This window comes from Oncorhynchus gorbuscha, unplaced genomic scaffold (assembly GCF_021184085.1).
Source record: "Oncorhynchus gorbuscha isolate QuinsamMale2020 ecotype Even-year unplaced genomic scaffold, OgorEven_v1.0 Un_scaffold_2776, whole genome shotgun sequence".
In the NCBI taxonomy this organism is placed as follows: domain Eukaryota; kingdom Metazoa; phylum Chordata; class Actinopteri; order Salmoniformes; family Salmonidae; genus Oncorhynchus; species Oncorhynchus gorbuscha.
The window spans coordinates 1-65,771 of record NW_025747196.1 but is presented as its reverse complement, the minus strand read 5'-3'; the positions used below and the strand labels follow the sequence as shown (position 1 = coordinate 65,771).

General features: G+C 41.3%; 4 protein-coding genes across 5 annotated transcripts; all 4 read right to left on the bottom strand.

Moving 5' to 3' along the window:
- Window positions 1-7,480: 7,480 nt before the first annotated feature.
- Window positions 7,481-9,359, bottom strand: LOC124026567 (zinc finger protein 135-like). Its single transcript, XM_046339477.1, has 2 exons — window positions 9,047-9,359; window positions 7,481-8,220 (listed from the first exon to the last, which is right to left on the bottom strand). Exons 1-2 carry the CDS (start codon window positions 9,339-9,341, stop codon window positions 7,619-7,621), a joined length of 897 nt encoding a protein of 298 aa, XP_046195433.1. The 5' UTR covers window positions 9,342-9,359; the 3' UTR covers window positions 7,481-7,618.
- A 2,741-nt stretch (window positions 9,360-12,100) lies between these two features.
- LOC124026563 (zinc finger protein 883-like) lies at window positions 12,101-20,975 on the bottom strand. The gene is made up of 2 exons (XM_046339473.1): window positions 20,558-20,975; window positions 12,101-14,437 (listed from the first exon to the last, which is right to left on the bottom strand). Exons 1-2 carry the CDS (start codon window positions 20,973-20,975, stop codon window positions 13,428-13,430), a joined length of 1,428 nt encoding a protein of 475 aa, XP_046195429.1. The 3' UTR covers window positions 12,101-13,427.
- Window positions 20,976-23,062: 2,087 nt separating this feature from the next.
- Window positions 23,063-29,068, bottom strand: LOC124026564 (zinc finger protein 239-like). Of its 2 annotated transcripts, none has more exons than XM_046339474.1 (2): window positions 28,407-29,068; window positions 23,063-23,759 (listed from the first exon to the last, which is right to left on the bottom strand). In XM_046339474.1, the coding sequence occupies exons 1-2, from the start codon at window positions 28,837-28,839 to the stop codon at window positions 23,122-23,124; spliced, it is 1,071 nt and encodes a 356-aa protein (XP_046195430.1). In that variant the 5' UTR covers window positions 28,840-29,068; the 3' UTR covers window positions 23,063-23,121. The 2 variants fall into 2 exon arrangements, with proteins under 2 accessions (XP_046195430.1, XP_046195431.1); XM_046339475.1 differs by having other exon boundaries at window positions 28,464-29,068.
- Window positions 29,069-37,134: 8,066 nt separating this feature from the next.
- Window positions 37,135-49,734, bottom strand: LOC124026565 (gastrula zinc finger protein XlCGF17.1-like). The gene is made up of 2 exons (XM_046339476.1): window positions 49,230-49,734; window positions 37,135-38,661 (listed from the first exon to the last, which is right to left on the bottom strand). Exons 1-2 carry the CDS (start codon window positions 49,483-49,485, stop codon window positions 37,856-37,858), a joined length of 1,062 nt encoding a protein of 353 aa, XP_046195432.1. The 5' UTR covers window positions 49,486-49,734; the 3' UTR covers window positions 37,135-37,855.
- Between the last annotated feature and the right edge of the window lie 16,037 nt (window positions 49,735-65,771).

Genomic DNA, 65,771 nt, shown 5'->3' with positions numbered 1-65,771 from the left:
GTCTTGTGGGGTATGGATGCGTGTCCGAGCTGTGTGCCAGTAGTCTAAACAGACAGCCTAGGCATTCAACATGTCAATACCTCCAAATACAAGTAGTGATGAAGTCGATCTTCCTCCACTTTGAGCCAGGAGAGATTGACATGCATATTATTAATGCTTAGCTCTCCGTGTACATCCAAAGGCCAGCCTGCAATAGTTCTGATTTCACCAAATTTTCATAAGTCCTTTTTTTGTGGCACCGACCACAAGACTGAACAGGAGTCAAGGTGAAACAAAACAGGGCCTATAGAATCTGCCTTGTTGATAGTGTTGCTCTAAAAGGTAGAAACTAGGGCCTGTAGACCTGCCTTGTTGATAAAGTTGTTATGAAGGTAGAAACTAGGCCTGTAGGGATCTGCCTTGTTGATAGTGTTGTTTAAAAAGGTAGAAACCAGGGCCTGTAGGACCTGCCTTGTTGATAGTGTTGTTAAGAAGGGTAGGAAACTAGGGCCTGTAGTGTTGTTAAGAAGGTAGAAACTAGGGCCTGTACTTATCTGTCTTGTTGATAGTGTTGTTAAGAAGGTAGAAACTAGGGCCTGTAGGACCTGCCTTGTTGATAGTGCTGTTAAGAAGGTAGAAATCTAACCTGTAGACCTGCCTTGTTGATAGTGTTGTTAAGTAGGTAGAAACTAGGCCCGTAGGACCTGCCTTTGTTGATAGTGTTGAAGGTAGAAACCAGGGCCTGTAGTACCTGCCTTGTTGGATAGTGTTGAAGGTGGTAGAAAACTAGGCCCAGGACCTGCCTTAAGATAGTGTTGTTAAGAAGGAAACTAGGTCCTGTAGGAATTGCTTTTATGATAGGTGCTGTTAAGGTAGAAACCCAGGGCCTGTGGTAGACCTGCCTATTGATAGTGTTGAAGGTAGAAAACTAGGGCCCATGTAGCATCAAGCTCTGTTGGATAGCGGGTGTTAAGGTAGAAACCAGGTACTGTAGGATCTGCCTTGTTGAGAAAAGGAGCCAATAAAGGCAGATATCAGTTTTTATTATGGACAGACTTCCACAGCTACTGCTGTACACATTCATTACAATATTTAGTTGAGGTTTAGGGTTGATGGAATGATTTGTCCCAAATACGATTTTGGTTTTTGAAATATTTAGTACCTAACTTATTCTTGCCATTCTGGAAAATAACTGCAGTTCTTCATTAAGTTTTGCAGTCATTTCAGTCATGTCAAATCTCATGTAACCTATGGAGAAGAGAAGGACAACGGTCATTGTTTCCAGTCACTGATGAGTTGTATAGCCGTGGATTTAGGGTGAGGAATGTGGGCAGAGGTCAGATGAAGTGGAAGGAACAGTCACCACTTAAGTTCCTGCCTAGCAACAGAGATGTAATTGGCTGTCAGGAGGTGAGGAATGTGGGCGAGGTCAGATGAAGTGGGAAGGAACAGTCACCACTTAAGTTCCTGCCTAGCAACAGAGATGTAATTGGCTGTCCAGAGGTGAGGAATGTGGGCCGAGGTCAGATGAAGTGGGAAGGAACAGTCACCACTTAAGTTCCTGCCTAGCAACAGAGATGTAATTGGCTGTCCAGAGGTGAGGAATGTGGGCCGAGGTCAGATGAAGTGGGAAGGAACAGTCACCACTTAAGTTCCTGCCTAGCAACAGAGATGTAATTGGCTGTCCAGAGGTGATAGGAATGTGGGCCGAGGTCAGATGAAGTGGGAAGGAACAGTCACCACTTAAGTTCCTGCCTAGAAGGAATTGGCTGTCCAGAGGTGATAGGAATGTGGGCCACAGACACAGTCACCACTAAGTTCCTGCCTAGAAACAGAGATGTAATTGGCTGTCCAGAGGTGACTGGAGGCCAAAGGTCCAGCTGGAAGAAGAGTGTAATTCTATGTGCCTCTGTGTAAACAGCCGTTTAAATAAACTTGGTTTGAGCTTTTTGACGAATGGTCCGTTTGTTTGTTTTCCCCTCCGTTTGTCAGAACACTAGAACACTAGAACACTAGGGAACACTAGAACACTAGAGAACACAAGAACACTAGAGAACACTAGAACACTAGAGAACACAAGAACACTAGAGAACACTAGAACACTAGAACACTACATTAGCAGCTCATTTCAGTTAGCTATAGGAATTTTGTATGCAGGCTAACATTTTCCATAATATATTTACTTACTCCCACTGCCTCCGTTCTCTGGGGACCTTAGAAAAAAAATGAAATAATGGGCACTCTTCCCGAAGTTTTCCGGCGATAGTCGAAACGCCAGTCATGATTGGAGGACTTCTAACAGACTGTTCCAAAATGGCGTCTGGTGCGGTTGCTAGGCGATAGTCGAAACGCCAGTCATGATTGGAGGACTTCTAACAGACTGTTCCAACATGGCGCCTGGTGCGGTTGCTAGGTGATAGTCGAAACGCCAGTCATGATTGGAGGACTTCTAACAGACTGTTCCAACATGGCGCCTGGTGCGGTTGCTAGGTGATAGTCGAAACGCCAGTCATGATTGGAGGACTTCTAACAGACTGTTCCAACATGGCGCCTGGTGCGGTTGCTAGGTGATAGCTCATGAAACGCAGACTGTTCCAGTCATGATTGATTGAGGACTTCTAACAGACTGTTCCAACATGGCGTCTGGTGCGGTTGCTAGGTGATAGTCGAAACGCCAGTCATGATTGGAGGACTTCTAACAGACTGTTCCAACATGGCGCCTGGTGCGGTTGCTAGGTGATAGTCGAAACGCAGCCAGTCATGATTGGAGGACTTCTAACAGACTGTTCCAACATGGCGCTGGTGCGGTTGCTAGGTGATAGTCGAAACGCCAGTCATGATTGGAGGACTTCTAACAGACTGTTCCAACATGGCGTCTGGTGCCTAGGTGATAGTCAAACGCCAGTCATGATTGGAGGACTTCTAACAGACTGTTCCAACATGGCGATTGGAGGATGTTGCTAGGTGATAGTCGAAACGCACGCCAGTCATGATTGGAGGACTTCTAACAGACTGTTCCAACATGGCGCCTGGTGCGGTTGCTAGGTGATAGTCATCATGATTGGAGGACTTCTAACAGACTGTTCCAACATGGCGTCTGGTGCGGTTGCTAGGTGATAGTCGAAACGCCAGTCATGATTGGAGGACTTCTAACAGACTGTTCCAACATGGCGTCTGGTGCGGTTGCTAGGTGATAGTCAAACGCCAGTCATGATTGGAGGACTTCTAACAGACTGTTCCAACATGGCGCCTGGTGCGGTTGCTAGGTGATAGTCAAACGCCAGTCATGATTGGAGGACTTCTAACAGACTGTTCCAACATGGCGTCTGGTGCGGTTGCTAGGTGATAGTCGAAACGCCAGTCATGATTGGAGGACTTCTAAACAGACTGTTGGCTAGGTTGCTAGGTGATAGTCGAAACGCCAGTCATGATTGGAGGACTTCTAACAGACTGTTCCAACATGGCGCCTGGTGCGGTTGCTAGGTGATATTGGAGGACTCGAAACATGGCGTCTGCCAGTCATGATTGGAGGACTTCTAACAGACTGTTCCAACATGGCGCCTGGTGCGGTTGCTAGGTGATAGTCAACGCCAGTCATGATTGGAGGACTTCTAACAGACTGTTCCAACATGGCGCCTGGTGCGGTTGCTAGGTGATAGTCGCCAGTCATGATTGGAGGGACTTCTAACAGACTGTTCCAACATGGCGTCTGGTGCGGTTGCTAGGTGATAGTCGAAACGCAGCAGTCATGATTGGAGGACTTCTAACAGACTGTTCCAACATGGCGTCTGGTGCTAGGTGATAGTGCGCCAGTCATGATTGAGGACTTCTAACAGACTGTTCCAACATGGCAGGTGATAGTCAGTCATGATTGGAGGACTTCTAACAGACTGTTCCAACATGGCGCCTGGTGCGGTTGCTAGGTGATAGTGCTATTGGTTCTAACAGACTGTTCCAACATGGCGCCTGGTGCGGTTGCTAGGTGATAGTCGAAACGCAGCCAGTCATGATTGGAGGACTTCTAACAGACTGTTCCAACATGGCGCCTGGTGCGGTTGCTAGGTGATAGTCGAAACGCCAGTCAATTGGAGGACTTCTAACAGACTGTTCCAACATGCGTCTGGTGCGGTTGCTAGGTGATAGTCAAACGCCAGTCATGATTGGAGGACTTCTAACAGACTGTTCCAACATGGCGTCCTGGTGCGGTTGCTAGGTGATAGTCAAACGCCAGTCATGATTGGAGGACTTCTAACAGACTGTTCCAACATGGCGTCTGGTGCGGTTGCTAGGTGATAGTCAAACGCCAGTCATGATTGGAGGACTTCTAACAGACTGTTCCAACATGGCGTCTGGTGCGGTTGCTAGGTGATAGTAAACGCCAGTCATGATTGGAGGACTTCTAACAGACTGTTCCAACATGGCGTGCGGTTGCTAATAGTCATGGCGCATGATTGGAGGACTTCTAACAGACTGTTCCAACATGGGTAACGTGCGGTTGCTAGTGATTCGAAACGCAGCCAGTCATGATTGGAGGACTTCTAACAGACTGTTCCAACATGGCGTCTGGTGCGGTTTAGGTGATAGTCGAAACGCAGCCAGTCATGATTGAGGACTTCTAACAGACTGTTCCAACATGTTTTTGCTAGGTGAACATTCCAGTCATGATTGGGACTTCTAACAGACTGTTCCAACATGGCGCCTGGTGCGGTTGCTAGGTGATTGAGAAACGCCAATGATTGGAGGACTTCTAACAGACTGTTCCAACATGGCGTCTGGTGCGGTTGCTAGGTGATAGTCCAAACGCAGCTTAACAGACTAGATCCGCCATGTTGGAGGACTTCTAACAGACTGTTCCAACATGTTGGTTTGCTAGGTGATAGTCGAAACGCCAGTCATGATTGGAGTTCTAACAGACTGTTTTTACATGGCGCTGGTGCGGTTGCTAGGTGATAGAGTCCTCATGATTACTAACAGACTGTTCCAACTGGCGCCTGGTGCGGTTGCTAGTATAGTATGCAGCCAGTCATGATTGGAGGACTTCTAACAGACTGACTGGTGTTCCAACATGGCGCCTGGTGCTTGCTAGGTGACTGTGGTAGCCAGTCATGATTGGAGGACTTCTAACAGACTGACTGGTGTTCCAACATGTTACTTGCTAGATAGTCCTCATGTTGGACTTCTAACAAACTGACTGGTGTTCCAACATGGCGCCTGTATGATTTGACTCTTTATGTAGATGTGTAAAACACCTGTTAAACATTGCCGCATAGGGCAATGCAATGGTCTACTTTGAAGAATAAAATATAACGTATTTTGATTTGTTCCTGTTACTAGATTCCTGTTATTTCTATTTTGACTGTGGTACTGTGTCCAAACCTTTTTTTTAATAGACTAGAGTCCTGTTACTATACTGTAGTACTGTATAGAGTCCTGTTACTAGAGTACTGTATAGACTAGAGTCCAGTTGCTATACTGTGGTACTGTATAGACTAGAGTCCTGTTACTAGAGTCCTGTTACTATACTGTGGTACTGTATAGACTAGAGTCCTGTTACTATACTGTGGTACTGTATAGAATAGAGTCCTGTTACTAGAGTCCTGTTACTATACTGTGGTACTGTATAGACTAGAGTCCTGTTACTATACTGTAGTACTGTATAGACTAGAGTCCAGTTACTATACTGTGGTACTGTATAGACTAGAGTCCTGTTACTAGAGTCCTGTTACTATACTGTGGTACTGTATAGACTAGAGTCCTGTTACTATACTGTGGTACTGTATAGACTAGAGTCCTGTTACTATACTGTGGTACTGTATAGACTAGAGTCCTGTTACTATACTGTGGTACTGTATAGACTAGAGTCCTGTTACTATACTGTGGTACTGTATAGACTAGAGTCCTGTTACTATACTGTGGTACTGTATAGAATAGAGTCCTGTTACTATACTGTGGTACTGTATAGACTAGAGTCCTGTTACTATACTGTGGTACTGTATAGACTAGAGTCCTGTTACTATACTGTGGTACTGTATAGACTAGAGTCCTGTTACTAGAGTCCTGTTACTATACTGTGGTACTGTATAGACTAGAGTCCTGTTACTATACTGTGGTACTGTATAGAATAGAGTCCTGTTACTATACTGTGGTACTGTATAGACTAGAGTCCTGTTACTATACTGTAGTACTGTATAGACTAGAGTCCTGTTACTATACTGTGGTACTGTATAGACTAGAGTCCTGTTACTAGAGTCCTGTTACTATACTGTGGTACTGTATAGACTAGAATCCTGTTACTATACTGTGGTACTGTATAGAATAGAGTCCTGTTACTATACTGTGGTACTGTATAGAATAGAGTCCTGTTACTATACTGTGGTACTGTATAGACTAGAGTCCTGTTACTAGAGTCCTGTTACGATACTGTGGTACTGTATAGACTAGAGTACTGTTACTAGAGCCCTGTTACTATACTGTGGTACTGTATAGACTAGAGTCCTGTTACTATACTGTGGTACTGTATAGACTAGAGTCCTGTTACTATACTGTGGTACTGTATAGACTAGAGTCCTGTTACTATACTGTATAGACTAGAGTCCTGTTACTAGAGTCCTATTACTATACTGTGGTACTGTATAGACTAGAGTACTGTTACTATACTGTGGTACTGTATAGTCTAGAGTCCTGTTACTATACTGTGGTACTGTATAGACTAGAGTCCTGTCCAGGAGAAGTACTTGTACATCAAGCTTCCTCACACTACAGGAACAGGAAATAGGCTTCTTCTCACACTACGTCACTTAAGTGGGTTGAATCACTGATGTGATCTTCCTGTCTGGGTTGGCGCCCCCTTGGGTTGTACTTCTCCTGTCCTATTCGGTGTCCTGTGTGAATTTAAGTATCCTCTCTCTAATTCTCTCTTTCTTTCTCTCGGAGGAGGACCTGAGCCCTAGGACCATGCCTCAGGACTACCTGACATGATGACTCCTTGCTGTCCCCAGTCCAACTGGCCGTGCTGCTGCTCCAGTTTCAACTGTTCTGCCTTATTATTATTTGACCATGCTGGTCATTTATGAACATTTGAACATCTTGGCCATGTTCTGTTATAATCTCCACCCGGCACAGCCAGAAGAGGACTGGCCACCCCACATAGCCTGGTTCCTCTCTAGGTTTCTTCCGAGGTTTTGGCCTTTCTAGGGAGTTTTTCCTAGCCACCGTGCTTCTACACCTGCATTGCTTGCTGTTTGGGGTTTTAGGCTGGGTTTCTGTACAGCACTTTGAGATATCAGCTGATGTACGAAGGGCTACATACATACATTTGATTTGATGACTACAGAAACAGGAAATAGGCTCCTGCTACTATGAGCCATTTTGGACACGATATGCCATGTTCAAGGCTATGTACTTACTTATATCATTTCCATTTTGGCAATATCCAAATAATATAAAGAACAACAGAGGGTTTATACTGTATCAAATTAATCAAAGCTCAAAGAAAACAAAATACACATCTACAAATATTTAATCTGATTTTAGACATGATCATGTCTCGAGATGAAAAAACAGGCCTATTGTTTTTAGAATGATTTCATTTAAACAATATGATTTCATTTGGCATGAACATAAAACACAAATTCTCAGGTCAAAAACATAAGTCAGAACACAGTCTCTCTATTCTCTCATGTGATTTCAGGTCCTCTGCCCGGGAAAATGTCTTTCCACAATTAGAGCAGTGGTATGTCTTCTCCTCCTGTGTATGTATCCTCTGATGTGATTTCAGGCTTGCTAACTGAGTAAAACTCCTTCCACAGTGAGAGCATTGGTAGGGATTTTCTCCTGTGTGTATTCTCTCATGCCTTTTCAGGCCTTCTAACCACCTAAAACTATTTTCACAGTGGGAACAGCGGTAGGGCTTTTCTCCTGTGTGTATTCTCTCATGCCTTTTCAGGCCTTGTAACCACCTAAATGTCATTCCACATTGGGAGCAGTGGTAAGGCTTTTCTTCAGAGTGCATTCTCTTGTGTATTTTCAGGTTCTCTAACTCTTTAAAACTCTTTTCACACTGGGAGCATTGAAAAGCATTTTCTCCTGTGTGTGTCCTCTCATGCTCTTTTAGGTTCCGTGAATTAGTAAAACTCTTTCCACAGTGGGAGCAGTGGTGTGGTCTTGCTGGTTTGGACGTCTCTGGCTCTGGTTCCCCTGAAGGACTCTTCCCGCTGTCAGAGTAAGAGTCTGGTCTCTCTCCTGCCAAAGACAGAGCATTTAGTTAAATACTAAACAAAGACCTAAATGAAATCGCCACATCATAAAACTGTCTTCCTATGAGGTTTAATTTAGACTGGGCCCTGCAATAACCTGAGGCCAGAACTGCAACGGTGCTGGGTTTTTCATGCTCAACAATTTCCAATATCAAGAATGGTCCACCACCTAAAGGACATCCACTCAATTTTACATTTACATTTGAGTGATTTAGCAGACACTCTTATCCAGAGCCTTTACATTTACATAAGGAGTCGCTAGAGCACCATGGGACAAGAAAATCCTGGCTGGCCAAACTCTCCCCTAACCCGGACGACGCTAGGCCAATTGTGGGCCGTCGTCATGGGTCCCTCGGTGACACAGCCTGAGATCGAACCCGGGCTCTAGTGATGCCTCAAGCACTGCAATGCCTTAGACCGCTGCTCCACTAAGGGCCTATGCTAAATCATTTACAACCGTTGTCTGCCCAGTTTGATAATAACCCGCTGAAACTACAAACTACATACAATGCCTTCAGAAAGTATTCACACCCTTGACTTATTACACACACAAAAAAATGTGTAGCCACATCTCAGACTGCTATGGAATGTTGAGTGGAAGCTTTACGTCATGTGGAATGACTAGCTAGTTTAGTCCAGGGCTGGACGGAATGGAAGGTATAAGGTCTGATGTGATTGGGTGCTGCTAAAATTGATTCATAGTTTTGGTTGGTTGGTTCAGCATTGTAATTCTATGGTTGCGCGTCCTTACTAAATATTGACAGGAGGGCTACAACAACAACAAAAACACCGCTGTTTAACATGGTACTTACTGTCTGTACCGGTGTTCATTAGATCTCCAGCCTGTTCTTCCTCTTCTTCCAATGTGACCGTCACGCCAAAACAGTCATCCTCTTCTTTCACTGCGACAGTCATCTCCGTCACGCCAAAACAGTCATCCTCTTCTTTCACTGCGACAGTCATCTCCGTCACGCCAAAACAGTCATCCTCTTCTTTCACTGCGACAGTCATCTCCGTCACGCCAAAACAGTCATCCTCTTCTTTCACTGCGACAGTCATCTCCGTCACGCCAAAACAGTCATCCTCTTCTTTCACTGCGACAGTCATCTCCGTCACGCCAAAACAGTCATCTCCCCTGCGACAGTCATCTCAACACGCCAAAACAGTCTTCCTCCTTTCACTGCGACAGTCATCTCCCCTCTTCAACCCCCAAAACTCCATCCTCCTCTTCTTTCACAGTAACATCGTCCTCTTCTTCTTTCACTCTGTAAGCTTCTTCCTCTTTTTCTTTCACTGGTACAGCCTCCTCTTCCTCATATTTTAAGAGAGTTCCTTTCTCCATCCAACAGACCTCCTCTTTAGCAAGGGGGGGAGTAGCTTCGTGAACTAATGGTCGTGGATGTTAGCTAGCTAGTTAGCATTAGCGACTAGACTAGTGCTAATTTAACCAGCCAGCTAGCTGAATAACAACGTCAATATGAAATTAAATGGGGTAACTGGGTGTGTTCTTTTTACGCGTAGAAGTGTTTTTCAAACATAGCGGCATATAAACAACGAAATTGTCCCAAAGATCTTGAATGTTCCGACTTTGTTGTCTGGCGAGCTACCGAGGTGGTTGCAGTTGTTGAAGAAGCTTTCCGTCCACTAGATTATACGTCACAGTAGAAACATCGCCTGAAAGACACATATCGCCATCTGCTGTCTGGAGGAGGAAACGCAGTTGAGGAGGGAAAACTATTTTTCTTCTTCATTGAATTATAATATTATAAAGCAGTTGAGTAAAAATGTTTTGGGGGAGAAAATGTTTCTCTACCATTAAATAATATACCGTATCAACAACACAACCAGTCTTATACAATGGATGGGGTGAAAATAGACATCTGAACTGAGCTTTTCGCCTATTCTGTGGCAGTACACTGGAACTGAAGCAGTTAGTCAAAATCAGCGTGGTTTTCAGAGCACAAACAGAAATATAACACAAGGTCAAGTAATTTCATACACATTAATTAGATAGTTACGACTAGCTAGTGAAGCGGACAATGTACATTCAAATAAAACAGTCCAATGTTGCAGTTTAGTTAACAAGCTAGCTAGCTAGTTAGCTAATATGAACCATGCATGGCTGTAACACAATCAAAACAAGTCATCAAAAATATTGCACTTGCATACATATTTACAACCAAAGGAACATTTCACTTTATACCAAGTCAGATATATTATCTAGCTAGTTATGTCTTACCGTCTCAGCAGAATAAATGCTAATTCTGGATCACTTTAACTCCCTCTGTTCTCTCTACTTTGTGTAGGGAAATCTGAGGTTCACTCTCTCCTCTTGGCCCGGACTCTATTACTGCTGCTGGCTCAGGTCGTTTGCCATGTTTTCTGTCTGTAAACTACCAATGATGGTTACTTATGTAACCGGGGCGGCAGGGTAGCCTAGTGGTTAGAGTGTTGGACTAGTAACCAAAAGGTTGCAAGGTACAAATCTGTCGTTCTGCCCCTGATCAGGCAGTTAACCCACTGCTCCTAGGCCGTCATTGAAAATAAGAATAAGTTCTTAACTGACTTGCCTAGTAAAATAAAGGTAAAACATGGCTATTGGATTACTCCAATATCCTTCCACATTACAACAACTGCCTGAGATGCACCATCCCTCCAACAGGCTGGACTGAGGGCTTGTAAGGCCCTCATCACTGGCGAACTACATCGCCTACGGGCACAAACCTGCTGGGAACTTGCAGGTGCCTTGGTGGAAGAGGCACTGCAGTACTAAATGCAGCTGGTGGCCACACTAGATATTGACTGTTACTTTTGATGTTGACTTGATCAAATCAAGTTTTATTTATACAGCACATTTCAGACATGGATGCAACACAACGGCTTCACAGAAAAAGACTAATAAAAAAACACAAACTTAACAATAAAACCTGAAAGACTAATGCATTCTAATGAGCATTCTAATGAGCATTCTAATGAGCATTCTAATGAGCATTCTAATGAGCATTCTAATGAGCATTCTAATGAGCATTCTAATGAGCATTCTATGAGCATTCTAATGAGCATTCTAATTCTATGAGCATTCTATGAGCATTCTAATGAGCATTCTAATGAGCATTCTAATGAGCATTCTAATGAGCATTCTAATGAGCATTCTATGAGCATTCTAATGAGCATTCTAAATTCTATGAAAATGAATAAAATAGTAAGAACAGACATCCGGTCCAAAATACATCGTTGTTTGTAAATAATAGTATAATTATAATAATATAATTATATATAATATATTGTTTGTATAAAATATTATAGTACAATATAATTGCACCGAGAAATAGTCAGTTGGCTGCATAAATAATTGTGATTACAAAATGTTACATAAATTGTAAATATGAAATATCAAAACCAAATGTTCACCCCTTTGTTAATATGTATTGGCAATAATTAACTTAAGGGTGAGGCATGGAATAATATGAGAAGTATGAGGTGATTTGAGACATGCTTCTTCAGTAGTGGAATAAAGACAATTAGCACTAGAATGTTGTAAAGAAATACTGTGTGTAAATATTGGGAGTGATGTATGATTGTTAATAAAACGGTTCATAGACCAATTTTTTTTATTTACTGCGTCCAGTTCTATAAGCTGCAAGTAGGTTGAAATTAAGTTGTTTGAAACAATTACTTGAAATATAGTTATTTTCAACGTTCAACCAAAACCGAACGCAGTCTTGACGTCGTTATATAGTTTTTCAAAGACATGAAAAATACTTATTTTCAACGACCTAAAAGAAAAAGAAGGAAAAAAAATCGTCTCTCAACTAAAACTGTATGTTGGACGTCGGACAAATGCTATTGAAAAGATGACTATGTAGCCCAATGTCAAAACAGTTTTAATGGGTCCAAATCAATAACCAATACGCATAAACAGTTTGTGATATTAAAAACCTAAACATAAAATATACTATCTACACAAACATCTGAAACAATAATCATATTAATTGTATTTATTTTTTAAGGAGCACCTTATAAACTGCACAAGCAGTTCGGGGTTGGACTAGTAACCGAAAGGTTGCAAGATTGAATCCCAAGTAAAAATCAGTTATAATTATTAACCCACAGTTAACCCACTGTTCCAAGGCAGTCATTGAAAATAAACATTTGTTCTTAACTGACCTGTTAAATAAAGGTTAAATAAATAAAATAAAAAACAAGCATCTAAAACACTTGTTTTGACAACTGGTATCTATTAGTGGGGAAATCAGGTTGTAGGTTCTGTTGAAACTAACAAAAATAACAAACAAAAAACATGGAAATAGAGATATATTTTATCTCACAGGCTATATTATACATATTATATATATATATATATCATACATATTTTACCTCCCTGGTTAGAGGACAACCTGCAGAAGACAGTCAGCTACATTTTGGAGTGACGCATTGAAATTTCAGGGTCCCCAAAACGAAGAGAAACAGTACACATATTTAGCATCACTCACATCAATATCACGTTGAAATCAATTGCACAAGAGGGGGAGATGAGGTTGCACGACCTGATAAAACTAACAGCTCAAAAAACACACGGAATCTGGGAATAATGTGTACATCCCTGGTTAGAGGTCAATTTGTAGAAGACAGCTAGCTACAATTTGAAGTGTTGCAATTTGATTCAAGTGGGTCGCCAATGCAGTAAGTGTTAATCACAAATAGTACTTTCATTTCAGAGCCTGGATTTGTCCCCTGATGAGGCTAATATCCATATCACACTGAAATCAATAGAACAGGGGCAAAATATTAGGGTTCTACATTGTCACATTATTAATTAAAATACACCTTCTACTATGTTAAAAACATTCTACATAGTGACATCATTAGAATACTCCTACTACAATGTTAAAAACATTCTACATTGTGACATCATTAGAATACTCCTACTACAATGTTAAAACATTATACATTGTGACATTATTTAATTGATATCATGAAACAACTTCTTCAAGCATGTATTTTCTGATGTTTAATCAGAGCTCTTTTACCAGAGTATCTCTTCCCACATTGATCACAGCTAAAGGATTTTTCTCCTGTGTGTTTTTTCAGATGTACCATCAGGCAGCTTGAGTGAATAAAACTCTTCCCACATTGCTTACAGCTATGAGGCCTCTCTCCAGTGTGTGTTCTCTGGTGTGATAGTAGTGTATATCATTTTGAAAAGATCTTTCCACATTCAGAGCAGCTATAAGGTTTCTCTCCAGTGTGTGTTCTCTGGTGTGATAGTAATGTATATAATTTTGAAAAGATCTTTCCACATTCAGAGCAGCTATAAGGTTTCTCTCCAGTGTGAATTCTCTGGTGTGATTGTAATGTATATAATTTTGAGAAGGTCTTCCCACACTCAGAGCAGCAGTGAGGTTTCTCTCCAGTGTGTATTCTCAGGTGTGCTATCAGGTTGCTTGATTGAGCAAAACTCTTCCCACATTGATTACAGCTATAAGGTTTCTCTCCTGTGTGTGTTCTCTGGTGTGATTTAAAATTTCCTGAGATAGAAAAACTCTTTCCACAGTCAGAGCAGTGGTAAGCTTTCTCTCCTGTGTGTATTCTCTGGTGTATTGTCAGACGGCTAGATGAAACAAAACTTTTCCCACATTGATTACAGCAATAAGGTTTCTCTCCTGTGTGTGTTCTCTGGTGTATAGTCAGAGAGCTCGAAGTAACAAAACTGTTTTTACATTGATCACAGCTATAAGGTTTCTCTCCTGTGTGTGTTCTCTGGTGTATTGTCAGACGGCTAGATGAAACAACACTTTTCCCACATTGATTACAGCAATAAGGTTTCTCTCCTGTGTGTGTTCTCTGGTGTATAGTCAGAGAGCTCGAAGTAACAAAACTATTTTTACATTGATCACAGCTATAAGGTTTCTCTCCTGTGTGTGTTCTCTGGTGTATAGTCAGACAGCCAGATGTAACAAAACTCTTCCCACATTGATCGCAGCTGAAAGGTTTCTCTCCAGTGTGAATTCTCTGGTGTGATTGTAATGTATATAATCTTGAAAAGGTCTTCCCACAGTCAGAGCAACGGTGAAGTTTCTTCCCTGTGTGTTTCCGCTGGTGTTTCTTGAGGTGTTCTGATCTGGAGAGACTCTCCTCTGCCTCGTCCCCTTCATGATGTTGTTGAGGCTCCCCAGAGGATCCACGATCGTCCCGTATCTCTCCTGTGTGAACGACAAAGTCAGGCAGATGGTTAAAGGCCCACAACAGCAGAAATCCACTGTTTATTTGAGCTAAAAGGTAATGCCCATGATGTTGTGCAACAATTTACGTCTGTAATGACATTTAAATGCTGTGATAAACTTATTTGACAATTGTCTTAAGACAAATCTGCCCCGATTCCAGCCTTGCTGAAGCACCCCCAGATCATCACCAATCTTCCACAAAATTTCTGTGGCTTGCACCCACTGTGAAATTTGGTGGGGGTGCCTCAGCAAGGCTGGAATCGGGGCAGATTTGTCTTTTGTGAAGGACGCATGAATCAAGCCACGTACAACGTCGTCCTGGAAGAAAACTTGCTTCCTTCTGATCTGACAATGTTCACCAAAACTCTTGAGGATTGTTTTTTTCCAGCAGGACAATCATGCTCCACGTCACACAGCCAGGTCAATCAAGGTGTGGATGAGGGACCACCAGCTCAAGACCCTCTCATGGCCCAATCTCCATACCTGAACCCTCTAATATCATCCCTCTCACCAACACGTACAGCACCAAAAAAGTACCACTTATCAGTTGATTATGGACTAACAGTCTGACAGTTTGAAGGACACAACTGATGTTATTCTAGTTAAACAGTGAGAGACTAGTTGAGTTTCATTGAGTTTCATACTGGGGCTAAATGGCTAATGTAATGATGCATTAAGCCATGTATATAATAATAATATATATAGTACCAGTAAAACGTTTGGACACACCTACTCATTTAATTTATTTAAAAAAAACTATTTTCTACATTGTAGAAGACATCAAAACTATGAAATAACACATGTGGAAACATGTAGTAAATCGAAGTGTTACATCAAAATATATTTTAGATTATTCAAAGTAGCCACCCTTTGCCTTTCATGACAGCTTTGCACACTCTTGGTATTCTCTCAACCAGCTTCACCTGGAATGCTCTTCCAACAGTCTTGAAAGAGTTCCCACATATGCTGAGGACTTGTTGGCTGCTTTTCCTTCACTCTGCAGTCCAGCTCATCCCAAACCATCTCAATTGGGTTGAGGTCGGGTGATTGTGGAGGCCAGGTCATCTGATGTAGCACTCCATCACTCTCCTTCTTGGTCAAATAGCCCTTACACAGCCAAGAGGTGTGTTGGGTCATTGTTCTGTTGCACAAACCAGATGGGATGGCATATCCCTTTAGAATGCTGTGGTAGCCATGCTGTTAAAGTGTGCCTTGAATTCTAAATAAATCACAGATAGTGTCACCAGCAAAGCACCCCCACTCCATCACACCTCCGCCTCCATGCTTCACAGTGGTAACTACACATGAGAAGATCATCCATTCACCAACTCTGTGTCTCACAAAGACACAGTGATTGGAACCAAAATTCACAAATTTGGACTCATCAGACCAAAACATAGATTTTCACCGGCCTAATGTCCAATGTCGTGTCTCTTAGACCCAGCAGGTCTCTTCTTCTTATTGGTGTCCTTTAGAAGTGAATGCATAAATTCATCCATGAAGCCTGATTCATGTGAAATCAAATGGAATCAAAAATCTCCAATTCGGACCCAAAGGACAGATTTCCACCGGTCTAATGTCCAGTGTTTCTTGGCCCAAGCAAGTCTCTTATTCTTATTGGTGTCCTTCAGTAGTGCAGCAATTCGACCATGAAGGCCTGATTCACACAGTCTCTTCTTATTGGTGTCCTTTAGTAGTGGTTTCTTTGCAGCAATTCGACCATGAAGGCCTGATTCACACAGTCTCCTCTGAACAGTTGATGTTGAGATGTGTCTGTTATTTGAACTCTGTGAAGCATTTATTTAAGCTGCAATTTCTGAGGCTGGTAACTCTAATGAACTTATCCTCTGCAGCAGAGGTAACTCTGGGTCTTCCTTTCCTGTGGCGGATCTCGTGAGAGCCAGTTTCATCATACATCATGATGGAGTGTTGTTTCTCTTTGCTTATTTGAGCTGTTCTTGCCATATTGACTTGGTCTTTTACCCAATAGGGCTATCTTCTGTATACCACCCCTACCTTGTCACAACACAACTGATTGGCTCAAACACATTAAGAAGGAAATAAATTCCACAAATTAGCTTTTAACAAGGCACACCTGTTAATTGACATGCATTCCAGGTGACTACCTCATGAAGCTGGTTGAGAGAATGCCAAGAGTGCGCAAAGCTGTCATCAAGGCAAAGGGTGGCAACTTTTTATTTTAAGAATGTGAAATGTCAGAATAATAGTGAAGAGAATTATTTCTTTCTTTCATCACATTCCCAGTGGGTCAGAAGTTTACATACACTCAATTAGTATTTTGTAGCATTGCCTTTAAATTCTTTAACTTGGGTCAAACATTTTGTGTAGCCTTCCACAATAGGTTGGGTGAATTTTGGCCCATTCCTCCTGACAGAGCTGGTGTAACTGAGTCGGGTTTGTAGGCCTCCTTGCTCACTCACGCTTCGTCAGTTCTGCCCACAAATGTTCTATGGAATTCAGGTCAGGACTTTGCGATGGCCACTCCAATACCTTGACTTTGTTGTCCTTAAGCCATTTTGCCACAACTTTGGAAGTATGCTTGGGATCATTGTCCATTTGGAAGACCCATTTGTGCCCAAGCTTTAACTTCCTGACTGATGTTTTGAGATGTTGCTTCAACATATCCACATAATTTTCCTACCTCATGATGCCATCTATTTTGTGAAGTGCACCAGTCCCTCCTGCAGCAAAGCACCCCCACAACATGATGCTGCACAACATGATGCCCACAACCTCCATGCCTCACGGTTGGGATGGTGTTCTTCAGCTTGCAAGCCTCCCCTTTCTCCTCCAAACATAACGATGGTCCGTTCAATTTTGTTTCATCAGACCAGAGGACATTTCTCCAAAAAGTACAATCTTTGTCCCCATGTGCAGTTGCAAACCGTAGTCTGGCTTTTTTTATGGCGGTTTTAGAGCAGTGGCTTCTTCCTCGCTGAGCGGTCTTTTAGCTTATGTTGATATAGGACTTGTTTTACGGTGGATATAGATACTTTTGTACCTGTTTCCTCCAGCATCTTCACAAGGTCCTTTGCTGTTGTTCTTGGATTGATTTTAACTTTTCGCACCAAAGTACGTTCATCTCTAGGAGACAGAACGCTTCGATTTCCTTAGCGGTATGACGGTTGCGTGGTCCCACGGTGTTTATACTTGCGTACTATTTGTACAGATGAACGTGGTACCTTCAGGCGTTTGGAAATTGCTCCCAAGGATGAACCAGACTTGTGGAGGTCCACAATTTTTTTCTGAGGTCTTAATGATGTCAATTAGCCTATCAGAAGCTTCTAAAGCATGACATCATTTTCTGGAATTTTCCAAGCTGTTTAAAGGCACAGTCAACTTAGTGTATGTAAACTTCAGACCCACTGGAATTGTGATACAGTGAATTATAAGTGATCTAATCTGTCTGTAAAGAATCGTTGGAAAAATGTAGTGTGTCATGCACAAAGTAGAAGTAGACTTGTCAAAACTATAGTTTGTTAACAAGAAATTTGTGGAGTGGTTAAAAAAACAAGTTTTAATGATTCCAACCTAAGTGAGTGTAAACTTCCGACTTCAACTGTATATATATATATATATATTTTACCTTTATTTTACTAGGCAAGTCAGTTAAGAACAAATTCTTATTTTCAATGACGGCCTAGGAACAGTGGGTTAACTGCCTGTTCAGGGGCAGAACGACATATTTGTACCTTGTCAGCTCAGGGATTTGAACTTGCAACCTTTCGGTTACTAGTCCAACGCTCTAACCACTAGGCTACCCTGATACAGCACACTGGCTGGTTTGTGTGTGGATCTGGGAAGAGGGGTGTGTCTGTGGCAATCCACTGATGTTTTGTGTGCAGCACGTAGGCAGTGCTTGCTGGGACTTGTAGTGCAGCGCATCGCGGGTCGGTGTGGAAGCTGAACCAAACTGAATTGAAAACCCAAATAATTGCGCAGGTCGGATAGAAATGTGTCACGGGTCGGATTGGGCCTGCGGGCCTCGTGTCTGACACGCGCTCTAGATAGTCTGTTTCCCCAGTCATCTGTAATAATCATTTACAAACAGTGATGATGTCACCTGTAATAATAATTCACAGACAGTGATGATGTCATCTGTAATAATCATTCACAGGCAGTGATGATGTCATCTGTAATAATCATTCACAGGCAGTGATGATGTCATCTGTAATAATCATTCACAGGCAGTGAAGATGTCATCTATAATAATCATTCACAGGCAGTGATGATGTCATCTGTAATAATCATTCACAGGCAGTGATGATGTCATCTGTAATAATCATTCACAGGCAGTGATGATGTCATCTGTAATAATCATTCACAGGCAGTGATGATGTCATCTCACGGGGACTTACAGTTTGTTGCCATCTTGCTGCAAGTCTCTTTCAGGACATCCACCTCTCCCTGGGAGAACTGCAAACTGTTCTTAAGGTCTTGGACCTCTCTGGTCAGATCGGCCCTTCTTTTGTTAGTTGAATCCACCAGTATTTGGACAAAGGCTCTTGAAGCTATATTCCTGTTGCTGTAACAAATGCTTGTAGACATATTTTTGTTGGTGTAAAAGATCACGTACCTGTCATAGTTAAACACCGTCCTCTACATTCCTCCAACCCTTCTTTAACTTTGGGCGGCATGATGGATGCGACGTAGACTAACGCTGGTACACCACACTATTCCAGCAGGCACAGCTCGTAAAGCCGATGGAAACCACAACAAACAGCAGGGATTTAAATATCCACAAGTACAGGACTGAGGTTAACCGCGTCACGGGATCCAAATTAAACAGGCTAGTAAACAAAAATGTTTTAAAAGGAAAAACTTTTCCAGAAAGTTTCAAAACTTTCCAAACGACTAACACCCGTCTTACAGACTGTTGACCAATCGAGTTCACCTTGTCATGCTGCGTCACGTGGTTGCTAAGCTAAAAGTCACGAAATCCCTTCTAAAAACCAGTCAAGAAAAATCTGCCTATTTTCCTTGAAAGTACATAATGTCACGATTTCAAAGCTTTACTATATTACAGAGGAGTAAATTATCACACATCTCTGAAAATATGTTGTGCTTCTTGTTCACGTAGGCTAATTAATGCTAATGTTATCTAGAATGTTATTTAGAGTTATTTAGAATGTTATTTAAAATGTTATTTAGAGTTATTTAGAATGTTATTTAAAATGTTATTTAGAGTGTTATCTAGAATGGTATTTAGAATGTTATATCTAGAATGGTGCTGCATTGGAAAGCAGACGTTTTATGGACTCCTGAACAAATTGTGGTATTTTGTGTTTAAAAACATACAGATATATTACACTGATCATAACCTTTTTTTTGGTACATAATGTTTCCACCATCATTTCCTATGACCAAAGAGAGCTTATAGACAACAGAACAGTTTTCACTAACCTTGATTTGGATGAAGACTTCTACAACAGCCTATCGACCTACCACTCGGGCTCAGCCCTTACAGCCATTGATTCCTGAAGAATAGAACCTATAAATGCCTCAAATGTTTCAGCCGTATTACCCCACCAGAAACCAAAACATAAGCTCGTATAACGCCACTGTTTGTAAATTAACACTATATAGCCTCGTAATCTGGTTAAAACTATCATTATGACACCATGGATGAATTCTAGAATATACTATATAGCCTAGAAACCTGGTTAAACTATCATTATGACACCATGGATGAATTCTAGAATATACTATATATCCTAGAAACCTGGTTAAACTATCATTATGACATCATGGATGAATTCTAGAATATACTATATATCCTAGAAATCTGGTTAAATCTATCATTATGACATCATGGATGGCCAGTCCTTGTATTCATAGTGAATTCAGGGAGAGGCCCTGAGCCGAACTCAAACCTGGGTCCAGCGACTGTCAAGCCAAGGCCTTATAACTGTTACGCCACGATGTTTGAACCTATGGATGTAAGGACTGACCACTGGCTATACATCAATAATTTAAAAGTGAAAATATGGATGTAGCAATTGCATATTTCCCCTTTAACACCACTCATCCGTTCAACAACTGCAGAGTTTGTGCCTCTGTATTTAAGACAGTACTTACTAGTGTAAATCGAGGAACGGTTTCTCAAAACCATTTTGCGGCAAAGTTCATCATTAGAACCATCGGACACCTTAAGATGCGTTTGGGAAACCGGGCCCAGATATCCAGTTACCTCCTCTTCTTCCTCCTTTTTCAGTGTGACAGTTATCTCTCCTTCCTTCACTCCAAAAACTGCAGCCTCCTCTTTCTCTTCCTCTTCTTTTACTGTAACATCCTCCTCCTCTTTCACCCTGAACGCGTCTTCCTCTTCTTTCACTGAAACATCTTTCTCTTCTTCTTTCATGGTAACAGTTTCACCCTCTACTTGTTTTGGTATTGTAACAGCCTCCTCTTCCCCCTCCTCTTTCACGAGAGCATCTTTCTCCGTCCAGCAGACCTCCTCTTCTTTATCAGGAGGAGAGCAGCTTAGTGAACTCATGGTCTGGGATGTTAGCTAGCTAGGCTAATGCTAACTTAACCAGCCCGCAAGCTGACTAATAACAACACCGTAAATATGAAATTAAATCAGATAACTAACTATACGACAGAAGTGGATTTAAAACACAGTGGCTAATATACACGAAAGCGTCTAAAGAGCTTTATTGGTTCGTCTCTGTTGTCTAGCAAGCTACCGAGGTGTCTGACTAATTGTTGCTGCTGTTGAAAGAAGCGTTCCGTCCACTAGATTATACGTCACACCAGCAGCATCGCCTTAAATTCCCAGACCGCCATCTGCTGACTGGAGTGGGTAACGCAGTTGAATAAAATGTATCTATTTTATTTTCAGACAAGTTGAAGGGTAGGAAGCATTTGTTTTTTTTACACACAAATGAAACAAGACAGTGTGGTTAAATACTTAGTAACTTAGTTGTAGTCACGATCTGGTTACCTATAAGAACAAACAGTTATGTTTTTGCGTTATTACATATTTATTAATTTATTTCCGGATATCTTCTAAACTACCAACAATGCACAATTCTGCAATGTCAAATTGATATACTCTGTGCTACCGAGTTCATATGGCCAGAATCCATCTCATATCTTCTCCCACTGCGTAAAGTGTGGTCGTGCAATAACTCAATTCGCCCTTGCACTCCTTTTAACGCCATTTTAACGCAAAACGTAGGACACTCCGTTTGTTACAGATTCTAGTTATGGAAACAGAAAACTGTATTGAGATCAAACGTTTCATCGATGAGAAAATGTGCAGAATGTTGGAGAAAATCCATTTCACTCTATCATCTCCCACTCATCTTTCACTGGGCTTCCTCTCATCGCCATATTTGGTAGTGAGTAAAAGTACATCCTGCTCCTCTCCTCTCTACCTAACGTCCCTTCACAGTCCCTTCAGTTTCCCCTAACGTCCCCTCACAGTCCCTTCAGTTTCCCCTAACGTCCCCTCACAGTCCCTTCAGTTTCCCCTAACGTCCCCTCACAGTCCCTTCAGTTTCCCTAACGTCCCCTCACAGTCCCTTCAGTTTCCCCTAACGTCCCCTCCCTTCAGTTTCCCCTAGTCCCCTCAGTTTCCCCTAACGTCCCCTCACAGTCCCTTCAGTTTCCCCTAAATCCCGTTAGATTGGCTGCTCAGCCTACCTAAATTATCCCTCACCCATTTCAGCCCTGAAAATTCCCAACCAATCAGAGCGCTTCGAAATGCGCATCTGGACACTACACCCGCCCACTCAGGTCAGAGTGTTGTCGTTGTCCGAAGGGAGAATACGCCTGTTTCTGAGGACTTTTTATTGACGACAGTAACACAAATGTCTGAGTGTCGTGAGTGCATCGAAATATAAACATTTCACTGTTGTATTCGGCACATGTGACAAAATAAACATAATACAATTTGATTTGATAGTTCAGACATACAGTACCAGTCAAAAGTTGGACACACTCACTATTCATTCAACAAATCTTTATTTTTTTTAAACAAGCTCCTTATAAGCACCAAAAACGCTGTTTTGACAACTGGCAATACATCTATTGGGGGGAAATCAGGTTGAAACTGCTGTTGAAACTAACAACTAAAATACCACATGGAAATGGGAGATATCTTTTGGAATTTTATAATCTTTTATCTCACTGGTTAGATAATCTGCAGAAGACAGTCAGCTACATTTCGGAGTGATGCATTTAAATGTAGAGGTCCCCAGAACGAAGAGAAATGTAACACTTATTTGTCATCACTCATATCGAAATCACTTTGAAATCAATTGCGAGAGGGAGGAGATGAGGTTGCACATCCTGATTAAAGGAACAGCTCTAAAACCACATGGAATCTGGGTTTAATGTGTACATCACTGGTTAGAGGACAACTTGTGGTAAACAGCTAGCTACATTTTGAAGAGTTTCACTTTGATTCAAGTGGATCACCAACGAGATAAGTGTAACGCAACACTTTTTGTTAATCACATAAATAGTATTCTTTCATTTCAGGATCTGGATGTTTTCCCCTGATGAGGCTAATATCCATATCATGATGAAATCAATAGAACACGGGGCAAACATTTAGGGTTCTACATTGTGACATCATTCAAATACTCCTACTACAATGTTAAAACATTCTACATTGTGACATTTTATTGATATCATGGAACAACTCCTTCATGTATTTTCTGATGTCTAATCAGAGATCTTTTACCAGAGTATCTCTTCCCACATTGATCACAGCTATACGATTTCTCTCCTGTGTGTGTTCTCTGGTGTGCAGTAAGCTGGCTAGATGAAACAAAACTCTTCCCACATTGATCACAGCTATAACATTTCTCTCCTGTGTGTGTTCTCTGGTGTACAGTCAGCTGGCTAGATGAAACAAAACTCTTCCCACATTGATCACAGCTATAAGGTTTCTCTCCCGTGTGAATTCTTTGGTGCGTTTTCAGGCTGCTTGGAACATTAAAACTCTTCCCACAGTCAGAGCAGCTATAAGGTTTCTCTCCAGTGTGAATTCTCTGGTGTCTTTTCAGGCTGCTTAGATCAGTAAATCTCTTCCCACATTGATCACAGCTATAAGGTTTCTCTCCTGTATGGATTCTCTGATGTCTTTTGAGGTCTGCTGAAGAGGTGAATCTCTTCCCACAGTCAGAACAGCGGTGAGGTTTCTTCCCTGTGTGTTTCCGCTTCTTTTTCTTGAGATGTTCTGATGTGGAAAAACTCTCCTCTGCCTCTTCAGCTTCATGATGTTGTTGAGGCTCCCCAGAGGATCCACGATCGTCATCTCGCTCTCCTGTGTGAACAACAAAAACAAAGTCAGACAGAATAAAACAAATTCACCTTAGTAGTAAAGTGGATGATTTTAGGCTAGAAATACGTTTTTAAAGTTGCTGAAATCCTAAGCAGTGTGCCAGACGACTTTGATCACCAATATAGGTCCCATTCTGTGTTTGCTAAAATTTCGCCACGAGAGAGATGCACACACAATTTGGTTTCAGAAACTCTTCCCTGCTAATGAGGAAAATTTTGGCCAGGACATATTCAAATCCTTTCATGGTCTTCGTAACACTGGTCTTGAACCGGGCAAGGCCACTAGTTGAGGCCAGACATTAATGTATCACTAACAGGAATCTGTTTAGACACAGAAGAAACCACACTAGTCATGCCATCACAACAAGACCATCACTACCATCATATCAGTCAGACCATCAATCAGTCAGACCATCACCACCATCAGTTATCACAACAAGACCAGTATTCCCCATCAGTCAGACCATCAGTATTTCTGGTAATGAGGAAACCACTAGTTATGGATGTAGTATATCTGGTAATGAGGAAACCACTAGTTATGGATGTAGTATATCTGGTAATGAGGAAACCACTAGTTATGGATGTAGTATATCTGGTAATGAGGAAACCACTAGTTATGGATGTAGTATATCTGGTAATGAGGAAACCACTAGTTATGGATGTAGTATATCTGGTAATGAGGAAACCACTAGTTATGGATGTAGTATATCTGCTAATGAGGAAACCACTAGTTATGGATGTAGTATATCTGCCTGGAGCAAAAATGGTGAGCGAAGATTTTAGTTTTTCACAATGTATTCTGAATATTACAGCGCAAGATCAGGATGCTACTGAAGGAAACTCACATTAAGTTCTGTGTCTATTCACTAATTCACCACCGTGGGGGAAAACTCAGGAGAGTTCTGATAGGCTGACAGCAAAAATAGCCTCCATTTCCAGGTTGAATATGAGTGCATTTCACACTACTTTTGGATTAAAATTGTAAGGTTTCTTTGAATGTCCTGGTTAATATAATTGTTTGTGTCGTTATCGCAATTCAACTGCTTTATACTTAAAAACACCAGTAAAATGCTCTTTGGTTTCGCTTTGCTACCAGTCTGTCAAGGAGCATTAGCATTCAAGCTAACAAATGTTGTATCTCAACATCATTCTCTGTGGTTAATCTACATTGTAAACTGGGTGGTTCGAGCCCTGAATGCTGATTGGCTGACAGCCGTGGTATATCAGACTGCTCTAATTACATTGGTAACCAACATTTATAATAAACTCAGCAAAAAAAAAGAAACGTCCCCTTTTCAGGACCCTGTCTTTCAAAGATAATTCGTTTTTAAAGATTTTTAAAGATAAAAATCCAAATAACTTCAGAGATCTTCGTTGTAAAGGGTTTAAACACAGTTTCCCATGCTTGTCCAATGAACCGTAAACAATTAATGAACATGCACCTGTGGAACGGTCGTTAAGACAATTACAGACGGTAGACAATTAAGGTCACAGTTATGAAAACTTAGGACACTAAAGTGGCCCTTCTACTGACTATGAAAAACACTAAAATAAAGATGCCCAGGGTCCCTGCTCATCTGTGTGAACATGCCTTATGCATGCTGCAAGGAGGCATGAGGACTGCAGATGTGGCCAGGGCAATAAATCGCAATGTCCGTACTGTGAGACGCCTAAGACAGCGCTACAAGGAGACAGGACAGACAGCTGATCGTCCTCGCAGTGGCAGACCACGTGACAACACCTGCACAGGATCAGTACATCCGAACATCACACCTGCAGGACAGGTACAAGATGGCAACAACAACTGCCCGAGTTACACCAGGAATGCACAATCCCTCCATCAGTGCTCAGACTGTCCGCAATAGGCTGAGAGAGGCTGGACTGAGGGCTTGTAGGCCTGTTGTAAGGCAGGTCCTCACCATCACCGGCAACAACGTAGCCTATGGGAAGAAACCCACTGTCGCTGGACCAGACAGGAAAAAGTGCTCTTCGCTGACGAGTCACGGTTTTGTCTCACCAGGGGTGATGGTCAGATTTGCGTTTAACATCGAAGGAATGGGCGTTACACTGAGGCCTGTACTCTAGTACGGGATCGATTTGGAGGTGGAGGGTCCGTCATGGTCTGGGGCGGTGTGTCACAGCATCATCGGACTGAGCTTGTTGTCATTGCAGACAATATCAACGCTGTGCGTTACCAGGAAGACATCCTCCTCCCTCATGTGGTACCCTTCCTGCAGGCTCATCCTGTCATGACCCTCCAGCATGACAATGCCACCAGCCATACTGCTCGTACTGTGCGTGATTTCCTGCAAGACAGGAATGTCAGTGTCCTGCCATGGCAAGCGAAGAGCCCAGTTCTCTATCCCATTGAGCACGTAATATATGCCATTTAGCAGACGCTTTTATCCAAAGCGACTTACAGTCATGTGTGCATACATTCTACGTATGGGTGGTCCCGGGGATCGAACCCACTACCCTGGCGTTACAAGCGCCATGCTCTACCAACTGAGCTACAGAAGGACCACACGTCTGGGACCTGTTGGATCGGAGGGTGAGGGCTAGGGCCATTCCCCCACAGAAATGTCCGGGAACTTGCAGGTGACTTGGTGGAAGAGTGCGGTAACATCTCACAGCAATAACTGGCAGATCTGGTGCAGTCCATGAGGAGGAGATGCACTGCAGTACTTAATGCAGCTGGTGGCCACACCAGATACTGACTGTTACTTTTGATTGTGACCCCCCCTTTGTTCAGGGACACATTATTACATTTCTGTTAGTCAAATGTCTGTGGAACTTGTTCAGTTTCTCTCAGTTGTTGTTATGTTCATACAAATATTTACACATGTTAAGTTTGCTGAAAATAAACGCAGTTGACAGTGAGAGGACGTTTCTTTTTAGTTTAGTCCTTGTATCTTAACATCAGTCTGTGGTTAATCTATATTCTATCTAAATGAAAATTCTACCAATTTTAAAGTAACTTTTATTGCCATTGCCAATTGTGTAAAAATAACCTACATAAAGCCAACAAATAAAAACATTGCAGCCTGCAGTTAGAAAATATCCTGATAAAAATAAATCTCCTATAAATCACATTGGCTACACATACCATGTTTCCAGTTCCTAGCAGACAGGCTATCAACTATGTATTAACTTGGTCTGGCCCAGAAAAACTAGGTTGTCCCTTTAAAAAAAAATATACCAATCTGCAGTTTAAACAATAAGAAAGCTGTCATTCCACCACTGTTTTGGTAATAAGATGGATGGGGCTGGAGAAATGTAACTACTCTCAAATTCATAGATAGACCTATGGATGCAAGGACTGACCATCCATGATATCAACATTATAGTTTTAACCATGTTGAGGCTATACAGTGTTGATTTACATTGTTTCTAAACATTGGATTAAAAAAAAGCTTATTTTGGGTTCTGATGGGGTACAACAGTTGAACTAAGCTCATGAGGCATGCGTTATATTATTCAAGATTCAATGGCTATAAATAAAGAATATAAAAGTCAAAATATGGATGTTGTAATTACAGATTGGACTTGGAAAGTATTCAGTCCCCTTCACTGTTTACACATTTTGTTACATTACATCCTTATTCTAAAATGGATTCAATTAAATGGTTTCCTCATTAATCTACACACAATACACTATAATGATAACATTTTTTAAAAAATGTGCACATTTATAAAAAATAAAAAACATGAATAACTTATTTACATAAGTATTTAGACCCAAAATTGAGATCAGGTGCATCCTGTTTCCTGACTCTCAGACCATGAGAAACAAGATTCTCTGGTCTGTTGAAACCTAGATTAAACTCTTTGGCCTGAATGACAAGCATCATGTCTGGCACCAACCTGGCACCATCCCTATGGTGGCAGGGACTGGAGGACTTGTCAGGCTTGAGGGAACTAGTCAGCATTGAGGGTAAGATGAACAGAGCAAGTACAGAGAGATTCTTGATGAAAATCTGCTCCAGAGCGCTCAGAACCTCAGACTGGGGTGAAGGTTCACCTTGCAACAGGACAAAGACTCTAAGCACACAGCCAAGACAACGCAGGAGTGTCTTCAGGACAAAGACTCTAAGCACACAGCCAAGACAACGCAGGAGTGGCTTCAGGACAAAGACTCTAAGCACACAGCCAAGACAACGCAGGAGTAGCTTCAGGACAACGACTCTGAATACTTTTTTCTATGCAGAGAACAATGGGAGACAGTCCCCAAAGTGTGCCAAGCTTGTAGTGTCATACCCAAGAAGCCTGAAGGCTGTAATTGCTGCCAAAAAAGTACTGAGGAAAGGGTCTGAATACTTAATTAAATGTGATTTCAGTTGTTGTTTTTTTGTGCAAAATTGTCTAAAAATCTGTTTTTCTTTTGTCATTGTGTATATATATATGTAAACCGTTTTAAAATAAGGCTGTAACATAACATAACGAGGGGAAAAAAAGTCGCTCTGGATAAGAGCGTCTGCTAAATGACTTAAATGTAAATGTAAAAGCCAATGGGTCGGAATCATTTAAACGTCCAAATATGGATGAGGTAATTGTAGATTTACTCATTTATAGCCACACATCAGTTCAAAAACGGCAGAGTTTGTACCTCTGTATTTAAGACAGTACTTACTAGTGTTAATCAGGGACCGGTTTCCCAAAACCATTTTATGGCTAAGTTCATCGTTACCATTGGATGCCTTAAGATGTGTTTGGGAAACCGGGCCCAGATATCCCGTAACCTCATCTTCTTCCTCCGCCTTTCTGGATGTGACAGTCATCTCGTCCTCCTCCTCTTTCACTCCAAAAACTGCATCCTCCTCTTTCTCCTCTTCTTTTACTGTAACATCCTCCTCCTCTTTCACTCTGAACGTGCCTTCTTCTTTCACTGAAACGTCTTTCTCTTCTTCTTTAACCGGAACAGACTCAACCTCTACCTGTTTTTTAACGGTGACAGCCTCCTCTTCTTTCTCCTCTTTAACGACAACGTTCAGCCACAGACCCTCTTCATCCGTCCAGCAGACCTCCTCTTCTTTAACAGGAGGAGAGCAGCTCAGTGAACTCATGGTCGGAGATGTTAGCTAGCTATGCTAATGAATGAGCAGCAATCTAAATTGCCATGAGCCGACCAATAACATCGTAAATATTAAAGTAAATGGGATAACTAACTAGACGACAGAAGTGGGTATAAAACACAGTGGCTAATATACACTAAAGCGTCTAAAGAGCTTTATTGGTTCGTCTATTTTGTCTATCAAGCTACCGAGGTGTCTGACTAACTGTTGCTGCTGATGAAAGAAGAGTTCCGTCCACTACATTATACGTCACACCAGCAGCATCGGCTTAAATTCCCAGACCGCCATCTGCTGACTGGAGTGGGTAACGCAGATGTGTAAAATGTAGAGTTTATATTCAGACAAAAAGTTAATCGGTAGGAAGCATGCGTTTTTACCCACCAATGTAACAACACAGTGTGGTTAAAGACTTAGTAACGTAGAAGCAGTCACAATCTGGTTACCTATATGTGCAAACTGTTGTTTTCTCAAGAGCGGTTTGTGGCACAGTCGAGGGTTCGAGACCTTCGTCCTGTTGTTTCATTACACTACATATTTATTAACTTCCGATATCTTCTAAACTACCTACAAGGCACAACGTCATATTGATCTACTATATATAAACAGTAAATTTGAATTAGTCTGTGCTACCAAGTTTGTATGCGTTTTACGTTTTACATGCTGACAAGACCTGACGCGTTTGTCACGAGCATGTTAATTTTGTCCATCCAGACTCGATCAGCAGTTTGAAATATCAAAATGAACCAACTATATTAATTGTGGGACTGGTCGAAAAACATTAAACACTCATGGCAATTTAGATAGCTTGCTGTTGCTAGCTCAATTGTCATGGGATATAAACATGGAGCTGTTATTTTACCGGAAATTCACAATGTCCTCTACTCTGACAATTAATCCACAGATAAAACGGTAAACCGAATTTGTTTCTAGTTATCCTACTTCAGGCTTCTTCTTCTGAGTCAAATACTAAATGTTCAGTGAGTGTTAGGTGGTTATATAATTCACTTTCCTACTAACCTTCTAAAAGTTGACGTGCCAAAATCTTACCAAACCATTCATTATTCTACTAACAATGCTCACCAATGTAGCTGACCAATGTAGAGAGACAAGTGCAGAATGTTTTTGTGATGGGGGTAATACAGTTGAAACATTTATAAGTAATTGGTACCGGGTCACATGTCAACCTCTTTACTGTGTTGCCACCATGCTCGATACCAGTGTAACAGTATAACTTTAGACCGTCCCCTCGCTCATACCCGGGCGCGAACCAGGGACCCTCTGCACACATCAACAACAGTCACCCACGAAGCATTGTTACGTCAGCGATTGAAACGCTATTTAGCGCGCATCACCGCTAACAAGCTAGCCGTTTCACGTCTGTTACACATGCACTTAGGAGTCATTCAAACTCATGTTTCAACCACTCCACAAATTTCTTGTTAACAAACTACAGTTTTTGGCAAGTCAGTTAGGACATCTACTTTGTGCATGACACGTAATTTGTCCAACAATTCTTTACAGACAGATTATTTCACTTGTAATTCCCTGTATCACAATTCCAGTGGGTCAGATGTTTACATACACTAAATTGACTGTGCCATTAAACAGCTTGGAAAATTCCAGAAAATTATGTCATGGCTTTAGAAGCATCTGATAGGCTAATTGACATAATTTGATTCAATTGGAGGTGGACCTGTGGATGTATTTCAAGGCCTACCTTCAAATTCAGTGCTTCTTTGCTTGACATCATGGGAAAATCAAATGAAATCAGCCAAGACCTCAGAAAAAAGATTGTAGACCTTCACAAGTCTGGTTCATCCTTGGGAACAATTTCCAAACGCCTGAAGGTACCACGTTCATCTGTACAAACAATAGTCCGCAAGTATAAACACCATGGGACCACGCAGCCATGATACCGCTCAGGAAGGAAACGCGTTTTGTCTCCTAGAGTTTAACGTACTTTGGTGCGAAAAGTGCAAATCTATCCCAGAACAACAGCAAAGGACCTTGTGAAGATGCTGGAGGAAACAGGTACAAAAGTATCTATATCCACAGTAAAACGAGTCCTATTTCTACATAACCTGAAAGGCTGCTCAGCAAGGAAGAAGCCACGGCTCCAAAACCGCCATAAAAAAGCCAGACTAGGGTTTGCAACTGCACATGGGGACACAGATTGTGCTTTTTAGGGAAATGTCCCCTGGTCTGATGAAACAAAAATTAAACTGTTTGGTCATAATGACTATCGTTATGTTTGGAGGAAAAAGGGGGAGGCTTGCAAGCCGAAGAACACCATCCCAACCGTGAAGCACGGGGGTGGCAGCATCATGTTGTGGGGTGCTTTGCTGCAGGAGGACTGGTGCACTTCACAAAATAGATGGCATTGCGAGGAAGGAAAATTATGTGGATATATTGAAGCAACATCTCAAGACATCAGTCAGGAAGTTAAAGCTTGGTCGCAAATGGGTCTTCCAAATGGACAGTGACCCCAAGCATACTTCCAAAGTTGTGGCAAAATGGCTTAAGGACAACAAAGGTATTGGAGTGGCCATCACAAAGCTCTGACCTCAATCCCATAGAAATTTTGTCGGCAGAACCGAAAAAGCATGTGCGAGCATGGAGGCCTACAAACCTGACTCAGTTACACCAGCTCTGTCAGGAGGAATGGGCCAACATTCACCCAACTTATTGTGGGAAGCTTGTGAAGGCTATCCGAAACGTTTGACCCAAGTTAAACAATTTAAAGGCAATGCTATCAAATACTAATTGAGTGTATGTAAACTTCTGATCTACTGGGAGTATGTTGGTACCCTCTTCAGATCTGTGCCTCGACACAATCTCAGAGCTCTACAGACGATTCCTTCGACCTCATGGCTTGGTTTTTTGCTCTGACATGCACTCTCAACTGTGGCACCTTATATAGACAGGTGTGTGTCTATATAAATCATGTCCAATCAATTGACTTTACCACAGGTGGATTCCAATTAAGTTGTAGAAACATCTCAAGGATGATCAATAGAAACAAGATGCACCTGATCTCAATTTCAGGTCTCTTAGAAAAGGGTCTGAATACTTATGTAAATACGTTTTTTCTGTTTTTTAAAAATATTTTTAATACGTTTGCAAACATTTCTAAAACATGTTTTCACTTTGTCATTATGGGGTATTGTGATGTCATTATGGGGTATTGTGTTGTCATTATGGGATATTGTGATGCTATTATGGGGTATTGTGTGTAGATTGATGAGGAAAAGGTTTTATTAAATCAAATTTAGAATAAGGCTGTAACGTAACAAAATATGGAAAAAGTCAAGGTGTCTGAATACTTTCCGAATGCCATGTAGGTCTCTCCATTGGTGGGAAATGAACATTTAAACTGATCAACGCTCTCTTTATATAACTGACTTGTTACATTTACATTACATTTAAGTCATTTAGCAGACGCTCTTATCCAGAGCGACTTACAAATTGGTGCATTCACCTTATGACATCCAGTGGAACAGCCACTTTACAATAGTGCATCTACATATTTTAAGGGGGGTGAGAAGGATTACTTTATCCTATCCTAGGTATTCCTTAAAGAGGTGGGGTTTCAGGTGTCTCCGGAAGGTGGTGATTGACTCCGCTGTCCTGGCGTCGTGAGGGAGTTTGTTCCACCATTGGGGAGCCAGAGCAGCGAACAGTTTTGACTGGGCTGAGTGGGAACTGTACTTCCTCAGTGGTAGGGAGGCGAGCAGGCCAGAGGTGGATGAACGCAGTGCCCTTATTTGGGTGTAGGGCCTGATCAGAGCCTGGAGGTACTGAGGTGCCGTTCCCCTCACAGCTCCGTAGGCAAGCACCATGGTCTTGTAGCGGATGCGAGCTTCAACTGGAAGCCAGTGGAGAGAGCGGAGGAGCGGGGTGACGTGAGAGAACTTGGGAAGGTTGAACACCAGACGGGCTGCGGCGTTCTGGATGAGTTGTAGGGGTTTAATGGCACAGGCAGGGAGCCCAGCCAACAGCGAGTTGCAGTAATCCAGACGGGAGATGACAAGTGCCTGGATTAGGACCTGTGCCGCTTCCTGTGTGAGGCAGGGTCGTACTCTGCGGATGTTGTAGAGCATGAACCTACAGGAACGGGCCACCGCCTTGATGTTAGTTGAGAACGACAGGGTGTTGTCCAGGATCACGCCAAGGTTCTTAGCGCTCTGGGAGGAGGACACAATGGAGTTGTCAACCGTGATGGCGAGATCATGGAACGGGCAGTCCTTCCCCGGGAGGAAGAGCAGCTCCGTCTTGCCGAAGTTCAGCTTGAGGTGGTGATCCGTCATCCACACTGATATGTCTGCCAGACATGCAGAGATGCGATTCGCCACCTGGTCATCAGAAGGGGGAAAGGAGAAGATTAATTGTGTGTCGTCTGCATAGCAATGATAGGAGAGACCATTGTTGACTGATTGATCCATTCTACCTTCCATCCTGAAAGGAATTTTATAATATCTGTACATTATAGCAACACCTGTAATTACAAAAGCACAATGATGAATATAAGGTAAGGTCTGGGACAAGGTAGGCATTAAGGTTAGCAGTTAGCCATTAAGGTTAGCAGTGTGGTTAAGGTTATTTAAGGTAAGGGTTAGGTAGCCATTAGGGTTAGCAGTATGGTTAATAAGGTTACTTAAGGTAAGGGTTACTTAGCCATTAGGGTTAGCAGTGTGGTAAAGGTTAGGGTTATTTAAGGTAAAGTCCGGGACAAGGTAGGCATTAGGGTTAGCAGTTAGCCATTAGGGTTAGCAGTATGGTTAAGGTTAAGGTTATTTAAGGTAAGGGTTAGTTAGCCATTAGGGTTAGCAGTGTGGTTAAGGTTATAGATTTTATGACTGTGGTACTAAGTTGAACCTCTTGAGGAGAAAGGAATCTAAAAGTAATCAGATTACATTACTGAGTTGGGGAATCCAACAGTTATGTTACTGATGACACTTTTAGACAGGTAACTAATAACTAACAGATTACTGATGACACTTTTAGACAGGTAACTAGTAACTAACAGATTACTGATGACACTTTTAGACAGGTAACTAGTAACTAACAGATTACAAATGACACTTTTAGACAGGTAACTAGTAACTAACAGATTACTGATGACACTTTTAGACAGGTAACTAGTAACTAACAGATTACAAATGACACTTTTAGACAGGTAACTAGTAACTAACAGATTACTGATGACACTTTTAGACAGGTAACTAGTAACTAACAGATTACTGATGACACTTTTAGACAGGTAACTAGTAACTAACAGATTACTGATGACACTTTTAGACAGGTAACTAGTAACTAACAGATTACTGATGACACTTTTAGACAGGTAACTAGTAACTAACAGATTACATTTAGAAAGTAACCTACCCAACCCTGGATACAGTATAAAGGTCTCTCCATGGGTGGGAGATGATCAACACCCTCTTTATATTACTGACTTGTTGACTGATTGATCCATTCATCCTTCCATCCCTCCTCAGCCTTCCTCTCCTCTGAAGACCCAGTGAGGGTGGAGCTCAGTCAGAGAGCTGTTGAAGGACTGGTTAGGATGAACACTTCTACAGCCAGAGAGGTGAGAGGTCACACATGGTTTAGATGGTAAATATTTATGTCCCCTTGGGAATACAGATATCTGTTGGTCACAGATACTCTGGCAATTCCGAACACAATGCCCATCCTGGCAGATCTAAACCTAATGCAACACATCGTGATTTTTGTGCATCCAGACCTAATGTAGCTTGGAATGATCAGATGACAGAAGTCACATTTAGGTGCCAGGTGTAACTGAGGCCATAGATGCTCCATATCCATTACTTTGACTGTTTTATATAATATGACTAAATGTATTTATTTCTGTGTTACAGGGGCAGTCAAGAAATGGAACAGCAAGGCCACAGAGCATGACATAAGTAGAGCTGTGGGAGACCACCTCAAGCCCCTGGTAGAGCCGGGGGTGGTGTTTACCTCTCCACCACGCCTTCAGCAGGCTGGAAAAGTGGGATTGATTTGTTTGTTTCAGTTTTCAGTAGTTGACATATTGACATATTTGACATATTGTTGATTTGAACATTTTTCATATTCAACAAAAAATGCACTGGATTGGTTAAAGTCGGAAATTAGGTTAATTTGTTTTGTAATATATTCAAATCAAATCAAGCTTTATTTATACAGCACATTTCAGACATGGATGCAACACAATGGGGCTTCAGAGGAAAAAAATGAATAAAAACAATGACAATAAAAAGATAAATATTTCCAACACAACAAGCAAAACGATGACAATAAAAACTGAAAGACTAATGAACAATAACTGTAATATTTACTACAATCATAAGGATAAATACTAAAGAAAAACAATAACTGTAATATTTATTACAATCATAAGGATAAATACTAAAGAAAAACAATAACTGTAATATTTATTACAATCATAAGGATAAATCCTAAAGAATAACAATAACTGTAATATTTATTACAATCATAAGGATAAATACTAAAGAAAAACAATAACTGTAATATTTATTACAATCATAAGGATAAATCCTAAAGAATAACAATAACTGTAATATTTATTACAATCATAAGGATAAATACTAAAGAAAAACAATAACTGTAATATTTATTACAATCATAAGGATAAATACTAAAGAATAACAATAAAAGCTGAAAAGGAATAACAATGAAACTGAGACTAATGATCATTCTAAGGAAAAGACATTAAAACTATAGAATAACAAGCTGAAAGACTAATGATCATTCTAAGGAAATGACATTAAAACTATAGAATAACAAGCTGAAAGACTAATGATCATTCTAAGGAAAAGACATTAAAACTATAGAATAACAAGCTGAAAGACTAATGATCATTCTAAGGAAAAGACATTAAAACTATAGAATAACAAGCTGAAAGACTAATGATCATTCTAAGGAAAAGACATTAAAACTATAGAATAACAAGCTGAAAGACTAATGATCATTCTAAGGAAAAGACATTGATTAAAATAGTAAGAATAGGATGTAATATCCAACCAGAAATATAAGTTAGTTTTACTACAGTCTTTGTAAACAATATAATTGTACCGAAAAATTGTCAAATAATTCTGATGTAAATATTTTGAAATATCAAACCGAACCCCTTTTAATATGTATGACAATAATGTATTTTAAACTTTCACTTAAAAAATTAAAAATAATAAGACATCGGGCATAGTCCTAATTTAAATGTAAAAAACATACATTTTTTTTGTTGCTATTTAAAAATATATATATTTTTTTTAACATTTTTTGGCCCAAATCAGAACAGTTATTAACTCAATCAATAACCAATATGTATAAACAGTTTGTGATATTGAAAAGTCAAATCAATAACCAATATGTAGAAACAATTTGTGATATTGAAAGGTTAAATCAATAACCAATATGTAGAAACAGTTTGTGAAAAGTTAAACATAAAATGTACTATCTACACAAACATGTTCCACAGTAGTAATCATATCATAATTTTAGACCCAAGCCACCACCAATGTTCCACAGTAGTAATCATATCATATCATAATTTTAGACCCAAGCCACCACCAATGTTCCACAGTAGTAATTATATCATATCTTCATTTTAGACCCAAGCCACCCCCAAGCCTTTGAATTACTCCCCTCTGGGCGCAGGTATAGGGCCTCAGCAGGAAAAACAGAACGAGACAATCATTTATGCCAGGTGTGATATCCCTCCTAAATAGTAAATTACTCCCCTCTGGGCGCAGATATAGGGCCTCAGCAGGAAAAACAGAACGAGACAATCATTTATGCCAGGTGTGATATCCCTCCTAAATAGTGAATTACTCCCCTCTGGTCGCAGGTATAGGGCCTCAGCAGGAAAAACAGAACGAGACAATAATTTATGCCAGATGTGATATCCCTCCTAAATAGCTCGGACGAATGTTCCCATTCACCCTGTAAGGCCAGCAGGCTACTCTTTTCTTCTTCTTAAAAAAAAGAGTTGTATTTCTTACTATTATTATTTTTATAGGTATGTAACTGTTATGAAAGTTTGTGTGTGTGTGATGGTGTGTGTCTGTGTAGTGTGTGTGTGTGTGTGTGTGTGTGTGTGTGTGTGTGTGTGTGTGTGTGTGTGTGTGTGTGTGTGTGTGTGTGTGTGTGTGTGTGTGTGTGTGTGTGTGTGTGTGTGTGTGTGTGTGTGTGTGATGGTGTGTGTGTGTGATGGTGTGTGTGTGTGTGATGGTGTGTGTGTGTGTGATGGTGTGTGTGTGTGTGTGTGTGTGTGTGTGTGTCAATCTTGTTTTGTATTTAAATGCCACTTTAAATGTGTAAATTTCCCCATGGGGACAATAAAGTCAGTAAGTATATTAATTACGCTGTTGTTTTGACAACATCTTTTAGGGGGGAAATCAGGTTGTATGTGCTGTTGAATCTAACACAACTAAAAAAAACACACAGAAATGGGAGATATATTTTACCTCACTGGTTAGAGGACAACCTGCAGAAAACAGCTCGCTACATTTTGAAGTGCTGTATTCTCATTCAAATGGGGCGCCAAGTGTAACAACTCTTTTTTTCTTGTTAATCAAATAAATAGTACTCATTACTTCCCCTGATGAGGCCTGGATTCATCCCGAGGCTAATATCTATATCACGCTGAAATCAATAGAACAGGGGGTCAAACGTTTACGATTCTACATTGTGACATCATTAAAATACTCCTACTACAATGTTAAATAACATTCTACATTGTGACATTTTATTGATATCATGAAACAACTTCATGTATGTATTTTCAAAAGTTTACCAGCATATCTCTTTCCACATTGATCACAGCTATAAGAATTCTCTCCTGTGTGTGTTCTCTGGTGTGATATCAGGATGTTTGGCTAAAACTCTTCCCACATTGATTACAGCTATGAGGTTTCTCTCCTGTGTGTGTTCTCTGGTGTGATATCAGGATGTTTGGCTAAAACTCTTCCCACATTGATTACAGCTATGAGGTTTCTCTCTTGTGTGTCCGCTGGTGAACAGTCAGATGGCTAGATGAAGTAAAACTTTTCACACATTGATCACAGCTATAAGGTTTCTCTCCTGTGTGAGATCTCCGGTGTATAGTCAGACTGCTAGATGTAACAAATTTCTTCTCACACTGATCACAGCTATAAGGTTTCTCTCCTGTGTGTGTTCTCTGATGTACCTTCAGGCAGCTTGAGTGAGTAAACCTTTTCCCACATTGATCACAGCTAAAAAGTTTCTCTCCAGTGTGAATTCTCTGGTGTAATTGTAATGTATATAATTTTGAAAAACTCTTCCCACAGTCAGAGCAGCTATAAAGTTTCTCTCCAGTGTGAATTCTCTGGTGTGATTGTAATGTATATAATTTTGAGAAACTCTTCCCACAGTCAGCGCAGCTATAAGGTTTCTCCCCTGTGTGTGTTCTCTGGTGTGTTTTTAGGCTGCTTGGAACATTAAAACTCTTCCCACATTGATCACAGCTATAAGGTTTCTCTCCTGTATGGATTCTCTGATGTCTTTTGAGGTCTGCTGAAGAGGTAAACCTCTTCCCACAGTCAGAGCAGCAGTGAGATGTCTCTCCAGTGTGAATTCTCTGGTGTACTTTTAGTGAATCTGATCTTGAATAACTCTTCCCACAGTCAGAGCAGCGGTGAAGTTTCTTCCCTGTGTGTTTCCGTTGGTGTTTCTTGAGGTGTTCTGATGTGAAGAGACTCTCCTCTGCCTCGTCAGCTTCAGGATGTTGTTGAGGCTCCCCAGAGGATCCACAATAGTCACGTCTCTCTCCTGTGTGAACAACAAAGTCAGACAGATGATTAAAGGGCCACTGTTTATTTTAGCTGAAAGGGGATGCCCCTTGTTATAGTACAACAATTTACATCTGTAATGAATGTTTAAATAATATGACAGTCGGTTCAACAACAGTAATATTGTCTTATTTTTCTCTCACTTCAGAAGTAACATTTATGAAAAAACAAAAAAACAAACAAAAAAACAAGTTATTACAGAAACTCAAAGCAGTGTGGCAGACCACTTCAATATTGGCCCCTTTCTGTGTTTGCTAAACTTTCAGCACGAGTGCAATGCGCACGCAATTTGGTTGCAGAAACTCCTCCCTGAGAATGCAGAAACCTTTAGTTACGGATGTAGTATATCTGCGTATAGCAAAGAAATTGGCGAGATTGTAGTTTTTTGAATAATACCACAGACTTTTAGAGCAAGATCTGGTGTGCTACTCAAGGAAACTCACTTTAACTTCTTGGTGACATGGGAGGCAGTATTGAGTAGCTTGGAAGAATAAGGTGCCCAGAGTAAACTGCCTGCTACTCAGACATAAAAGCTAGAATATGCATATAATTAGTATATTTGGATAGAAAACACTATGAAGTTTCTACAACTGTTTGAATGATGTCTGTGAGTATAACAGAACTCATATGGCAGGCAAAAACCTAAGAAAAATCAAACCAGGAAGTGGGAAATCTGAGGCTTGTAGGTTTTCCAACTCAGCCCCTATTGAAGATACAGTGGGATATTGGTCATCTTGCACTTCCTAAGGCTTCCACTAGATGTCAACAGTCTTTAGAACCTTGTTTGAGGCTTCTACTGTGAAGGGGGGCTGAATGAGAGGGGAATGAGTCAGGTGTCTGGCAGAGTACCTTGGGCTCATGATGCGCGCGGTCATGTGAGAGTTACCTCGCATTCCATTGCTTTTCTACAGACAAAAGAATTCTCCGGTTGGAACATTATTGAAGATGGATGTTAAAAACATCCTAAAGATTGATTGATTCTATACATCGTTTGACATGTTTCTACGGACTGTAACGGAACTTTTTGTCCGACCTTTCGGGTTTGGATTTGTTTACCAAACGCCCTAACAAAAAGGGGTATTTGGACATAAATTATGAACTTTATCAAACAAATCAAACATTTGTTGCGGAACTAGGATTCCTGGGAGTGCATTCTGATGAAGATCATCAAACGTAAGTGAATATTTATAATGCTATTTCTGACTAATGTTGACTGCACAACATGGCAGATATCTGCTTGGCTGTTTTGGTCTCTGAGCGCCGTACTCAGATTATTGCATGGTTTGCTTTCTCCGTAAAGTTTTAAAAAAATCTGACACAGCGGTTCCATTAAGGAGAAGTTTATCTAAAGTTCCATGTATAACAGTTGTATCTTTTCTCAATGTTTATTATGAGTTTTTCTGCAAAATCACCGGATGTTTTGGAATCAAAACATTACTGCACTTAACGTGCCAATGTAAACTGAGATTTTTGGATGTAAATATGCACATTATCAAAGAAAACATACATGTATCGTGTAACATTTTTGTGACTCCTATCTTTGGCTGGAAAATGGCTGTTTTTTTGACTTGGCAATGAGTATTTCTGTAAATTGATGTGGCTCTCTGCAAAATCGTTGCATGTTTTGGAAATACTGAACACAACATGCCAATGTAAAGTAAGATTTTTGGATATAAATACATACAGAACATAACGCGTCAATGTATACTTAGATTTTTTTTATATAAATATGAACTTTATCGAACAAAACATACACGTATTGTGTAACATGAAGTCCTATGAGTGTTATCTGATGAAGATCATCAAAGGTTAGTGATTCATTTTATCTATATTTCTGCTTTGGCTGTGTTTTTCTGTGACTTGGTGGTGACCTAACATAATCGTTTGTGGTTGCTTTCACTGTAAAGCCTTTTTGAAATCACACACTGTGGCTGGATTAACGAGAATTTTATATTTAAAATGGTGTAAAATACTTGTATGCTTGAGGAATTTTAATTATGAGATTCTTGTTGTTTTGAATTTGGCGCCCTGCACTTTCACTGGCTGGGTGGGACGCTACCGTTCCACCCAGTTCTCATAGGTTGACAGAAAAAACAGCCTCCATTTACAGGTTGCTTATGAGTGCAGTTCACACTACATTTGGATTATAATTGTAAGGCTTGTTTGAATCACCTGCTTAATATAACGTTTGTGCCATCGTCTCAAATAAACCGCTTTAGACTTAAAAAAAAATACTAACTACAACCAGTAAAATGCTCTGTGGCTTTTCCATCAGCCTGACAGTGAGCATTTAGCATTCAAGCTAACAAGTGCTGCATCCAAAACAGGTATTTTGCTAGCAATTATCTTATAGACTGTTCAAGCAATAATCAAAACAACAATTGTAAGCATTTTGAGAACCCCAAATAGTGTTTTTGGTTAGAAGTACAAACCTGGTAAATCTAGACTGTTGAATGGTCCCAGATGGTGAACAGTTTATTTAGTAATAACCTGGTAAATCTAGACTGTTGAATGGTCCCAGATGGCCAACAGTTTATTTAGTAATAACCTGGTAAATCTAGACTGTTGAATGGTCCCAGATGGTGAACAGTTTATTTAGTAATAACCTGGTAAATCTAGACTGTTGAATGGTCCCAGATGGTGAACAGTTTATTTAGTAATAACCTGGTAAATCTAGACTGTTGAATGGTCCCAGATGGTGAACAGTTTATTTAGTAATAACCTGGTAAATCTAGACTGTTGAATGGTCCCAGATGGTGAACAGTTTATTTAGTAATAACCTGGTAAATCTAGACTGTTGAATGGTCCCAGATGGTGAACAGTTTATTTAGAAGTAATAACCTGGTAAATCTAGACTGTTGAATGGTCCCAGATGGTGAACAGTTTATTTAGTAATAACCTGGTAAATCTAGACTGTTGAATGGTCCCAGATGGTGAACAGTTTATTTAGTAATAACCTGGTAAATCTAGACTGTTGAATGGTCCCAGATGGTGAACAGTTTATTTAGTAATAACCTGGTAAATCTAGACTGTTGAATGGTCCCAGATGGTGAACAGTTTATTTAGTAATAACCTGGTAAATCTAGACTGTTGAATGGTCCCAGATGGTGAACAGTTTATTTAGTAATAACCTGGTAAATCTAGACTGTTGAATGGTCCCTGATGGTGAACAGTTTATTTAGTAATAAACTGGTAAATTTAGACATGTTGAATGGTCCCAGATTGTGAACAGTTTATTTAGTAATAACCTGGTAAATCTAGACTGTTGAATGGTCCCAGATGGTGAACAGTTTATTTAGTAATAACATGGTAAATCTAGACTGTTGAATGGTCTCAGATGGTGAACAGTTTATTTAGTAATAACCTGGTATCTGCATAAGAGCATCTGCTAAATGACAAAAAAGAAGAAAACTAAAATACATTGATATGAATAACTGGTTAAATATATACTATATATATACTATATATATATAAAAATATAACATGCAATAATTTCTTAGTTACAGTTTATATAAGAAAATCTGTCAATTTAAATAAATTCATTAGGCCCTAATCTATGGATTTAACAACTGGGAATGCAGATATGCATCTGTTGGTCACTTTAAGAAAAAACGGTATGGGCGTGGATCAGAAAACCAGTCAGTATCTGGTGTGACCACCATTTGCCTCATGCAGCAAGACACATCTTTGCATAGCGTTGATCAGGCTGTTGATTGTGGCCTGTGGAATGTTCCCCCACTCCTCTTCAATGGCTGTGCGAAGTTGCTGGAAATTGGAGGTAACTAGGAAATGCTGTCGTACACAATCCAGAGCATCCCAAACATGCTCAATGGGTGGCATGTCTGGTGAGTAGGCAGGCCATGGAAGAACTGGGTCATTTCCAGCTTCCAGGAATTGTGTACAGATCCTTGCGATATGGAGCTGTGCATTATCATGCTGAAACAACATGCCACAGATGTCTCAAGTTTTGAAGTTTGAAGGAGAGTGCAATTGGCATGCTGACTGCAGGAATGTCTACCAGAGCTGTTTACCAGAGAACCTAATGTTAATTTCTCGACCATAAGCCGCTTCCAAAGTCGTTTTAGAAAATTTGGTCCAACAGGCTTCACAACTGCAGACCACATGTAATCACGCCAGCCCAGGACCTCCACATTCGTCTGAGACAAACTGTGAATTATTTCTGTCTGTAATTAAAATACATTTTGTGGGGGGAAAACGTATTATGATTGGCTGCCTGCCCAGTCATGGGAAATCCCAAGATTATGGCCTAATTAATTTATTTCAATTGACTGATTTCTTTATATGAACTGTAGCTCAGGAAAATCGTTGAAATTCTTGCAAGTTTATATTTTTGATTTATTTTTACTCTGTTACGTCTAGTCTGTGAAACCAGGCTGTAAATTGAGGCAGTTGTGATCAATATGATGAACCCGTTTCCACAACATTTAAGAACCTGGTGATAGAAAACAGTGTGAATGTAATAATGACAATGGACTCAGGAGTAATTTAGCGAACTGGTAGCGTTTTCATTTGACTTAGAAAGAGTAGGACCAATAAGGACAATGGACTTACTCAGGAGTAATTTAGTGGACTGGTAGCGTTTTCATTCGACTTAGAAAGAGTAGGACCAATAAGGACAACGGACTTACTCAGGAGTAATTTAGCTAACTAGGAGTAATTTAGCGGACTGGTATAGCGTTTTCATTTGACTTAGAAAGAGTAGGACCACATCAATTTCAATTGATTGTAGCAATATACCTGAGAACACAGCGTTTAAGTCAGTCAGTACTCTCAAGTCAGACTGAGACAGTCACTTGACGTCCGGGCAATCCATTCTTCTTTCCATCAATAAATGCAAAAGGACAGCTGAAAGATGCTCTCTACCCTAAACTGTATTTATTGTTTGGAGAGACGGGGTTCCATCCTCCCAGGTAGATGGGCTGGTGTTGGATCCTATAGGGTTAAAGTAGTGGGATGGGCTGGTGTTGGATCCTTTAGGGTTAAAGTAGTGGGATGGTGTAGGATCCTTTAGGGTTAAAGTAGTGGGATGGTGTAGGATCCTATATGGTTAAAGTAGTGGGATGGTGTTGGATCCTTTAGGGTTAAAGTAGTGGGATGGTGTTGGATCCTTTAGGGTTAAAGTAGTGGGATGGTGTAGGATCCTATAGGGTTAAAGTAGTGGGATGGTGTTGGATCCTTTAGGGTTAAAGTAGTGGGATGGTGTAGGATCCTTTAGGGTTAAAGTAGTGGGATGGTGTTGGATCCTATAGGGTTAAAGTAGTGGGATGGGATGGTGTTGGATCCTTTAGGGTTAAAGTAGTGGGATGGTGTTGGATACTTTAGGGTTAAAGTAGTGGGATGGTGCAGGATCCTTTAGGGTTAAAGTAGTGGGATGGTGCAGGATCCTTTAGGGCCGAAGTAGTGGGCTGGTGTAGGATCCTATAGGGTTAAAGTAGTGGGATGGTGTAGGATCCTTTAGGGCCGAAGTAGTGGGGTGGTGTAGGATCCTTTAGGGCCGAAGTAGTGGGCTGGTGTAGGATCCTATAGGGTTAAAGTAGTGGGATGGTGTAGGATCCTATAGGGTTAAAGTAGTGGGATGGTGTAGGATCCTTTAGGTTTAAAGTAGTGGGATGGTGTAGGATCCTTTAGGGTTAAAGTAGTGGGATGGTGTAGGATCCTATAGGGCCAAAGTAGTGGGATGGTGTAGGATCCTTTAGGGTTAAAGTAGTGGGATGGTGTAGGATCCTATAGGGTTAAAGTAGTGGGATGGTGTAGGATCCTATAGGGTTAAAGTAGTGGGATGGTGTAGGATCCTTTAGGGTTAAAGTAGTGGGATGGTGTAGGATCCTATAGGGTTAAAGTAGTGGGATGGTGTAGGATGATATAGGGCCAAAGTAGTGGGATGGTTTGGTGTAGGATCCTTTAGGGCCAAAGTAGTGGTATGGTTTGGTGTAGGATCCTATAGGGCCAAAGTAGTGGAATGGTGTAGGATCCTATAGGGCCAAAGTAGTGGTATGGGTTGGTGTAGGATCCTATAGGGCCAAAGTAGTGTTATGGGTTGGTGTAGGATCCTATATGGCCAAAGTAGTGGTATGGTGTAGGATCCTATAGGGCCAAAGTAGTGGTATGGGTTGGTGTAGGATCCTATAGGGCCAAAGTAGTGGTATGGGTTGGTGTAGGATCCTATAGGGCCAAAGTAGTGGGATGGTTTGGTGTAGGATCCTTTAGGGCCAAAGTAGTGGTTTGGTTTGGTGTAGGATCTTATAGGGCCAAAGTAGTGGGATGGTGTAGGATCCTATAGGGCCAAAGTAGTGGGATGGTGTAGGATCCTATAGGGCCAAAGTAGTGGTATGGGTTGGTGTAGGATCCTATAGGGTTAAAGTAGTGGGATGGTGTAGGATGATATAGGGCCAAAGTGGTGGGATGGTTTGGTGTAGGATCCTTTAGGGCCAAAGTAGTGGTATGGTTTGGTGTAGGATCTTATAGGGCCAAAGTAGTGGGATGGTGTAGGATCCTATAGGGCCAAAGTAGTGGGATGGTGTAGGATCCTATAGGGCCAAAGTAGTGGTATGGGTTGGTGTAGGATCCTATAGGGCCAAAGTAGTGGTATGGGTTGGTGTAGGATCCTATAGGGCCAAAGTAGTGGTATGGGTTGGTGTAGGATCCTATATGGCCAAAGTAGTGGTATGGTGTAGGATCCTATAGGGCCAAAGTAGTGGTATGGGTTGGTGTAGGATCCTATATGGCCAAAGTAGTGGTATGGTGTAGGATCCTATAGGGCCAAAGTAGTGGTATGGTTTGGTGTAGGATCTTATAGGGCCAAAGTAGTGGGATGGTGTAGGATCCTATAGGGTTAAAGTAGTGGGATGGTGTAGGATCCTTTAGGGTTAAAGTAGTGGGATGGTGGAGGATCCTATAGGGCCAAAGTAGTGGGATGGGCTGGTATAGGATCCTATAGGGCCAAAGTAGTGGGATGGGTTGGCTCCCAAGTGGTGCGGCGGTCTAAGACACTGCATCTCAGTGCTAGAGGTGTCCCTACAGACCCTGGGTCAATTCCAGGCTGTATCACAACCAGCCGTGATCGAGAGTACCATAGGGGCGGCGCACAATTGGCCCAACATCGTCCGGGTGTGGCCGTCATTGTAAATAATAACTTGTTCTTAACTGACTTGTTAAATAAAGGTTCAATGAATCATACATAAATAAAAAGGTTAATTTATTGGGATGGTGTAGATGGGTTTTGGGGGACGGTGTAGATTGGTTTTGGGGGACGGTGTAGATGGGTTTTGGGGGACGGTGTAGATGGGTTTTGGGGGATGGTGTAGATGGGTTTTGGGGGACGGTGTAGATGGGTTTTGGGGGACGGTGTAGATGGGTTTTGGGGGACGGTGTAGATGGGTTTTGTGGGACGGTGTCGATGGGTTTTGGGGGACGGTGTAGATGGGTTTTGGGGGACGGTGTAGATGGGTTTTGGGGGACGGTGTAGATGGGTTTTGGGGGATGGTGTAGATGGGTTTTGGGGGACGGTGTAGATGGGTTTTGGGGGACGGTGTAGATGGGTTTTGGGGGACGGTGTAGATGGGTTTTGTGGGACGGTGTCGATGGGTTTTGGGGGACGGTGTAGATGGGTTTTGGGGGACGGTGTAGATGGGTTTTGGGGGACGGTGTAGATGGGTTTTGTGGGACGGTGTCGATGGGTTTTGGGGGACGGTGTCGATGGGTTTTGGGGGACGGTGTCGATGGGTTTTGGGGGACGGTGTCGATGGGTTTTGGGGGACGGTGTCGATGGGTTTTGGGGGACGGTGTAGATGGGTTTTGTGGGATGGTGTAGATGGGTTTTGTGGGATGGTGTAGATGGGTTTTGTGGGATGGTGTAGATGGGTTTTGTGGGATGGTGTAGATGGGTTTTGTGGGATGGTGTAGATGGGTTTTGGGGGATGGTGTAGATGGGTTTTGGGGGATGTGTAGATGGGTTTTGGGGGATGGTGTAGATGGGTTTTGGGGGATGGTGTAGATGGGTTTTGGGGGATGGTGTAGATGGGTTTTGGGGGATGGTGTAGAGTTAGATGGGTGATGGGGGATGGTGTAGGGTTAGGTGGGTGATGGGGGATGGTGTAGGGTTAGATGGGTGATGGGGGATGGTGTAGATGGGTTTTGGGGGATGGTGTAGGGTTAGATGGGTGATGGGGGATGGTGTAGATGGGTTTTGGGGGATGGTGTAGGGTTAGATGGGTGATGGGGGATGGTGTAGATGGGTTTTGGGGGATGGTGTAGATGGGTTTTGGGGGATGGTGTAGATGGGTTTTGGGGGATGGTGTAGAGTTAGATGGGTGATGGGGGATGGTGTAGGGTTAGGTGGGTGATGGGGGATGGTGTAGGGTTAGATGGGTGATGGGGACGGTGTAGATTGGTTTTGGGGGACGGTGTAGATGGGTTTTGGGGGATGGTGTAGATGGGTTTTGGGGGACGGTGTAGATGGGTTTTGGGGGACGGTGTAGATGGGTTTTGGGGGACGGTGTCGATGGGTTTTGTGGGACGGTGTCGATGGGTTTTGGGGGACGGTGTCGATGGGTTTTGGGGACGGTGTCGATGGGTTTTGGGGGACGGTGTCGATGGGTTTTGGGGGACGGTGTCGATGGGTTTTGGGGGACGGTGTCGATGGGTTTTGGGGGACGGTGTCGATGGGTTTTGGGGGACGGTGTCGATGGGTTTTGGGGGACGGTGTAGATGGGTTTTGTGGGATGGTGTAGATGGGTTTTGTGGGATGGTGTAGATGGGTTTTGTGGGATGGTGTAGATGGGTTTTGTGGGATGGTGTAGATGGGTTTTGTGGGATGGTGTAGATGGGTTTTGGGGGATGGTGTAGATGGGTTTTGGGGGATGTGTAGATGGGTTTTGGGGGATGGTGTAGATGGGTTTTGGGGGATGGTGTAGATGGGTTTTGGGGGATGGTGTAGATGGGTTTTGGGGGATGGTGTAGAGTTAGATGGGTGATGGGGGATGGTGTAGGGTTAGGTGGGTGATGGGGGATGGTGTAGGGTTAGATGGGTGATGGGGATGGTGTAGATGGGTTTTGGGGGATGGTGTAGGGTTAGATGGGTGATGGGGATGGTGTAGGGTTAGATGGGTTTTGGGGGATGGTGTAGGGTTAGATGGGTGATGGGGATGGTGTAGAGTTAGATGGGTTTTGGGGGATGGTGTAGGGTTAGATGGGTTTTGGGGGATGGTGTAGGGTTAGATGGGTGATGGGGGATGGTGTAGAGTTAGATGGGTGATGGGGATGGTGTAGGGTTAGATGGGTTTTGGGGGATGGTGTAGGGTTAGATGGGTGATGGGGATGGTGTAGGGTTAGATGGGTGATGGGGATGGTGTAGGGTTAGATGGGTGATGGGGATGGTGTAGGGTTAGATGGGTTTTGGGGGATGGTGTAGGGTTAGATGGGTGATGGGGATGGTGTAGGGTTAGATGGGTTTTGGGGGATGGTGTAGGGTTAGATGGGTGATGGGGGATGGTGTAGAGTTAGATGGGTGATGGGGATGGTGTAGGGTTAGATGGGTTTTGGGGGATGGTGTAGGGTTAGATGGGTGATGGGGATGGTGTAGGGTTAGATGGGTGATGGGGATGGTGTAGGGTTAGATGGGTGATGGGGACGGTGTAGGGTTAGATGGGTGATGGGGATGGTGTAGGATTAGATGGTTGATGGGGATGGTGTAGGGTTAGATGGGTTTTGGGGGATGGTGTAGGGTTAGATGGGTGATGGGGACGGTGTAGGGTTAGATGGGTGATGGGGATGGTGTAGGATTAGATGGTTGATGGGGATGGTGTAGGGTTAGATGGGTTTTGGGGGATGGTGTAGGGTTAGATGGGTGATGGGGATGGTGTAGGATTAGATGGTTGATGGGGATGGTGTAGGGTTAGATGGGTTTTGGGGGATGGTGTAGGGTTAGATGGGTGATGGGGGATGGTGTAGGGTTAGATGGGTGATGGGGATGGTGTAGGGTTAGATGGGTGATGGGGATGGTGTAGGGTTAGATGGGTTTTGGGGGATGGTGTAGGGTTAGATGGGTTTTGGGGGATGGTGTAGGGTTAGATGGGTTTTGGGGGATGGTGTAGGGTTAGATGGGTTTTGGGGATGGTGTAGGGTTAGATGGGTTTTGGGGGATGGTGTAGGGTTAGATGGCGGTGCAATTTAACATTTTCTCCCTTCCCCCTTTTTCAGTTGTCAAATTGTGCAACCCCCCCAAAGGCAGCAATACAAGGTCTTAGTGACGTTACACTACTCCCTCCTTTCAAAGAGCGCATTGTCCTCGCGTCCTCCTTGCGGCTCTACGTCTTACAGGAACGCGCTCACTGGCCAAGCACACGCACTGTCGTGGATGCGAGGTCCGATCACTTCTGACACCAAAGACCAAGACTTGGCCCTGATTGTAACAACAACAACAACAACAACAAATGGCCGATTTGATAGTGGGACTCCTTTACCGTGTGACTCTGCCCTTTAGTTCAACAACTGCATTGTGCTTCTGTTTTAAGACAGTAAATTACTTACTGGGGTTAATCAGATCCTCGTCCTCCTCTTCTTCTTCTTCCAATATACCAGTTATGTCTCCCTCCTCTCCAAAATCGGAATCGTCCTCTTTCTCGTCCTCTTTTTCTTTCACTGCAACATCCTCATCCTCTACTTTTGTTACTGTGACATCCTCCTCTTCCTCTTCTTCTTTCACAACAACATTCAGCCACAGACCCTCTTTCTCCGTCCAGCAGACCTCCTCTTCTTCATCAGGAGAGCAGCTCAGTGAACTCATGGTCAGAGATGTTAGCTAGCTGGGCTAATGCTAACTTAACCAGCCAGCTCGGTTAGCTGACTAATAACAACAATGCACATATGAAATTAAATGGGATAACTAGCTAGACGACAGAAGAAGTGAGTTTAAAACACAGTGGATAATGTACATGAACGAGTGTAAAGAGCTTCAATGTTTCAGCTAGCAAGCTACCGAGGTGGCTGACCATTATCATTTAACTATAAAAGAACATGGCTGACTAGTTGGCTTGTCACTAGTTACTACAGCCACAAAGTCAACATCGGCTATCGTAAAAACAATATATGAAAACAAACATTACATTTTTTGTTGTCTTCATTTAAGGTTAGGCATTATGTTAGGTTTAAAAATCTGAATTTAATAAGAGAAGTTGGAGAATTGAGAATTGGGCGAGGTTTAGCCATAATTATGACTTTGTGACTGTGGTAACTAGTGACGACCGACTGGCTGTTGTTGTTTAAAGAAGAGTCCAGTTCACCACCACGTCACATTCTGGCAGACTGGCCTGAAAGACTCACAGCGCCCTCTGCTGACTGGAGTGGGAAACGCAGCTGAGGGAATGTTTTATTTTATTTTCTGACTACAAGTTAAAACAATTTCGACGATTGGTTTAATTTAATTTGAATTTCTCTCTCCCTCTCTATTTGACCCTCTCTCTCCTTCTCTCTTTGACCTTTTCTCTCCCTCTCTATTTGACCCTCTTTCTCCCTCTCTCTTTGACCATCTCAATTTAAAATTAAGGGGCTTTATTGGCATGAGAAACATATTGCCAAAGCAAGTGAAGTAGATAAACAAAAGTGAAATAAACAATAACAAATGAACATCAAAAATTACACTCCCAAAAGTTCCAAAAAGAATAAAGACATTTCAAATGTCATATTATGTCTATATTCAGTGTTGTAATGATGTGCATATAGTTAAAGTGCAAAAGGGAAAATAAATAAACATAAACAGGTTGTATTTACAATGGTGTTTGTTCTTCACTGGTTGTCCTGGCAACAGGTCACACATCTTGCTGCTGTGATGCACACTGTGGTAATTTCACCCAATAGATATGCGAGTTTTTCAAAATTGGATTTGTTTTCGAAATTCTTTGTGGATCTGTGTAATCTGAGGGAAATATGTGTCTCTAATATGGTCATACATTTGGCACGAGGTTAGGAACTGCAGCTCAGTTTCCACCTCATTTTGTGGGCAGTGAGCACATAGCCTGTCTTCTCTTGAAAGCCAGGTCTGCCTTCGGCGGCCTTTCTTAATAGCAAGGCTATGCTCAGAGTCTGTACATAGTCAAAGCTTTCCTTAATTTTGTGTCAGTCACAGTGGTCACCTATTTTGTCAATGTGTACTCTCTGTTTAGGACCAAATAGCATTCTAGTTCTCAGTTTTTTGTTAATTCTTTCCAATATGTCAAGTAATTATCTTTTTGTTTCTCATGGTTTGGTTGGGTCTAATTGTGTTGTTGTCCTGGGGCTCTGTGGTGTGTGTTTGTGAACAGAGCCCCAGGACCAGCTTGCTTAGGGGGCTCTTCTCTAGGTTCATCTCTCTGTAGGTGATGGCTTTGTTATGGAAGGTTTGGGAATCACTTCCTTTTAGATGGTTGTATAATTTAACGAATCTCTTTTCTAGATTTTGATCATTTGCGGATATCGGCCTAATTCTGCTCTGCATTCATTATTTGGTATTTTACGTTGTACACGGAGGATATTTTTTGCAGAATTCTGAATGCAGAGTCTCAATTTGGGGTTTGTCCCATTTTGTGAATTCTCGGTTGGTGAGCGGACCCCAGACTTCACAACCTTAAAGGCCAATGGGTTCTATAACGGATTCAAGTATTTTTAGTCAGTTCCTAATTGGTATGTCCAATTTTATATTCCTTTTGATGGCGTACAAGGCCCTTCTTGCATTGTCTCTGGACAAGTGTCCCGAAATCGGGACAGATGCTTCTCAATATGTGATATTTGTCTAGAATGACGTTGTAAACAAAAAACAACTTTCCGGGACATAGACATGTCTTCTATGGTCAGAAAGCTTAAATTCTTGTTAATCTAACTGCAGTGTCCGATGTATAGTAGCTATTACAGCGGGGGGAAATACCACGCTATTGTTTAAGGTACTACAACAAAACACTTTTCATGGCGACTGGTTTGATACATTCACCCTCTGACGGTAAATAATGTACTTACATTCAGTAATCTTGCTCCGATTTGTCACCCAGAGGGTCCCAGAGATAAAATGTAGCATAAGAGCGTCTGCTAAATGACTTAAATGTAAATGTAAATGTAATAGTTTTGTTCGATAAAAGTGAAACATTTTTATATACTAACACGATCAGTGTTCAAAGCTGTCATCAAGGCAAAGGGTGGCGACTTTGAAGAATCTAAAATTATTTTAGATTTGTTTAACACTTTATTATTCCACGTGTTATTTCATAGTTATGATGTCTTCTACAATGTAGAACATAGTAAAAATAAAGAAAAAACCCTTGAATGAGTAACTTTTTACTTGTACTATTTATATATATATATATATATATATATATATATATATATATATATATATATATATATATATATATATATATATATATATATATACTATATAGTCCTGTGGCATATAATATATTAGTATAGTCTATGTGCCTTACAGCCTATTGATCCACATATCTCAACATAAAACTAGTGGATAAATGAAGATAGCTCACTCAGGCCGTTTACCATTGTCTACTTAAGGGAGCGGCTCTCCCATAGACACCAATGCGATAGCAGCTGGGTCTGGTCTACATAGTTCCATGACTTTTCATTGAAACAGAGAAGAAATGAGGGATGTCTCACTTCCTCTTCCATCTCTCTGGTGAAGCGAAAAGACAAAACTAGCCAGTTCTAGAATATTGTGTTGTAGGACAGCTGAGCTGTCTGAAGACAGAGCGTTCAACCTGCAGGAGTTGATATCGTTTCCACGGTAACATGTATTTACATGGCGTGCTAAAACAGCCTTCATTTTTGACTTAGGTAAAACCATTTGACTTAGGTAAAACCTTGGGTAAAACCATTTGACTTAGGTAAAACCTTAGGTAAAACCATTTGACTTAGGTAAATCCATTTGACTTAGGTAAAACCATTTGACTTAGGTAAACCTTAGATAAAACCTTAGGTAAAACCATTTGACTTAGGTAAAACTTTAGGTAAAACCTTAGGTAAACCCATTTGACTTAGGTAAAACCTTAGGTAAAACAATTTGGCTTAGGTAAAACCTTAGGTAAAACCATTCGACTTAGGTAAAACCTTAGGTAAAACCTTAGCTAAAACCATTTGACCTAGGTAAAACCTTGGGTAAAACCTTAGGTAAAACCATTTGACTTAGGTAAAACCTTAGGTAAAACCATTTGACTTAGGTAAAACCTTAGGTAAAACCTTAGGTAAACCCATTTGACTTAGGTAAAACCTTAGGTAAAACCATTTGACTTAGGTAAAACCTTAGGTAAAACCATTTGACTTAGGTAAAACCTTAGGTAAAACCATTTGACTTAGGTAAAACCTTAGGTAAAACCATTTGACCTAGGTAAAACCTTGGGTAAAACCTTAGGTAAAACCATTTGACTTAGGTAAAACCATTTGGCCAATTTATACTCCTAAATGTTTCAAAAACTAAAAGCATTGGATTTGGGACACATCATTCACTAAACCCTAAACCTCACGTAAATCTTGTAATGAATAATGTGGATATTGAGCAAGTTGAGGTGACTAAACTGCTTGGAGTAACCCTGGATTGTAAAACTGTCATGGTGAAAACATGTTGATACAACAGTAGCTAAGATGGGGAGAAGTCTGTCCATAATAAAGCACTGCTCTGAGATGGGGAGAAGTCTGTCCATAATAAAGCACTGCTCTGAGATGGGGAGAAGTCTGTCCATAATAAAGCACTGCTCTGAGATGGGGAGAAGTCTGTCCATAATAAAGCACTGCTCTGAGATGGGGAGAAGTCTGTCCATAATAAAGCACTGCTCTGAGATGGGGAGAAGTCTGTCCATAATAAAGCACTGCTCTGAGATGGGGAGAAGTCTGTCCATAATAAAGCGCTGTTCTAAGATGGGGAGAAGTCTGTCCATAATAAAGCACTGCTCTGAGATTTTACATTTACATTTACATTTAAGTCATTTAGCAGACGCTCTTATCCAGAGCGACTTACAAATTGGTGCATTCACCTTATGACATCCAGTGGAACAGCCACTTTACAATAGTGCATCTAAATATTTTAAGGGGGGGGGGGTGAGAAGGATTACTTTATCCTATCCTAAGTATTCCTTAAAGAGGTGGGGTTTCAGGTGTCTCCGGAAGGTGGTGATTGACTCCGCTGTCCTGGCGTCGTGAGGGAGTTTGTTCCACCATTGGGGAGCTAGAGCAGCGAACAGTTTTGACTGGGCTGAGCGGGAACTGTACTTCCTCAGTGGTAGGGAGGCGAGCAGGCCAGAGATGGGGAGAAGTCTGTCCATAATAAAGCACTGCTCTGCCTTAACAACACTATCAACAAGGCAGGTACTACAGGCCCTGGTTTCTACCTTCTTAACAACACTATCAACAAGGCAGGTACTACAGGCCCTAGTTTCTACCTTCAACACTATCAACAAGGCAGGTCCTACAGGCCCTGGTTTCTACCTTCTTAACAACACTATCAACAAGGCAGGTCCTAAAGGCCCTAGTTTCTACCTTCTTAAACAACACTATCAACAAGGAAGGTCCTACAACTGTACAAAAGTCAGAGGTCTGTGTGTTGGAACTATACTTTCAGTTCTTGTTTAAACTATGTTCCTGTCTCACTTCTGCCTAGCACATGACAGCAATAAGAGGAAGAAGGATTGGGAGACTAACTGCCAATAACAATAAACTGAACTCCGCCAAGCAGAAACATCTTTGTATTAGCAACTATTAATTATGATCTTATATGGTATTAAAGTTAAGGGACATCCCCCTGAGCGAGGTGATCCTCAGTAGGGGATTAATTATGAGCTTATATGGTATTAAAGTTAAGGGACATCCCCCTGGGCGGGGTGATCCTAAGTAGGGGATTAATTATGAGCTTATATGGTATTAAAGTTAAGGGACATCCTTCTGGGCGGGGTGATCCTCAGTAGGGGATTAATTATGACCTTATATGGTATTAAAGTTAAGGGACATCCCCCTGGGCGGGGTGATCCTCAGTAGGGGATTAATTATGACCTTATATGGTATTAAAGTTAAGGGACATCCCCTGGGCGGGGTGATCCTAAGTAGGGGATTAATTATGAGCTTATATGGTATTAAAGTTAAGGGACATCCCCTGGGCGGGGGCTGATCCTCAGTAGGGGATAAAAAGGGAAACACCATCTTGTGAACTGAGGGGTTACCAGTACAGAGTCAATGTGGAGGCTATATACAGGGGGTACAGGTATAGAGTCAATGTGGAGGCTATATACAGGGGATACCGGTACAGAGTCAATGTGGAGACTATATACAGGGGGTACCAGTACAGAGTCAATGTGGAGGCTATATACAGGAGGTACCAGTACAGAGCCAATGTGGAGACTATATACAGGGGGTACCAGTACAGAGTCAATGTGGAGGCTCTATACAGGGGGTACCAGTACAGAGTCAATGTGGAGACTATATACAGGGGGCACCAGTACAGAGTCAATGTGGAGACTATATACAGGGGGCACCAGTACAGAGTCAATGTGGAGGCTATATACAGGGGGCACCAGTACAGAGTCAATGTGGAGACTATATACAGGGGGTACCAGTACAGAGTCAATGTGGAGGCTATATACAGGGGGTACAGAGTCAATGTGGAGGCTATATACAGGGGGTACCAGTACAGAGTCAATGTGGAGGCTATATACAGGGGGTACCAGTACAGAGTCAATGTGGAGGCTATATACAGGGGGTACCAGTACAGAGTCAATGTGGAGACTATATACAGGGGGCACCAGTACAGAGTCAATGTGGAGGCTATATACAGGGGGTACCAGTACAGAGTCAATGTGGAGGCTATATACAGGGGGTACCAGTACAGAGTTAATATGGAGGCTATATACAGGGGGTACCAGTACAGAGTCAATGTGGAGGCTATATACAGGGGGTACCATAATCCATAATAAACCCCAGGATCCATAATAAACCCCAGGAAGAGTAGATGCTGCCTTGGCAGGAACTAATGGGGATCCATAATAAACCCCAGGAAGAGAAGCTGCTGCCTTGGCAGGAACTAATGGGGATCCATAATAAACCCCAGGAAGAGTAGCTGCTGCCTTGGCAGGAACTAATGGGGATCCATAATAAACCCCAGGAAGAGTAGCTGCTGCCTTGGCAGGAACTAATGGGGATCCATAATAAACCCCAGGAAGAGTAGCTGCTGCCTTGGCAGAAACTAATGGGGATCCATAATAAACCTAAGGAAGAGTAGTTGCTGCCATGGCAGGAACTAATGGGGATCCATAATAAACCTCAGGAAGAGTAGCTGCTGCCTTGGCAGGACCTAATGGGGATCCATAATAAACCTCAGGAAGAGTAGCTGCTGCCTTGACAGGACCTAATGGGGATCCATAATAAACCCCAGGAAGAGTAGCTGCTGCCTTGGCAGGAACTAATGTGGATCCATAATAAACCCCAGGAAGAGTAGCTGCTGCCTTGGCAGGGACTAATGGGGATCCATAATAAACCCCAGGAAGAGTAGCTGCTGCCTTGGCAGGAACTAATGGGGATCCATAATAAACCCGAGGAGTAGCTGCTGCCTTGGCAGGAACTAATGGGGATCTATAATAAACCCCAGGAAGAGTAGCTGCTGCAGGAACTAATGTGGATCCATAATAAACCCCAGGAAGAGTAGCTGCTGCCTTGGCAGGAACTAATGTGGATCCATAATAAACCCCAGGAAGAGTAGCTGCTGCCTTGGCAGGAACTAATGTGGATCCATAATAAACCCCAGGAAGAGTAGCTGCTGCCTTGGCAGAAACTAATGGGGATCCATAATAAACCCCAGGAAGAGTAGCTGCTGCCTTGGCAGGAACTAATGGGGATCCATAATAAACCTCTGGAAGAGTAGCTGCTGCCTTGGCAGGAACTAATGTGGATCCATAATAAACCCCAGGAAGAGTAGCTGCTGCCTTGGCAGGAACTAATGGGGATCCATAATAAACCTCTGGAAGAGTAGCTGCTGCCTTGGCAGGAACTAATGTGGATCCATAATAAATACAAATACTTCATATTCTTGAAGACTGGAAATCTGACAGACAGTTTATTCTGTAGGCCTAAAGATACCGAATCGTATTATTATCTGTAGTAGAAAGCATTGGGTTAGAAGAAGCCCAAATGTTTAAAAAAAACTCATGCAACATCCATTTATGTTTATGTAAACTCTAACAGTATTTTATAGATGTAATAGATGTATAAATAAATATCAATACAAAAACAGGTCAAACAAACAAAAGATACATCTGAACAAAAATAGAAAATGCAACAATTTCAAAGATTTGACTGAGGTACAGTTCATAGAAGGACATCAGCCAAGTTAAATAAAATGCATTCGTTCACATTAGGCTCTAATCTATGGGTTTCACATGACTGGGAACACAGATATGCATCTGTTGGTCACACATACCCTCAAAAAACAGTTGGGTGTGGATCAGAAAACCAGTCAGTATCTGGTGTGGATCAGAAAACCAGTCAGTATCTGGTGTGGATCAGAAAACCAGTCAGTATCTGGTGTGGATCAGAAAACCAGTCAGTATCTGGTGTGGATCAGAAAACCAGTCAGTATCTGGTGTGACCACCATTTGCCTCAGTGCAGCACCACATCTCCTTCACATAGAGTTGATCAGGTTGTTGATTGGTGGCCTGTGGAATGTTGTCCCACTCTTCTTCAATAGCTGTGGCGAAGTTGCAGAATATTGGTTGGGAATTGGAACACAATGTTGCACACGTCCATCCAGAGCATCCCAAACATGCTCAATGGGTGACATGTCGGGTGATTATGCAGGCCTTGGTCGAACTGGGACCTCTTCAGCTTCCAGGAATTGTGTACAGATCCTTGCAACATGGGGCTGTGCATTATCATGCTGAAACATGAGGTGATGGCGGCAGATGAATGGCACGACAATGGGCCTCAGGATCTAGTCACGGTATCTCTGTGCATTCAAATTGCCATCGATAAAATGCAATTGTGTTCATTGTCCTTAGCTTAAGCCTGCACATACCATAACCCTACCGCCACCATGGGGCACTCTTTTCACAACCGCTCGCCCACACGACGCACTGTCATTATGACATCATGGATGAATTCTAGAATATACCATATATCCTATAAACCTGGTTAAACTGTCATTATGACATCATGGATGAATTCTAGAATATACTATATAGCCTAGAAACCTGGTTAAACTGTCATTATGACATCATGGATGAATTCTAGAATATACCACACGGCGCAATGCAAGTGGTCTGTGGTTGTGAGGCCAGTTGGATGTACTGCCAAATTCTCTAAAACGAAGTTGGGAGGTGGCTTATGGTAGAGACATGAACATTAAATTCTCTGACAACAGCTCTGGTGGACATTCCTACAGTCAGCATGCCAATTGTACAACCCCTCAAAACTTGAGACATCTGTGGCATAGTGTCCTTTTATTGTCCCTCCCCAGCACAAGGTGCACCTTTGTAATGATCATGCTGTTTAATCGGCTTCTCTTGATATGCCACACCTGTCAGGTGGATGGATTGTCTTTGTAAAGGAGAAATGCTCACCAACAGGAATGTAAACAACTTTGTGCACAAAATTTGAGAGAAGCTTTTTGTTCGTATGGAAAGTTTCTGGAATCTTTTATTTCAGCTCATGAAACATGGGACCAACACTTTACATGTTGCGTTTCTATTTGTTCAGTATAATATGACTAAATGTGTTTCTTTCTGTGCTGAACCTAATGCAGCTTGGAGTGATCAGATGACAGAAGTCACATTTAGGTGCCAGGTGTAACTGAGGCTGTAGATGCTCCATATCCATTACTTTTAATGTTTTATATAATATGACTAAATGTATTTATTTCTGTGTTACAGGGGCAGTCAAGAAATGGAACGGCAAGGCCACAGAACATGACATAAGCAGAGCTGTGGGAGACCACCTCAAGCCCCTGGTAGAGCCGGGGGTGGTGTTTACCACTCCACCACACCTTCAGCAGGCTGGAAAAGTGGGATTGATCTGTTTGATTGTTTCAGTAGTTGAATCCAAACAAAACTGCACTGGATTGATTGAAAGTGATAAACTTGCACAATTTTGACATAAAACCAGAATTGATACAGTTTTCATACTAAGATGGACCGAGATGCTTTTACACATATTTGTTCATTGGTTTTGCAAAAAAGTCTGTTGATTCAAATCAAATCAAGCTTTATTTACACGCATATTTATGCACATTTTAGACATGGAAGCAAATCAATGCTTCAAAGAAAAAACAACATTAAAAAAACAAACAAATGAAAATAAAAACTGAAATATTTATTTATTTATAAATATTTACAACAATCATGAGGATGAAAAAACTAAAGAATAACAATAAAAACTGAAAAGACTAATGATCATTCTAAGGAAAGACCATTGATTAAACAAAACAACGAAAGACTAATGATCATTCTAAGAAAGACCATTGATTACAATAGTAAGAATAGGATGTAATGACTCCTGGCACAAACTATAAGCTTGATTTACGACATTGTTAGTAAACAATATAATTATACAAAAATAAATTGTAAGTTAGTTGCATAAAAAAAATATGATTACTAAAATGTTACATTACATTTATGTAATATGAAATATCAAAACCCAAATATCCAACCAGAAATATAATCTAGTTTTATTTTAGTTAACAATATGATAGCAAAACAAATTGTCAGTTGGTTGCGTAAATAATTATGATTACTAAAATGTTACATGGAATGTAAATAGGATGAAATACCACCCCCTTTGTTACTATGGCAATAATTAACTTAAAGTTAAAAACGTTTAAAAAAAAAAAAAAGTCTTTAATACTTTAAAAACGTAGATTGAACTTCGGTCTTTCTTCCAACGTCGCAAGGGGGGGAAAACATCCTCAAAGTGAAAACACAGTTTTAACGCGTCCATATCAATCACCAATATGCAGGAACAGTTTGGGGATAAATTCAAAACCGAAACATAACATGTGCTATATAGACAAAACACAATAATAATCATATTCCCGGAATTCTTTTTTAGACGAGCACCAAAAACTGTTGTTTTAACAAAGTGGCAATAAATTACGGACATCGATCAGATAAAAATCAGGTTGTAGGTTGCTGTTGAAACTTACACAACTAAAAACAAATGGAAATGGGAGATATCTTTCACCTCACTGGTTAGAGGACAACCTGCAGAAGACAGTCAGCTACACTTTGGAGTGATGCATTTAAATTTAGGGGTCCCCAGAACGAAGAGAAATGCAACACTTACTTGGCATCACTCAAAATCGATATGACACAGAATCTGGGAATAATGTGTACATCATTAGTTAGAAGACAATTTGTAGAAAACAGCTCGCTACATTTTAAAGTGTTGCATTTTGATTCAAGTGGGTCACCGACGTGGTAAGTGTAACACAACACTTTCTTTTGTTAGTCACTTTTTGTTAAATCACATAAATAGTACTCTTTCAATTCAGAGCCTAGATTTTCCCCCTGATGAGGCTAATATCCACATCATGATGAAATCAATAGATCAGGAGACAAACATTTAGGGTTCTACATTGTGACATCATTAAAATACTATAAGATTTCTGTCCTGTATGAATTCTCTGGTGTGATTGTAATGTAGATGATTTTGAAAAGGTCTCCCCACAGTCAACGCAGTAGATTCTCTCATGTGTGTGTTTTTAAATGTGCTATCAGGCTGCTCGAGTAAGCAAAATTCTTCCCACATTGATTACAGCTATAAGGTTTCTCTCCTGTGTGTGTTCTCTGGTGTGATTTTAAATTCCCATGATAACGAAACTCTTTCCACAGTCAGAGCAGCGGAAAGGTTTCTCTCCTGTGTGTGTTCTCTGGTGTATGGTCAGCTGGCTAGGTGAAGTAAAACTCTTCCCACATTGATCACAGCTATATGTTTTCTCTGCCGTGTGTATTCTCTGGTGTACTTTGAGGGAATCTGATCTGGAGTAGCTCTTCCCACAGTCAGAGCAGCGGTGAGATTTATCGCCAGTATGAATTTTCTGGTGTACTTTAAGTGAATCTGATCTGGAGTAACTCTTCCCACAGTCAGAGCAGCGATGAAGTTTCTTCCCTGTGGGTTTCCGTTGGGGATTCTTGAGGTGTTCTGATGTGGAGAGTCTCTTCTCTGCTTCATGATGTTGTTGAGGCTCCCCAGACGATCCACGATAGTTACGTCTCTCTCCTGTGTGAACAACAAAGTCAGACAGATGGTTAAAGGACCACAGCAGCAGAAATCCACTGTTTATTTTAGCTGAAAGGTGATGCCCAGGATGTTGTGTACAAATTAATTTAACAATTGTCTTAAGACCAGGCCAGATATCCCAGCTCATACAGTTATATAAGTAACTAAACTATTGGGAGAACAGATATCCCAGCTCATAGAGTTATATAAGTAACTAAACTATTGGGAGGACAGATATCCCAGCTCATACAGTTATATAAGTAACTAAACTATTGGGAGGCCAGATATCCCAGATCATACAGTTATATAAGTAACTAAACTATTGGGAGGACAGATATCCCAGCTCATACAGTTATATAAGTAAATAAACTATTGGGAGGACAGATATCCCAGCTCATAGAGTTATATAAGTAACTAAACTATTGGGAGAACAGATATCCCAGCTCATACAGTTATAAGTAACTAAACTATTGGGAGAACAGATATCCCAGCTCATACAGTTATATAAGTAACTAAACTATTGGGAGGACAGATATCCCAGCTCATAGAGTTATATAAGTAACTAAACTATTGGGAGGACAGATATCCCAGCTCATACAGTTATATAAGTAACTAAACTATTGGGAGGCCAGATATCCCAGATCATACAGTTATATAAGTAACTAAACTATTGGGAGGACAGATATCCCAGCTCATACAGTTATATAAGTAAATAAACTATTGGGAGGACAGATATCCCAGCTCATAGAGTTATATAAGTAACTAAACTATTGGGAGAACAGATATCCCAGCTCATACAGTTATAAGTAACTAAACTATTGGGAGAACAGATATCCCAGCTCATACAGTTATATAAGTAACTAAACTATTGGGAGGACAGATATCCCAGCTCATAGAGTTATATAAGTAACTAAACTATTGGGAGAACAGATATCCCAGCTCATACAGTTATAAGTAACTAAACTATTGGGAGAACAGATATCCCAGCTCATACAGTTATATAAGTAACTAAACTATTGGGAGGACAGATATCCCAGCTCATACAGTTATATAAGTAACTAAACTATTGGGAGGACAGATATCCCAGCTCATACAGTTATATAAGTAAATAAACTATTGGGAGGACAGATATCCCAGCACATACAGTTATATAAGTAACTAAACTATTGGGAGGCCAGATATCCCAGATCATACAGTTATATAAGTAACTAAACTATTGGGAGGACAGATATCCCAGCTCATACAGTTATATAAGTAACTAAACTATTGGGAGGACAGATATCCCAGCACATACAGTTATATAAGTAACTAAACTATTGGGAGGCCAGATATCCCAGATCATACAGTTATATAAGTAACTAAACTATTGGGAGGACAGATATCCCAGCTCATACAGTTATATAAGTAAATAAACTATTGGGAGGACAGATATCCCAGCTCATAGAGTTATATAAGTAACTAAACTATTGGGAGAACAGATATCCCAGCTCATACAGTTATAAGTAACTAAACTATTGGGAGAACAGATATCCCAGCTCATACAGTTATATAAGTAACTAAACTATTGGGAGGACAGATATCCCAGCTCATACAGTTATATAAGTAACTAAACTATTGGGAGGCCAGATATCCCAACTCATAGAGTTATAAGTAACTAAACTATTGGGAGGACAGATATCCCAGCTCATACAGTTATATAAGTAACTAAACTATTTGGAGAACAGATATCCCAGCTCATAGAGTTATATAAGTAACTAAACTATTGGGAGGCCAGATATCCCAGATCATACAGTTATATAAGTAACTAAACTATTGGGAGGACAGATATCCCAGCTCATAGAGTTATATAAGTAACTAAACTATTGGGAGGCCAGATATCCCAGCACATACAGTTATATAAGTAACTAAACTATTGGGAGGACAGATATCCCAGCTCATACAGTTATATAAGTAACTAAACTATTGGGAGGACAGATATCCCAGCTCATAGAGTTATATAAGTAACTAAACTATTGGGAGGACAGATATCCCAGCTCATACAGTTATAAGTAACTGAACTATTGGGAGGACAGATATCCCAGCTCATACAGTTATAAGTAACTAAACTATTGGGAGGACAGATATCCCAGATCATACAGTTATATAAGTAACTGAAAAATGCTACTCACAGTTTGCTGCACAAAACAAATATTAGCCAGCAAGGTTGTTGATCCAGGAGAGGATTCTCTGCTGTTACCAAGCAACGCTTGATCTTGGAAGAAGCTAACCACTTTAGCTAGATAGCTACTACATTTACTGAAAAAAATATAAAACGCAACATGCAATAAGGAAATCAGTCAATTGAAATAAATGAATTAGGCCCTGACCCATGGATTTTACATGACTGGGCAGGGCCGAAAGAATGGGAAAGGTCAGGGCCTTTCACAGGCAAAGGTCAACCCACTGGGGAGACATGCCCAGCCAATCCGAATCAGTTTCCCCCCAGAAAAGGGCTTAATGACAGTCATAAATATTCAACACCAAATTCTCTAAACTGATGTTGAAGGCGGCTTATTGTAGAGAAATGAACATTCAACTCTCGGGCAACAGCTGTGGTGGAAATTCCTGCAGTCAGCGTGCCAATTGCTCCCCCAAAACTTGATACATCTGTGGCATTGTGTTGTGTGACAAAACTGCAGATTTTAGAGTGGCCTTTTTATTGTCAGATCCAGAATTGATGTGTTTCTCATGTCTTCTCCACTTTTACAGAATGTAAAGATCTAATGTTACTACACACAGGGGGACAGAATGTAAAGATCTAATGTTACTACACGCAGGGGGACAGAATGTAAAGATCTAATGTTACTACACACAGGGGGACAGAATGTAAAGATCTAATGTTACTACACACAGGGGGACAGAATGTAAAGATCTAATGTTACTACACACAGGGGGACAGAATGTAAAGATCTAATGTTACTACACGCAGGGGGACAGAATGTAAAGATCTAATGTTACTACACGCAGGGGGACAGAATGTAAAGATCTAATGTTACTACACGCAGGGGGACAGAATGTAAAGATCTAATGTTACTACAATGTTACTACACGCAGGGGGACAGAATGTAAAGATCTAATGTTACTACACGCAGGGGAACAGAATGTAAAGATCTAATGCCATTAAGATGGGGTTTCTACACGCAGGGGGACAGAATGTAAAAGATCTAATGTTACTACACGCAGGGGGACAGAATGTAAAGATCTAATGTTACTAATGTTGCTATGCACAGAATGTAAAGATCGCAGGGGGACAGAATGTAAAGATCTAATGTTACTACACGCAGGGGGACAGAATGTAAAGATCTAATGCCATTAAGATGGAGTTACTACACACAGGGGGACAGAATGTAAAGATCTAATGTTACTACACGCAGGGGGACAGAATGTAAAGATCTAATGTTACTACACGCAGGGGGACAGAATGTAAAGATCTAATGTTACTACACGCAGGGGACAGAATGTAAAGATCTAATGTTACTACACTAATGTTACTACACGCAGGGGGACAGAATGTAAAGATCTAATGTTAAGATGGACTATGCAGGGGGACAGAATGTAAAGATCTAATGTTACTACATGCAGGGGGACAGAATGTAAAGATCTAATGTTACTACACGCAGGGGGACAGAATGTAAAGATCTAATGCCATTAAGATGGAGTTAAAGATCTACACGGGGGGACAGAATGTAAAGATCTAATGTTACTACACGCAGGGGGACAGAATGTAAAGATCTAATGTTACTACACGCAGGGGACAGAATGTAAAGATCTAATGTTACTACATTAGGGGGACAGAATGTAAACAGAATGTAAAGATCTAATGTTACTACACGCAGGGGACAGAATGTAAAGATCTAATGTTACTACACGCAGGGGGACAGAATGTAAAGATCTAATGTTACTACATGCAGGGGGACAGAATGTAAAGATCTAATGTTACTACACGCAGGGGGACAGAATGTAAAGATCTAATGTTACTACACGCAGGGGGACAGAATGTAAAGATCTAATGCCATTAAGATGGGGTTTCTACACGCAGGGGAACAGAATGTAAAGATCTAATGTTACTACACGCAGGGGGACAGAATGTAAAGATCTAATGCCATTAAGATGGAGTTACTACACGCAGGGGAACAGAATGTAAAGATCTAATGTTACTACACGCAGGGGGACAGAATGTAAAGATCTAATGTTACTACACGCAGGGGGACAGAATGTAAAGATCTAATGTTACTACACGCAGGGGGACAGAATGTAAAGATCTAATGTTACTACACGCAGGGGGACAGAATGTAAAGATCTAATGCCATTAAGATGTAAAGATCTAATGTTACTACACGCAGGGGACAGAATGTAAAGATCTAATGTTACTACACGCAGGTAAAGATCTAATGTTACTACACGACAGAATGTAAAGATCTAATGTTACTACACGCAGGGGGACAGAATGTAAAGATCTAATGTTACTACACGCAGGGGGGGAATGACAGAATGTAAAAGATCTAATGCCATTAAGATGGGACAGAATGTAAAGATCTAATGTTACTACAGGGGGACAGAATGTAAAGATCTAATGTTACTACATGCAGGAGGACAGAATGTAAAGATCTAATGTTACTACACGCAGGGGGACAGAATGTAAAGATCTAATGTTACTACACGCAGGGGGACAGAATGTAAAGATCTAATGTTACTACACGCAGGGGGACAGAATGTAAAGATCTAATGTTACTACACGCAGGGGGACAGAATGTAAAGATCTAATGTTACTACACGCAGGGGACAGAATGTAAAGATCTAATGTTACT

Excerpts from the sequence above, each read along its gene's own strand:
- LOC124026567 (XM_046339477.1), bottom strand. The coding sequence starts at position 9,341 with ATGACTGTCGCAGTGAAAGAAGAGGATGACTGTTTTGGCGTGACGGAG. Across the intron at positions 8,221-9,046 it reads AATGAACACCGGTACAGACA|GAGAGAGACCAGACTCTTAC; the intron begins GTAAGTACCATG and ends TGTCTTTGGCAG.
- LOC124026565 (XM_046339476.1), bottom strand. The coding sequence starts at position 49,485 with ATGAGTTCACTGAGCTGCTCTCCTGATGAAGAAGAGGAGGTCTGCTGG. Across the intron at positions 38,662-49,229 it reads CGAGGATCTGATTAACCCCA|GAGAGAGACGTGACTATTGT; the intron begins GTAAGTAATTTA and ends TTGTTCACACAG.
- LOC124026563 (XM_046339473.1), bottom strand. The coding sequence starts at position 20,975 with ATGAGTTCACTAAGCTGCTCTCCTCCTGATAAAGAAGAGGAGGTCTGC. Across the intron at positions 14,438-20,557 it reads CCGTTCCTCGATTTACACTA|GAGAGATACGGGACGATCGT; the intron begins GTAAGTACTGTC and ends TCGTTCACACAG.
- LOC124026564 (XM_046339474.1), bottom strand. The coding sequence starts at position 28,839 with ATGAGTTCACTGAGCTGCTCTCCTCCTGTTAAAGAAGAGGAGGTCTGC. Across the intron at positions 23,760-28,406 it reads CCGGTCCCTGATTAACACTA|GAGAGCGAGATGACGATCGT; the intron begins GTAAGTACTGTC and ends TTGTTCACACAG.